At 43.8% G+C, this 72,089-nt stretch overlaps 3 protein-coding genes and 1 pseudogene across 3 annotated transcripts; 2 read left to right on the top strand and 2 right to left on the bottom strand.

The window, feature by feature from the left end:
• Nucleotides 1-6,292: 6,292 nt before the first annotated feature.
• On the top strand, nucleotides 6,293-7,381 carry LOC124678043 (annotated as a pseudogene).
• Nucleotides 7,382-48,436: 41,055 nt separating this feature from the next.
• Nucleotides 48,437-51,852, top strand: LOC124671813 (formin-like protein 4). Its single transcript, XM_047208139.1, has 4 exons — nucleotides 48,437-49,611; nucleotides 49,701-49,891; nucleotides 50,437-50,678; nucleotides 51,091-51,852. The coding sequence occupies exons 1-4, from the start codon at nucleotides 48,437-48,439 to the stop codon at nucleotides 51,850-51,852; spliced, it is 2,370 nt and encodes a 789-aa protein (XP_047064095.1).
• A 2,031-nt stretch (nucleotides 51,853-53,883) lies between these two features.
• Nucleotides 53,884-56,399, bottom strand: LOC124676641 (protein-L-isoaspartate O-methyltransferase). The gene is made up of 4 exons (XM_047212683.1): nucleotides 56,247-56,399; nucleotides 54,734-55,004; nucleotides 54,435-54,599; nucleotides 53,884-54,208 (listed from the first exon to the last, which is right to left on the bottom strand). Exons 1-4 carry the CDS (start codon nucleotides 56,397-56,399, stop codon nucleotides 53,958-53,960), a joined length of 840 nt encoding a protein of 279 aa, XP_047068639.1. The 3' UTR covers nucleotides 53,884-53,957.
• Nucleotides 56,400-58,909: 2,510 nt separating this feature from the next.
• Nucleotides 58,910-59,982, bottom strand: LOC124671812 (protein MHF2 homolog). Its single transcript, XM_047208138.1, has 5 exons — nucleotides 59,935-59,982; nucleotides 59,739-59,822; nucleotides 59,579-59,618; nucleotides 59,178-59,231; nucleotides 58,910-59,096 (listed from the first exon to the last, which is right to left on the bottom strand). The coding sequence occupies exons 1-5, from the start codon at nucleotides 59,980-59,982 to the stop codon at nucleotides 58,993-58,995; spliced, it is 330 nt and encodes a 109-aa protein (XP_047064094.1). The 3' UTR covers nucleotides 58,910-58,992.
• Nucleotides 59,983-72,089: the final 12,107 nt, after the last annotated feature.

The raw sequence follows: 72,089 nt of genomic DNA, 5'->3' as shown, positions 1-72,089 counted from the left end.
GGAAACCGGCTTTGCGGCCCCCTCCGATTGTTCATCCTCCGGCATACTCTTAGGCGGTTAAGCCCGAAATAAGAGCCGAGGCTCTGATACCAATTGTAAGGATCGTATGCCGCACCTAGAGGGGGGTGAATAGGTGCTAACCAATTTTTAGTTCTTTTTCAATTTAGGCTTGACACAAAGGTAAATTCTCTAGATATGCAACTAAGTGAATTTACCTATATGACAAGGTTATCAACTAAGCAAGATATAGCTACGCAATATATAGGAGATAGAATTGGATAGAGGTAATCGAGAGTGGAGCACGCGATGACACGGAGATGATTCCCGTAGTTCCCTTCCTTTGCAAGAAGGTACGTCTACGTTTGGAGGAGTGTGGTTGCTATGCAAGCCAAACCAACAGCCACGAAGGCTTCACTCAGATCTCCTTTGAGCAACGCCACGAAGGCCTAGCCCACTTCCACTAAGGGATTTCCTCGAGGCGGAAACCGGGCCTTTACAAGGTTCTTGGGGCACACATCCACAACCTAATTGGAGGCTCCCAAATCGGTAACAACACAACAATCAACAACAATACATCAACACAAATCAACTAGGGATCCAAAGAGGAACACTAGCAAGGGGGCCCTCAAACAAATGAGGGGGAAATGTAAATCGCTTCGGTGAGGATGTAGATCGGTGGCTTCTCCTTCGAATCTCCAAAGATCAAGAGCTTTGGTTGGGGGAGGAAGGAGATCTTGCAAATCTTGTGTTCTTGAGGTGGCTCTAATGGTGGTGAAGCTTGTCAGATTTTTCTTGCAATGATTGAGCAAAGGAGGAAGGAAGAAGAAGAGGGGTATAAATACCCCTCCCCAAAATCCAGCCGTTGCGGCTTCCGGGGGCCCGGATATTCCGGCCTAAGTAGGGGCCGGATAATCCGCCCCCCCCCCCCCGGATAATCCGGCCTTAGGTACAAAACCGGGACAATGTCCGGCCAAATATCCGGCCACACACCAGACTTGCTTTTCTTCAGGTCCTTAGCCATTTTCGAGGGGGCCGGATATTTCCGAAATGTCCGACCCGGATAATCCGGCCCTGGGACAAAACCAGGACAATATCCGGCCAAATATCCGGCCTCTATCCAGAGGCATACTGAGCTGCAAATCCTCAAGTCCTTAGCCGAAAATCTGGGGCCGGATATTTTGGAAATATCCGGCCCGGATTATCTGGCCTGATGATCTCTTTTGCTGCATCTTTTTGACAGAACTGACCACATCCAACACATATAAAAATGTATCTATAAAATCCCTGTACCACTTAAACAAACATTAGTGTATCACATACATTGACATCAAACACACAAAACATAATATGAGAGATGTTCTTTCAACAAGGTTTCGTGTAAGTAAAAGTAATATAAAGTAGTAACTAAAGCAAAATAAATTAAATAAGTAAAGTAACTATTTATATACCCGAACTATTTACTTATGCATGTTACTTTGTGATAGTCTTTGTTCTTGAAGTTATATATCTTGCTAACACTTAGTTGCTTGTTTTGCTTACCATAAGTTATTGGTGCCCATAGGTGAACCTTAGTTATATAGATTTTGTGCTTGACAAATTAAACGCCAGTTTATTCTGCTTTTGTTTAGGCCATTATCGTAAAAGTTTTAAATCGCCTTTCACCCCCTACTTTAGGCGGCATCCGTGTCCTTTCAGAAGGTATGGCACGTGATGGAAGTGGAAACAGAGTTTAGTGGAATCAACAATTTTGTTAGGGCTCGCGTGAAGATTGATGTCACAAAGTTACTTGATTTGTTCGTCACAATCGTTAGAGGAGGTAAGCGATAATTCTATCATGCGAAATTCAAGAGGATCCCAAGGTTTTGTAGAGCATGTGGCTATATCGGACATACTCACTGGTACTGGTGAACATAACAAAGCAAAGCTCTAGTGGGGAGACTGGCTGAAAGTAGGCTGGGAGACCTGGCATGGTAGGAACGGTGGTTTTCGTGGTAGTGCGTGTAGAGGTCGATCAAGAGACCCTTAGAGGGTTGTGACGGAGATCCAGCTGGTAGAGGAAGAGCAGCTGACACTATATTGCTATACCGTATGTTGAGGGACAAACACATCAGGCCCGGGCCAACAGGTGTGCAGCCCGTGCGGCACGCACAGGGACCCAAAATTTTAGGGCCCAAAATTTATGTGTTTGTGCTATATATGTTTGTCTTCTTATTTTAGACATAAACTTACTTCAGGCCTACTGGTACTTGTCCATGTCACTTACATATGCTTGACTTTGAGGTTGCGAGATCGGTTCGTAGGTAGTTGCTCGCATTCTTTTCCCAATTTTTCCCTAGTTGCTCATATTCTTTTTCCTAAAAAAAATCCTACTTTGATCGATGACTATACTACAAATCGCAGTGACATATCATCAACAACAAACAAACAACAACAAAGCCTTTATTCACAAACAAGTTGGGGTAGGCTAGAGGTGAAACCCATAAGATCTCATAACCAACTTATGGTTCTGGCACGTGGATAGCAAGCTTCCACGCGGCTCTTTCCATGGCTAGTTCTTTGGTGATACTCCAGTCCTTCAAATTTCTCTTTACGGACTCCTATCATGTCAAGTTTGATCTACCCCATCCTCTCTTGACATTATCAACAAGCTTTAGCAGTCCACTATGCACCGGAGCTTCTGGAAGCCTGCGCTGAATATGCCCAAACCATTTTAGATGATGTTGGACAAGGTTCTCTGCAATCGGTGCTACCCCAACTCTATCTTGTATATCATCATTCCGGACTCAGTCCTTCCTCGTGTGGCCACACCTCCATCTCAACATGCGCATCTCCGCCACACCTAATTGTTGAACATGCCCCCTTTTAGTCAGCCAACACTCAGCGCCATACAACATTTTGGGCCGAACCGCCGTCCTATAGAACTTTTCTTTTAGCTTTTGTGGCACTCTCTTATCACAAAGAATGCTATAAGCTTGGCGCCACTTCATCCATTTAGCTTTGATCCGGTGGTTCACATCTTCATCATTATCGCCATTCTTGTGCAGGATTGACCCCACGTATCGAAAGGTATCCTTCTGAGGCACCACCAGCCCATCCATGCTAACCTCCTCCTCCTCCTCGTGCCTAGTAGTACTACTAAAACCTCACATCATGTACTCAGTTTTAGTTCTACTAAGTTTAAAACCTTTCGATTCCAAGGTTTTTCTCCATAGTTCTAACTTCCTATTGACCCCCGTTCGACTATCATCGATTAGGACCACATCATCCGCAAAGAGCATACACCATGGGATATCTCCTTGTATATCCCTTGTGACCTCATCCATCACCAAATCAAATAGATAAGGGCTCAAAGTTGAACCTTGGTGTAGTCCTATTTTAATTGGAAAGTCATCAGTATCGCCATCTCTTGTTCGAACACTTGTCACAACATTATCGTACATGTCCTTGATGAGGGTAATGTACTTTGCTGGGACTTTGTGTTTCTCCAAGGCTCACCACATGACGTGTTGTGGTATCTTATCACAGGCCTTCTCCAAGTCTGTGAACACCATATGTAGGTCCTTCTTTTGCTCCTTGTATCTCTCCATGAGTTGTCGTGCCAAGAAGATGGCTTCCATAGTCGACCTCCCAGGCATGAAGCCAAACTGATTTTTGGTCACACTTGTCATTCGTCTTAAACGGTGCTCAATGACTCTCTCCCAAAGCTTCATTGTATGGCTCATAAGCTTAATTCCACGGTAGTTAGTACAACTCTGAACATCCCCTTTGTTCTTAAAGATTGGTACTAATATACCGCGTCTCCATTCTTCTGGCATCTTGTTTGTCCGAAAAATGAAGTTGAAGAGATTAGTTAGCCATACTATCGCTATCTCTCCGAGGCGTCTCCACACCTCAATGGGGATACAATCAGGTCACATTGCCTTGCCTCCCTTCATCCTTGTCAACGCCTCCTTGACCTCAGACTCCTGGATTCGCCGCACAAAATGCCTACTGGTATCATTAAAGGAGTTGTCTAGTTTAATGGTAGAGCTCTCAGTCTCCCCATTGAATACCCTGTCGAAGTACTCCCGCCATCTATGCTTAATCTTCTTATCCTTCACCACGAGCTGATCTGCTCAGTCCTTGATGCATTTGACTTGGTCAACATCCCTCGTCTTCCTCTCTCGGATCTTGGCCATCCTATAGATGTCCTTTTCGCCTTCCTTCGTGGCTAACCGCTGGTAGAGGTCCTCATACGCCTGACCCCTTGCTTCACTCACAGTTCGCTTTGCGGCCTTCTTTGCCATCATGTACTTCTTCATGTTGTCTGCACTCCTATCCAGGTACAGGCGTCTGAAATAATCTTTCTTCTCCTTAATAGCCTTCTGGACATCAGTGTTCCACCACCAGGTATCCATAACTTCGCTTCTACTTCCCCTGGACACTCCAAAGTCCTCTAAGGCCACCTTATGAATACATGTCGTCATCTTCATCCACATGTTGTCCGCATCACCTCCTTCCTCCCAAGGGCCCTCCTTAATGACCCTCTCCTTGAACGTCTGAGCTACCTTCCCCTTGAGCTTCCACCACTTCGTTCTAGCGAATTTCACACGCTTATCCCGCTAGACACGAAGTCGAAAGCGGAAGTCAGCCACCACAAGCTTATGCTGATGGACAACACTCTCTCCAGATATCACCTTACAATCTAGGCACGCACTCATGTCTTCTCTCCTTGAGAGGATGAAGTCAATCTGGCTACTGTGGTGGCCACTACTATTTAAAGAGGGTGTTAGCTACGATTATGTCGTAGGCTAAAGAAAAGCTTAGGACATCCTCCCCTTCTTGATATCCTTTAAAACCTATGTTAGATGTACTCATGTGGCCATTAAGGTCTCCTCCTATGAAGAGATTTTCGCCACTGGGTACACCCCTAACCAAGTCCTCTAGGCCTTCCCGGAACTCCCTCTTGGTGTTTTCATTGTGGCCTATTTGCGGGGCATAAGCGCTAATAACATTGAGAACTAAGTCCCCAACTACCAGCTTGACCAGGACAATCCGGTCCCCACATCTCTTGACGTCTACCACTCCAAATTTGAGGCTCTTGTTGACCAAGATGCCTACTCCATTTCTGTTTGGAGCCGTTCCCGTATACCACAACTTGAAGCCGGTATCCTCTACTTCCTTTGCCTTCTGTCTCCTCCACTTGGTCTCCTGGACGCAAAGGATATCAACACCTCTCCTCACCGCTGTATCAACTAGCTCCCGAAGCTTACCTGTTAGGGACCCTACGTTCCAGCTACCTAAGCGAAACCTGAGAACCGAAAAAACGCTCTGCTCCCCACGCATCGCCCCCTCCTAGCGACCGAGGGGGCGAAACCCTAGGCTGCCACCGCTCCCCCCTCCATTCTTCTCCTCCCATCGCTCCAGGAGGCGCCGCTGGGCTAAGCCCGACACACTGGTGAAGGGGGCGGTGGGGATCTGGGCTCTTGGCTCCGCGCGCGGTGGGTAGGAGGACAAACGCCGCGCCGGGCTCGAAATGGCCGATGCGGCTGCTCGGTGGTGCCCCCGCTCTGATGGCTTCAGAGATAGGAGGGGGGTTGTGATAGGCTTACCGAGCCAACGTAAAAAATCCATCCACTCTTATGGAGATGAAACCCAAAAGATTTCTCTCATGTACACACACTTTTTTGGGACTGCTCTACATTACACTTTGAGATTTTAAAACTATTTTTCTAGTTCTTTTTAAATTCATACGTGTCAAAAGTATCAAAACTATTAGATGCACTTCCTCCAATTCATAATAAGTGTCGAGGTAGTAGTTTATTTTCGGTCGTACCGCTGGTCCGGTTGTTTTTAAATTACATGCTTCTTTTTTTACTTAAACATAATTTTACCACATGTTTGGAATCTCACACGCAATAGTTTTTAAATTTAAACATCCATCTAATATGTATAAACATTTAATTGTTTATTAATAGGCATGATTTTCAAGTGAGATAGGGCCCATTTTTGTATTTTGCACAAGGCCCCAAATTTTAACGGCCCGGCCTTGAAACACATGAGGATGACCTCGCAGATAAACAAGATTCAGGATAGTGCTTTCTGTTTCAGATGCTTGGCTAGCTCTCAAGGCTCAAGCAGATGTTGCTTGTTCATTCAGAGATCAAAATCTTTCTTGTTTAAAAAGAGAAAAAAACACATACGATGCGTGGTGCGTCCCAGTTTGCAAAGCATTTCGCTTCACAAGAGGTAGAAGTGAACAACCACTGAACCACACTAGCAGACTATAGGTAGCTACTCAACATACCGAACGCCACGCCAACCAATTAACGAGTGAGTCTCCAGTCTCCACGGGAACAGAGAAGCAGCAACAATATGCTCTGCGCTCCGCCGCCAACGCTGCGTCCGTCGCCGCGTACGCGGCCGCACTTGCCCCCTCCGCCACGATGCTCCGGCAGCACACCGTCTTCGGCCTCCTCCGCCGGGAGCATCCGGCGCCAGGTGCTCCAGCCCGAGGGCCGCGCGAAGCTGGACCCGCGCTCCGACCGTGACTTCTACGCCTTCCCGCGGCTCGTCAAACACGTGGACGACGGCTTCCTCGCCACGCTCACCGACCTCTACCGCGAGCGGCTGCCGCCGGAGTCGGACGTGCTAGACCTCATGAGCTCCTGGGTCAGCCACCTGCCCCCGAGGTCCGGTTCCGCCGCGTCGTCGGCCACGGGCTCAACGCGCAGGAGCTGGCCAAGAACCCGCGCCTGGACTACTTCTTCGTCAACGACCTCAACAAGGAGCAGCGGCTCGAGCTGGAGTCCGCCTCCTTCGACGCCGTGCTCTGCACCGTCAGCGTCCAGTACCTGCAGTCGCCTGAAAAAGTACGCCTCTCGCCCCATCCATCGTGTTCTTATCTTCTTCTTCCCTCGACCACACAGACACAGTTGGTACAATTTTGCATGATTTTCTTGGAAGGTTTTCGCGGAGATCTACCGGGTGCTGAAGCCGGGAGGAGTATGCATCGTGAGCTTCAGCAACCGGATGTTCTACGAGAAGGCGATCGGCGCGTGGCGGGAGGGGTCCGCCTACAGCCGCGTCCAACTCGTGACGCAGTACTTCCAGTGCGTCGAAGGGTTCACGCAGCCGGAGGTGGTCAGGAGGCTGCCCCCCTCGGATGGGAAGTCGGGCTCGTCGCCGCTGGAAGCCCTGATGAGGTTGTTCGGGCAGGCGAACTCCGATCCGTTTTACGCGGTCATCTCCTACAGAAACTTCAAGCCCATCTGAAAAATTCGGTTCGTGGTGTAGCAATGCCAGGCGGAGAGAGAACATGAGCTGAAATTGGATATGTAATTCATAAATTCGAGTGGTCCACTTTGTGTTCTATGTACCTCCATTCCAAAAAAAAAGGCATATAATTCAAACAGTGTAAAGTTTAACCAAACTTACAGAATAAGCAATCGACATTTACATGACCTAGCAGACGTGATGTGATTTCCCGCATTTCGTTCCTGTCAGCCGCAACACGCAGATTGCTGGCCTGGCAACAATTTGTTGAAATTGAGGAATAGAGCATGCTTCGAAAATAAGTTGATTAACTCCCCCTGTAAACTAATTACTTATGTTGTCGTGTTTATGAAATATTGGGCAGGGTTCCATGGGGAGAAGGACGCTGCAGATGTCCGGGCTGGTGCAGATAACCTCATGCGGCTAGCGTCGACGGGAGGGGATGCTAAAATTGGGAATTCTGGCCCAAATCCTAGTCTTCGCCTGGAAGATAAGAAGCCTGAGGATGACATAGATGTTGGAGATATTGCCTGAGAAATGCGTTGGGGGAATTGCTTTTGGGATCCATTTAGATGTTGCATGTTTCATACTGTCTTGATGTCTGGTGATCCTTTTGCTGGTGGCTTGATCTCGGTGGGATTTCAGTTCCACGTGCCCTATAATAATACTTCTTAGTGTTAGTTTGGTTGCTGTTCGTTTGAACGTTAGCAGTAGGGCGGCACTTTCCCTTCTGTTTTTATGCTTTATGTAAACTACCTGAACATGGTTTCGTTATCTCGCCGATAATGAAATTTGATCCCCTGTTGGAAAAAAAAGCAGACGTGATGTGAAAGTATATTGCATGATGTGGAGTACCAATTTTGTATTATTGATGTTGATTTTTTTTCTGTAAGTTAGTTAAACGTTAAATTATTTTGACTTTTAGAAAACCTTATAGGCCTTGATTTTTCGAATGGAGGTAGTATATGTTTGGCACTGCTAAGGAGCTGAACTACTGTTCTGTTGTATCGTCATAATAGAACCACACTATACTAACCAAACACATACAGTACATCGATATGTTGATCTGAATCGGGTGCCGGGATCGTAGTCTCGACAGCTAGCCGCTCTATTTGTTCATATTCTCGAGTGTTGGATTATTACTCTGCCAAATTTGAAATATACATCCCCCGGTCGAGGTACGTAGGGGCATCTTAGAAACATCACCATATTACTACATGGGATATTTTCTGGAGAATATCTTCAGTATTGTTCTCAATACTGTTTGGCTCGTTTGGCCGGTTTTCGCTAGTTCAAAATTGTGTACTAGCTCTAGAGTCTAGGTTGGAAGTGTCAGAAAATGAACTAAGGAATTTCATGGTTTGAGCGGTTTTAGTTTTTGCACACCTTTATTGTAACACCCCAGGTTTCTAGGACACACAATGGTAGTTTTAGGAATTGTGCATTCATCTTAAAAGGCGAGGAATTTTTTCGCTTCTATTTAAAACACAAAGTGATCGAGATCATGACATAGTTTTGATGAACTAGGGTTTTAATCATAACCATGTGTGGTATAGAGATAATATTTATTGATATTTAGCAGAAAAGGAAAAAAACATGGAAAAGATAAAACAAGGATTCATTTGAATTCAAAACTAGAATTTGAATCTTGTATTAAAATTTGAATTCTATAACTCAGATTTCAAAGTGAAGAACTTATGCAATAGAGAAAACACATATTCACCGATAATGGACACAATACAGTGTCTTTACATAGATTTGAATAAAAAGAAGATTACAACATTGAATCTTTACAAATTTGAAACAAGGAAGTAAAACCTAAACTAAACCTACACAACATCTTCATTGGAGATGCTATGCTTCATCACCTGCACACACATAAAAAAATTAGAAGAGAGGGGTTAGGGTTAATTAAAATGTTGCGAGCACATTAATGGTGATGCAGTTCAATGTATGATCTTGATAGTTAGATTCTAGGAATAATCCTATAATCTATGCTGGGAAAAGAAGGGCAAATAAAAAGGATAATATAGTGAACCAAGGTGACCAAGTAAGTGAACCTTGACAAAAGATTAGCAACATTAACATAATACAGATTCAAATTCAACTTTACTGAACTATGAGGATAAGTAGAGAACCTGACAGACAAAATCAATAAAGATATGCCAAGATCGTTTGAATGCCAACAAAGAGCAAACAGAGAAATGGAAAACATCTTGACACTAGCAGTTAAGATCATTAATTCTCAATTAATCAACTAGGAAAGCAACAATAGACTAGGACATTATCAGTAACCGTCAAGGAAGATAAAAGCTTCAGTTAAAGTAAATGACCATCAAGTTGATAGCCGTAACAAACAAATATCTTGAATGAAACCCAAAATAGACAAGAGTGCAAGTCACGTAAACGGTCGAGCTCATCTACAAGGGGTGTTGAACAAGGCAAGGAAGCAACTCAGTCATCAAATGCATGCATTGAGGTCTCAAGCCCAAGACATCAGCTCATGAGGTTAAAAATAGAGGCAGACGACCAAGAGTCCAACCAAAAACATTCTATCCATCTTTGACAAGCAAGGAACAGACATATTCTTAAATCATTCAAGAACACAAGAACATACCTATGAATCTAGAGAATACTTCCCAAACACCAGACCAACCACAAGCCACTATCGTTACATAGTAATAGCATGCTAGGACGAGCTGACTATCCACAAGAAGCAGGTTTACCAGAGCCACAAAGATTTGTGCTTCTCTAGGTTGAACTCAACCCAAGTTAGATCATGGCACTGATGATGATCAAATGGTTCATACACCAGTAAATAGAGCCATGCCACTTCTCCAACCCTCACTAGTGGGTGGAAAGGTATTTGTTTAACATCATTTGATCAAAAGAATCAAGGGCTAATCTAGGCAAGTAAAAGTAATCACCGCGCATATATTCAAATAATCCTAAGAGCTTGAAGCACACTGTTTAAAGGCAACACTAGCAAGTAAGCACCATATCTAAATAGGGTTGGGCACAAGATCAAGATAGCCAAGACTATCATCTAATAAATCAGAAGTGAACTTTTATTATCAACATAAACAAACAAAACCGTGTAACTCATTTGATGAGGCATCACAAAGTTGTTAATATTTTCTTACAAGTAATCACACCTAGTGAAAACACCTGAGTGGCACAAAAAAAGGTAACAAGGGAAATTAACAGTGGGCTAAGCAAGCTCAAGCAATAGGAAGTGTTGAGGATAGTAAAGCTACACCTTGTTTTCCAAGGCATGCACATTCAGAATGATATTCTCATGGAAAGGAAAGCTAGACAAAAGTTCACGGAATTAATCATTGATTCATCACTACCAATGAGCAGATATGTATTAACACAATTAATTGACCCGAATCAAGGGAATCATTGAAGTATCATGGACAACATCTTGAGAATACGAAGCTAATACCACTAAGCATAGAAGCATTTACATGAATACAAGTTAACTGTCAAAACTGGAAAAATGCACTTCAGTAAAAGTGAGAAATCAACATACAAAGCCACCTAAGGAGATGATTAGTTCATCAAATGGATGAACTAGTACAAGGATCTACATGGAGTAATTTTGAGCAATCCACGTAGAGATTAACATGAGCAACACAAGCTTATAAACATGGCAGCACAACAGATCAACATGGCATCACTTCTGCCGAAGGAGATGAACTAGAGAGAGATAGATCGAGCAACAGCTAGAGCGAGATCGAGCAGGAAGTTACATAGGTATGCCGAATAAAGTACCCAGGTTATATGGAGAGGACGTGAAGCCCACAGACCCGAAGCTTTGGAGGCCCAGAAGCCCAGAGATCTTCGGATAAGGAAAAGTAGAGTTGTTGTAGGAATGTTGTATCAAAATAGGAAAGGCCCGATATGTATCGGGTAGTTTGTAACTTGTACATCACGAAAAGCCTCGGCTCCACCTCCTATATAAAGGAGAGCCGAGGGAGAAACGAGGGATCGAATCTTTGTTAACAGAACCACGGTAACCTTTAGTCGAGCACCTTTGTCGGCTGAAACTTTCGAGATCTACTTGCCCTCCACTTCTTATGAAACCCTAAGTCTACAATCCGTAGGCATTGACGAGTTAATCCCTCGTCAGGAAGAGAGATAGAGAGGGAGAGGTAAGCGGTGTACCAGGAAGAGCGGTCGAGGATGTCGTCGACCAAGGACATGGCGGCAACCAGCCGACGCAACACAATGGATAGCCACCAGCCGCAACCAAACGACGACGAGGACGTCCAAGGAGAGAAACCTCGAGGAGGAAGAAGAAGCTGAAGGAACACTACCACCTCAAAACCCTAGTTAGGGTTAGGGTTGGGGGCGAGCGATTGAGAACGCGAGTGTTGTAACATCCCAGAAATTCAAAAACAAAATAAATAAATTTCCCTGGTTCCAAATTTTGGAACCAACAAATTTTTTTATTAAATCAAGTTTGATACATAGTGATCTTGCTTAATTCTTGTGCTACTGCCATGATTGCTTGTTATTAATTTTTGAAATAATCTTAAACCCTAAACCCCACCCCTCTTTTCATCATCCAAGTTAAAATAAAATAAAAGGAAGTTAAATAAGAAAAAGGCCTATGTGCCTATGGCTATTTTTATAAATCTTTACCCTAAACTCCTCTACTTTGTTTAGTGGTTTGGAAAACCATTATACACCTCATCTAGTACTTATCAAACCTAATTCAAGTTGTTTCCAAAGAAAAATAAAAAGAAACTAAAAATGCCATAGAGGCATAGGTGAGTAAAATAACAAATTTGTGAATTTGAGAAGCTGGACCCTAGGACTTGTTGTGAATGGTTGGATCACCCCTATATACCATTTCAACACTCAACAACACCATTTGGGTCAAGCCAAGTCAAATTAAAATTCAAATGCAACATATGCATAGAGGCATATGTGGCACATAGCCATTTCACCAAATCTTGCCCTATGACTTTAAACCTTAACCAAATGATGTAAAACCTTCTCTAAACCTAATCTAATGCTAAATTGACCCTAACCCATGCCCAAGTAGATCAAGGGGAACCACTTACAAAAATAATAAAATTTGACACACCATCTTTTGTGTGTTATGGCCATTTTTGCAAATCTTTGAACAAGACCTTTTTAAATGGATTCAATGGTTTGGAAATGTTTCTAAACCAATAAGAATCACCTTAGAGTCAACCAAAGTCAAATTAAATGAAGAGAAATTAAATAGGGAGAAAATCCCAATTTCACTCACATACACATTATGCCAAATTACAAATCTTCACCAAAGGCCACCATTGCTTGATCTCTTGCTTGTAAAATGTTTATATATGATAAACAAACATAATTGCATCAAAGAAACAAGAATCAAATCAAAGGAAATCTCAAATTCAATTCACATATGATAATGGTCATATGTCCCCTTTTTTATTTTCTTCACCACTTTGCATCCATTTATCTTCTGATTCTTCAACCAACCTTGGTCAACCAAAGCCATGTCATCCAAGACCAAGTGATGGTGAACAACTTTCATGTTGACCATTAGTACTGATGTTGACCAGGTTGACCAGTAGAGATTTGACAAGTAGGGACTTTGAAACTATGTGAAGATGATCCCTTTTTGAATTGTTGCAAAACTTCACCAAAATGAACACCAACACCACCTTTCCATCACATTAAATATAAGAATGAGATTCACCAAAAAGATTCCCAAAATTCCACAAAAAAAATTCATGCGGCCATTGTGTCGAGCACCTTGTGTGCACAATCTGGATTTTGTGTTACATGCTTATATCCACTGGATTTTTGCCTCCACCACTTTAATCTTGTGATCATCACACCCTGGTACCTCCCCTGCATTAAGCTTGGTACATGCTATGGCTTGGTAGAGTGGAAAAGTATGGAGAAAACCACCATGTCAAGCACACCCGGCCACCTCTGGCCCAACTCTCTCTGGCCCTCCTCTCAACCTTTCTCCTTGTCCTGGAGCATCTCTGCAACTCAAGGACACCGACGGTGCACGCCCCAGCAACGCCAAGCCACGGCATTGGCCAAAACTGGCACGCCCAAAGCATGCCAGTACATGCCAGTCGGCGTGGTGATCGCGCTCTGGAACACGCCAGTACGTCGCGCACTCGAACGCTGTCGTCCTTCCCTTCCCATCCACTTGCGCGTGCACACTCAACACCCTTCCCTCACCTCGCCAGACACCGCCATTGGCCGTCGCCCGCGCCGTAGACGACGCCATGATCAGAACCTTCCGCCACGGTACTGCAAGGACGCCACCATCGCTAGCGCGCCACAGACCATCATTTGACGTGTCATCACGCGCGCTAGCTCCGTCTAGCAGTCGCCTACACGATGCGCCCCTTAGCTTGCCCCTTCATCGCCCCAAACGCCGGCGCCATGAGCGACCCCTCTCAGCACCTCGCGACACATCGCGACCCTATAAATAGAGCCAATCCCAGCACGCTATCTTCACACCACTCGACTCCCCTCTCACCACTGACCCTCCTCACCACCGTAGCTCGTCCAATTACTGCCTCCACCGCCGGAATCGCAAGATCATCTCCGCCGGAGCCCGCAGACCATCGCCATCAGTTGGAGCAGCCCCGAGCTCCGCCGCTACACCAGGGGCCTCTACACCATCGACAACGTCGCCTCGCCCCTCTCCCTCGACCGCCGGCGACCTACAGCGCCCTCCGACCCCCTACCTCGCCGGCGCAGCAAGCTCCCCTCCCCCGTCGACAACGACGAACCACGGCCGTGCGATCACTTCCTAATCCAACGGTCGACGTTGCCAGGTACTGCTTCGGTGAAGTAAAGCCACTGACGGGTGGCCCCTCACCTGTCAGCTGACCCGCGGCGTGGGCAGCGCTAGTTGGGCCAGCCCAGTCCCTCTCCTCTCGTTCTGGCCCGTTAGTCTTTCCCGCCATGGCCCAGAATTTGAATTCAAATTAAAACACTTCAATTATTTTTGCTCACAGATGCTTTGCTAGAATTCAAACAGTTTCAAATCTACTGAACCATTTTGGCCAAACCTTATACTGTTAGAAAGCCCACGAAATGCTTGATCCAACCCCATTGGATTCAACCCCATATCTTATGTAGAATTTGAATAACAAAATTAACAAAACAGAGACTTTTCAGTATTCAAATAAATCTTAAAAATCAACAATTGTGAATTTTGAAGTGAATCCAATTGCAATAATTCACATTTAACAAACCCTAATTTACTATGTAAAAATATGATATGGGTTCTGTACATGATCATGGGCTAGAATCAAAATATTGGCTATGTAGTCAATACTATCCCATTTAAAACTATAGCAAATTTTAGAAATTTAAGTCTATGAGGTGTAGCACCTCATTTAAATCATGTTCCCAAGTGATATGAAGTAATGTGTTGACCTTTAATTGCCTAGGCTCATACTTGCTCACCTGTAGATTTTAAATCTAAATAGTATTTAAATTTTCCAAAGGTTAATTAAATCACATGAGATGATGAATCTCATTTAACTCACTTTTCTCAAATACTAAGTGTGAAGTGTTGACCTTGGTCAACATGGGATCATCCCTGGTTATTTGAGAATATTAAATCACCTCAATAGTAGTCTTTTAAATTAGTTACAACTATGTGTTAAATCATATGAGAGGTATTCCTCTCATTTAAATCTTGTTCTCAAGTAATTCAACATGAGGTAGTGACCATGGTCTATGTAATCTCATATTGAATTATTTGGTGGCATTAAATCACTACCATGTTAGTATTAAATTTCATGAGGTATGGAACCTCATTTAAATCATTTTCTCAAATGATAAGTCTGAAGAGGTTGACTTTGGTCAACCTAGGTCATATATTATTCATAAGAGAAATTAAATCTTAAGAAGAATTCAATGAGAGGAAATTATTTCTCCAAACCAAAGATAAACCTTAATTCAAATTTTCAATGAGAGGAAATTATTTTCTCCTAATAGTAAATAAAGAAACCCTAGAATAAAGTGTGAATAGATGTTAAGTAGTGATGCTAGCTCAATTGTGTGAGCCATTAAGGCTAATTAAGATTACTTAAGTGTTGTTTGGTGATTGTATCCTCGTATTCGTTTATAGACGCTAGTACCGGAGACTATCAAGAGGAAGAGGTTTTCTACCAAGAGGAAGAGCAAGAAAACTTTGATCACATCACCAATCAAGGCAAGCTATTACCAATGCAAGCTAGACTAATGCAAGCTATTACCAATGCAAGCTAGACTAATGCAAGCTATTTTGTTTGCAAGCTAACACTCTTGCAAGGTTCCCTTGTGCAAAGCTCTACAAGGGCAAGGCACCATTACTTTCACTCTATACTTAATGCTCCTAACCCAAGTTTTCACCTTACAAGCTTTACTAAATTTTGTTTATCAAAGTTTACTTTTTGATTCAGGATTCACTTGGTTTAGATATAGAATAGAACAAGAGCATCAAAGTTAGCCTAGAGCAAGACAAGCTAGTTAGCACCCCTCATGACTAGTTTCTAGTGCTAAACAAATAAAATTGACTACTCTAGATGGGAACAAGTGAAATGAAATGACTTTGAAAACCTTGGAATGATGATTCATTCTATTGAAAGATTTTTGAAGGTGAATATGGCTGGTGAATGACTTGGTGAATTTTACGAAAACTGATGGTTGGGTTTGGATGCGATACCATTCCAATTTGAAAGTACCCCCACAATACCCAACATGGGTAAGGGCTTAACTAGAAATTTATGTATCTTAGTATGGGTTCCCTCTAAACAAGCGTCATAGGGGTTATGCCGAGGCTGCCTCCGTTGAAAGTGAATTGATGTGAAATGACGTGAATGAGGTGAATTGTCCGGCCCAAGCCCTGTGCAGTTCCCAGGCTGACGGTTTGTCTTCACTGGGAGGCCAAGCTCATGGGGAGAGGTGCCTATACTAGGGTAGGTAAGTGAAAGGTTATGGTTGGTAGTCCGCATACGGAGTATGATAAATCAGGGCCAGTTAACCCTGACGGATTATTGCAAATATTGTGGCACAAGTGTACGACCTCTGCAGAGTGTAGAACTATTCGAATAGCCGTGTCCATGGTTACGGACGATTGGAAAGGCCATACTGTTCCGTCATCAGACCATTTTCAAAAAATGTGACATATGACTGGTGACTTGAATTTGAAAGGTGAATGGTGACTTTGAATTGAATCACAACAGAGTTGTGGGAATGACACTAATGTTCCCACTTGAGTTAGTTTAGGGATTCAAGCATCTTTACTAAATGTTTATGAAATAAACCTGGCTTTATGCAAATAAACCTAGAGCTGAGTAGCCCCTTACTAAAATTGATAGTGCTTACACTAGTATTAGTTTGCGAGTACTTTAAAGTACTCATGGCTTTGTCCATGGCTATTCAAATGGCCAGACTATGAAGGAGAACAGCAGTACGAAGAGGATGGACAACAGGACGTCTACGACAACTAGGACTGCTCCTGACGTCAAGCGTTGGCCTGTGGATTAGATAGCCACTACTACTTCGCTTCCGCTCTTTGTGATGTTCGTTGATCAATCGATCAACTACTATTGTAATATTGGATCATGTGATCTATCTTTGTAAGACGATTATGTGTTGTAATAAATGATGACTCTATGATATTCAACTATTATGTCTCGCAACAACAATATTCCTGGGATTGCGATGTACGGCATAATAGGCATCTGGACTTAAAAATCCGGGTGTTGACAAGTGTCATGACTGCATACTATCTTCAGTTACTGGCGCAGTCCCAACCAACGAGATCCAACGGCTCACCGTCACTCTGTAACATCCATCAGCTCTCGTTGTAATAAAGCTACTAAGTACCTTTATATGCCTTAAGGGCTCTTTGTTGTAATCACTAAACTAAACTCGTGGCTCTGGACTTGTATATAAAGTCCAGAGAGGGGCGGATGGGTGGCACGAGAAATGAAAAACCTAAATTCCTATGTCTACTTTCCCTTTCAGTTTTGCACCTATCTTCCTTAATTCCTGCAATTTATCTGCAATTACCCAGTCTATAGTTTATTTTCTTGCCAAATTCCTTCCAGTTCTTGCCTATTACACTACTGTAGCATGAAAATGGTACCTAGAGCATAGATCCTGCGCCCAGTTTTTTCCCTCGGGGTTTCTTTGGTCGCCTTGATCCAGATCGAAGAGATCAAGAATTCCACTCCGCTCACCAAGCTGGGTTCTTTTCCCCACCCAAACTCCACTCAGCGCCGGCAGATCGAGGAACCACACTTCTACAAGTCGATGTCAATCATCCGCAACCGCTCGCAAGAGCACCTCGCGGCCCAAGCAGAGGAGGGAGCGATCTTAGAGGCGGCGCAAGCTCAGGCGCGGGAGGAAGAAGAAATCTATGGGAGCCTACCTCGCGAGGTAATCAATATCACCCGGCGCCTGGACCAGCAACAAGAGGCGGTCAACAAGTTCCAACGGGACATGACCAACCTCATGGCCATGGTCGCCCAGATTGGGGCCTCACTCGGGAAGCAGCCAGAGAGGGTGGCTACTCCGACAAAACCACCACCCATGCCATCGCCCTTCACCACGCCACCGCAATACAAGCCAGACCTCAGCACGATTCCTGAGGCGACCACTCCAGTGGACTCCTCGACGATGTCCAACAACTCCTCCGCGTGACCACTGCTAGCTAGTAATTCCTCGAGCACACCTCTTCCTCCTCCCCCAATTAGCTGTCCTGGAACCAATTCTAATACCAAACCATCATATTCAGAACCCTTTCCCCCACCAAATTCTACACCTTTACCACCTCCTCACATCTTCCAGAACACAAACCCTCAATCATACCCTCACCACTACCATCAATCACCACCACATTCCGCAACCCACGCCACCCACCCACACATCTTACCCAAACACTTTCTCATCAGCACCAACAAACAATTACCATCCCCAATATACTGGAAACCCTTACCAATTGCCATAGACATGAGTGGTACACCACCAGCCAAAATACTACCTAAACCCTTCCCAATTGCCATATCCAGGAGTGGCACACCACCAACCAACATACTACCCAAACCCACAACACCAACAAATTCTCCAACCAACCTATACTCATACACAACCCATAACAACAACCAGACCTGTCTACCCACCTCCACAACAACATAACAACAACCAACCTGAGTACTGGAACCAACAACCGCACAATCCTATAATTGAACCCCACATTCGTTCCCTAACCGTAGAATTACCTATTTTCTATGGAGATCATGCATATCAATGGATTCAAGATTGTGAAGGAGTGTTCGACTTAGCCGACATTGGAAATGATCAGAAACTGAGATGGGCACCTGCTCACATAAGAGGATGAGCTAAACTCTGGCTGAACAACTACAATGTACAACTCTGTTTGATGAATTGGCAGCAGTTCTGCGAACTGCTCCTAGGGAGATTCCCTGATGCTGGAGTGTATGAATCCATGGATCAATTCCAAGAACTGAAGCAGCAAACAACAGTTAACGCCTACATTGATAATTATGAAGAGTGGATGACATTAATGAAAAGGGGTCATACATATTTTCCAGAATACTTCTTCACTCTAAGATTTATTAGTGGCCTAAAAGATACTTTGAAGCATGTTGTCAAGACACACAAACCTCCAGACCTACGACCAGTTTATTGGTATGCTCGCCAGGAGGAGCAAGATTATCTGTCGGTAACAAAAACACAGTCTGCAGTCACTGCTACCAACAGACAGGCCTCGACACATATTGCAAATCAAACTGCAGGGAACAGAGAACCACGGAACAGACCTATACCTGATAAATCCAGGGAAAAGGGGAAGTGTTGGTACTATCCCGAGGATTGGTCCTTTGGCCACAAATGCGCTGGCATCAAAAGCATTGTACACGCTATACAGATGCAAGGCCACAGTGACGACGAAGAAGAAGAGTAATTTTCTCTAGCCGCAGAAGTCATCCATCAACAACAACCTGAACCAATTCCTCAACAAGCACCACCAGTAGTTGCAGCACCGACTGGCGAACAACTCATGCAATTATCATTGCATGCGCTACATGGAATGCCAGGGGAGGGAACTCTTTCTGTCCAGATATCGATTGGTGGCAAACATGCCATGGCACTCATTGATACAGGTAGCACAAATACCTTCTTGGACAAGCAATTTGCTCTTTCTCATCAACAACACCTTGTACCAATCAATGTTTAAAAGGTAAAAGTGGCAGGAGGTGGTGAACTCAAGTGTGAATATATACTACCACAATGCAACTACTCCACCAAGGGACAAAATTTACACATGACTTCCATATTCTACCCCTCCAAGGTTATGATGTCATCTTGGGAGCAAATTGGTTGAAGACATTCAGTCCAAACTTCATTGATTGGGAAAAGAGGAGTGTATCCATCACTCACAAAGGGAAATGGCTCACATTGGTCGATAAACAACTCACTGGAAGGGAGCCAGTGCTTATGTGTTACAACTAAATCCTCACCACTGGCAAAGTAACCAAGAGTAGCCTGACCTGAAAGATTCACTAGTTAGTGACATTCTAGAACGTTTCGAAGACATTTTTGCAGAACCTGAAGGGCTGCCACCTATTCGAGAGTGTGATCATGCAATACCTTGATACGTCGCAAACGTATCTATAATTTCTTATGTTCCATGCTACTTTTATTACAATACTTGAATGTTTTATACATACTTTACAGCATTATTATACATTTTCCGGCACTAACCTATTAACAAGATGCCGAAGTGCCGATTCTTGTTTTCTGCTGTTTTTGGTTTCAGAAATCCTAGTAAGGAAATATTCTCGGAATTGGACGAAATCAACGCCCAGGGGCCTATTTTTACACGAAGCTTCCAGAAGACCGAAAGGGAGACGAAGTGGGGCCACGAGGTGGGGACACACCAGGGCGGCGCGGCCCAAGCCCTGGCCGCGCCGGCCTAGTGTGTGGGCCCCTCGTGACGCCCTTTGACCTACCCTTCCGCCTACAAATAGCCTCCGTCGCGAAACCCCCTGTACCGAGAGCCACGATACGGAAAACCTTCCAGAGACGCCGCCGTCGCGAATCCCATCTCGGGGGATTCAAGAGATCGCCTCCGGCACCCTGCCGGAGAGGGGAATCATCACCGGAGGGGCTCTACATCATCATGCCCGCCTCCGGATTGATGCGTGAGTAGTTCATCCTTGGACTATGGGTCCATAGCAGTAGCTAGATGGTTGTCTTCTCCGCTTGTGCTTTCATTGTTATAGATCTTGTGAGCTGCCTAACATGATCAAGATCATCTATTTGTAATGCTACATGTTGTGTTTGGCGAGATCCGATGAATATAGAATATTATGTTAAGTTGATTATCAATCTATCATATATGTGTTGTTTATGTTCTTGCATGCTCTCTGTTGCTAGTAGAGGCTCTGGCCAAGTTGATAATTGTAACTCCAAGAGGGAGTAATTATGCTCGATAGTGGGTTCATGCCTCCATTTAATCTGGGACGAGTGATGTAAAGTTCTAAGGTTGTGGATGTGCTGTTGCTACTAGGGATAAAACATTGATGCTTTGTCTAAGGATATTTGTGTTGATTACATTACGCGCCATACTTAATGCAATTATCTCGTTGTTCGCAACTTAATACCGGAAGGGGTTCGGATGATAACCTCGAAGGTGGATTATTTAGGCATAGATGCATGTCTGGATAGCGGTCTATGTACTTTGTCGTAATGCCCTGATTAAATCACATAGTAATCATCGTTGATATGTATTGAATCTTTATTTGTCAATTGCTCGCCTCGTAATTTGTTCACCCAAGCATGTTAGTTATCTTATTGGAGAGACACCTCTAGTGAATCGTGGACCCCGGTCCATTCTTTTACATCTGAATACATTCTCATCGTTTTTACTGTTGTTTGCAAACAAACACCATCTTCCACTCGATACGTTTAATCCTTTGTTTTCAGCAAGCCGGTGAGATTGACAACCTCACTGTTACGTTGGGAAAAGTACTTTGATTGTGTTGTGCAGGTTCCACGTTGGCGCCGGTTTCACTGGTGTTGCGCCGCACTACATTCCTCCACCAACAACCTTCACGTGCTTCTTGGATCCTACTGGTTCGATAACCTTGGTTTCTTTCTGAGGGAAAACTTGCTGCTGTGCGCATCACACCTTCCGCTTGGGGTTCCCAACGGACGTGTACATCTACGCGCATCATACCTCTCAAGGAAGGATCTACATGACCCAATATCAAGCCTCATCGCGTGCCACACAAGCAGAAGAATATAATTGAGGAACTCATCAGAATTCTTCTGCAGAAATCTGAGATTAGGCACAGTACCACTCCCTATTCATCTACATCCATCCTTGTCAGGAAAAGAGATAAGAGTTGGCGCCTGTGTGTGGACTACCGCCAACTAAATTCTCTGACTATCAAAAACAAGTACCTTATACCTGTCATCGAGGACCTACTTGATGAGCTACAAGGAGCCACAATTTTCTCCAAGCTCGATCTAAGGTCAGGCTACCACCAAATACGGATGAAACCAAAGGACATAGCTAAAACTTCATTCAGAACTCACCTGGGTCATTATGAGTACTTGGTCATGTCGTTTGGCTTAACCAATGCCCGGCCTCCTTCCAGGAGCTCATGAACAACATCTTTGCCCCAATTCTGAGGAAGTTTGTGCTCGTCTTCTTTGACGACATTCTGGTATACAGCAATAGCATCCAGGAACACAAATATCACCTCACTGCTCTCCTACAACTACTAAGATCACACCAGCTGTGAGTAAAGTTGTCCAAATGCAGCTTTGCAACTGATTCAATTGAGTACTTAGGGAATGTCATCTCAGGATCTGGAGTGGCTACCGATCCATCTAAGATTACTGACATCATTACTTGGAGTACTCCGACCAACATCACTCAATTACAAGGATTTTTGGGTCTGACGGGATACTACCGATGTTTTGACAAACACTATGCAACTATCTGCAAACCACTACATGATGCTCCCAAGAAGAACTCTTATCAGTTGGGAAGAGAACAACATGAAGATTTCGATCAGTTCAAGATAGCCATGACTACCCCACCTATACTATCACTGCCAAACTTTGAATTGCCTTTTGTTTTGGAAACAAATGCATGTGCATCAGGTCTGGTAGCAGTGCTTATGCAGCAGGGCAAGCCGATTGCATACTTCAGCAAAGCAATAGGATCCAAATCTGCCACCCTATCTATCTATGAAAAAGAGGCGATGGCCATCTTAGAAGCTCTAAAGAAATGGAAGCACTATTTACTTGGAAGCAAGCTAACAAATAGAACAAATAAAAGGATTCTCAAATACCTCACTAGTCAAAGACTGCTCGAGGGAATCAAACACAAGCTAATGAGGAAACTACTGGAATTTGACTATTCTATAGAATATAAGGAAGGCAACCAAAATGTTGTAGCCGATGCTCTCTCAAGAAAGGAGCAACCTGCTGAATCATGTCTGGCTATCTCTGCAGCTATTCCATCCTGGGTAATAGATGATTGAAGCAACTTATGTGCGAGACACCAAATGTGTGCAATTGCTTCAAGATCTGGCTCTTGATCCAACTAGCCACCATCCCTATACAATGAAAGTTGGCTTGCTACGATAGAAAAATAGAATATTAGTTGGTACAACAACTGGTCTAAAACAAAGACTGTTCGAGGCTTTCCACTCTTCAAATTTTGGTGGACATTCTAGTCAGAGGGTCACATACTATCGACTCAAGCATATTTTCTATTTGCCAAACATGAAACAATTCATTGACGAAAAGATCAATCAATGTCCTGTTTGGCGAATCTCCAAGACGAAAAGGTTGCAATACCCGGCTTGCTAAATCCATTGAACATACCCAACAAAAAATGGGGAGAGATCAATCTTGACTTTGTAGAAGGACTCCCTAAATCACATGGTAAAGATGTGATACTCATCGTGGTAGACAGGCTCACCAAGTATGCTGACTTCCTGACAATGGCTCATCCTTACTCAGTCCACAAGGTCGCTCAGTTATTTCATGATAACATATTCAAATTCCATGGCATGCCAACTGTTATCGTCTCCAACAGAGACATGATCTTCACAAGAAAATTGTGGCAGGAGATGTTTACAGCTCTGCAGGTGGACCTACACTTCTCCACTGCCTATCACCCAGAATCGGACGGACAAACCGAACGGGTAAACTAGTGCTTGGAGTAGTACCTAAGAAGCATGGCGTTTAAGGAGCCAAGGAAATGGACTGAATGGCTATCTACAGCAGAATGGTGGTATAATTCATCTTATCACTCTGCCATCAAAACCTCGCTGTTTGAAGACCTCTATGGATACCCACCCCCACAAATCCAAGAAGTGGCCAATCCTAACAATGCACTGCTAGAGACAAAGGAAGTTCTGCTCACCTAGGGACAAATGATCAAGGCATTGCAAGATAACTTGGCTCATGCCCAATACAAAATGAAAAGGTTCACTAATAGAAAGAGAACTCCCAGCTCCTTTGAGGAAGGTGAACCAGTGTACTTGAAAATGCAGCATATAGGGAAAAGGCTTTGGGTTTGGGCAACGCATTGAAGCTGAGATTCAAATTCTATGGACCCTTTCTTGTGCTACAAAAAGTAGGGAATGTGGACTACAAGATTCAACTTCTGAGGGCACCCAGCTACATAATGTGTTTCACGTAAACCAACTTAAGAAACATCTGGGACCTTGCGTCGTGCCTAATCCTACAGTACCTCTGCTGACTACTGATGGTAAGCTCAAAACTCAGCATTTATCAATTTTACAAATCTGTCAACTACCTCGCATGGCATGAAGCTATGACGTCGATGTTCCTCAATGGCTAGTGTAGTGGGACAACATGACCGAAGAAGAAGCTACTTGGGAAGACGCCCATTACATGATGGCGACATACCCAGGTTTCCATCCTTGAAGTATGGTCTTCCAGGGAGGAGAAGTGTCAGGACTGCATACTATCTTCAGTTACTAGCGCAGTCCCAACCAACGAGATCCAACGGCTCACCATCACTATGTAACATCCATCAGCTCTCGTTGTAATAAAGCTACTAAGTACCTTTATATGCCTTAAGGGCTCTTTGCTGTAATCACTAAACTAAACTTGTGGCTCTGGACTAGCATGTAAAGTCCAGAGAGGGGTGGATGGGAGGCACGAGAAATGAAAAACCTAAATTCCTATGTCTACTTTCCCTTTCAGTTTTGTACCTATCTTCCTTAATTCCTGCAAATTATCTACAATTACTCAGTCTACAGTTTATTTTCTTGCCAAATTTCTTCCAGTTCTTGCCTACTACATTACTGTAGCCTGACAACGAGGCATAGACCGAGCCATATTGGAAGATGCGGAGGAGCACGAGGCGTTGGTTGAGACCAATAACGGTGACCAGAACCACGGAGACTCGACGGAATCGTGCATTGACGGCAAAGGAGATGCCGGATAATTCATCTTATCACTCTGCCATCAAAACATCGCTATTTGAAGACATCTATGGATACCCACCCCCACAAATCCAAGAAGTGGCCATTCCTAACAATGCACTGCTAGAGATAAAGGAAGTTCTGCTCACCCAGGGACAAATGATCAAGGTATTGCAAGATAACTTGTCTCAAGCCCAATACAAAATGAAAAAGTTCACTGATAGAAAGAGAACTCACAGCTCCTTTGAGGAAGGTGAACCAGTGTACTTGAAAATGAAGCATATAGGGAAAAGGCTTTGGGTCTGGGCAACACATTGAAGCTGACATCCAAATTCTATGGACCCTTTCGTGTGCTACAGAAAGTAGGGAATGTGGCCTACAAGATTCAACTTCCTGAGGGCACCCAGTGTCATGGGCATACCCTTCAGGTATCCATTATTAGTATACCTGGCTCGGCCCAATATGGAGAAGGCCCAAGAAGGCAACCCGAAGTAGTCGACTAGGACTCTTGTAAAACCCTAGGCTGGTTGCATATATAAAGCCAGCCAGGGCACCCGATAGACGAGGGCCAACATATAGACAACATAGCTCCGCCTACGGTGGCACCCTGTAAATATACGATCATATACTAAATTGGTAGCAGCACGTAGGGATCCTCCACCGAGAGGACCCGAAGCTGGGTACGTCTTGTGCCTAATCTCGCTCTCGGAATCTCCATCGTCGCTCTCTTCCGAAACCCAAGTCTATAATCCGTAGGCATTGGCGAGGTGATCCTTGTCACCCAGCTACACAATGTGTTTCACGTAAACCAACTTAAGAAACATCTAGGACCTTGTGTCGTGCCTAATCCTACACTACCTCTGCTAACTACTGATGGTAAGCTCAAAACTCAGCATTTATCAATTTTACAAATCTATCAACTACCTCGCATGGTAGGAAGCTATGACGTCGTTGTTCCTCAATGGCTAGTGCACTGGGACAACATGACCGAAGAAGAAGCTACTTGGGAAGACGCCCATTACATGATGGCGATATTCCCAGGTTTCCATCCTTGAAGTATGGTCTTCCAGGGAGGAGAAGTGTCAGGACTGCATACTATCTTCGATTCATCGGCACAGTCCCAACCAACGAGATCCAACGGCTCACCATCACTCTGTAACATCCATCAGCTCTCGTTGTAATAAAGCTACTAAGTACCTTTATATGCCTTAAGGGCTCTTTGTTGTAATCACTAAACTAAACTCGTGGCTCTGGACTAGTATATAAAGTCCAGACAGGGGTGGATGGGAGGCACGAGAAATGAAAAACCTAAATTCCTATGTCTACTTTCCCTTTCAGTTTTGCACCTATCTTCCTTAATTCCTGCAATTTATCTGCAATTACTTAGTCTACAGTTTATTTTCTTTCCAAATTTCTTCGAGTTCTTGCCTATTACATTACTGTAGCCTGACAGCGAGGCATAGACTGAGCCATATTGGAATATGTGGAGGAGCATGAGGCGTTGGTTGAGACCAACAACGGCGACCAGAACCACGCAGACTCGATAGAATCGTGCATTGATGGCGAAGGCGATGCGGGGGATAATTCCTGACAAATGCACTGCTAGAGACAAAGGATGTTCTGCTCACCCAGGGACACATGATCAAGGCATTGCAAGATAACTTGGCTCATGTCCAATACAAAATGAAAAAGTTCGCTGATAGAAACAGAACTCACAGATCCTTTGTGGAAGGTGAACCAGTGTACTTGAAAATGCAGCCATATAGGGAAAAGGCTTCGGGTCTAGGCACCCACTGAAGCTGGCATCCAAATTCTATGGACCCTTTCGTGTGCTACAGAAAGTAGGGAATGTGGCCTACAAGATTCAACTTCCTGAGGGCACCCAGCTACACAATGTGTTTCACGTAAACCAACTTAAGAAACATCTCGGACCTTGCGCCGTGCCTAATCCTACACTACGTCTGCTGACTACTGATGGTAAGCTCAAAACTCAGCCTTTATCAATTTTACAAATCCGTCAAGTACCTCGCAGGGCAGGAAGCTATGACATCGCTGTTCCTCCATGGCTGGTGCACTGGGACAACATGATCGAAGAAGAAGCTACTTGGGAAGATGCCCATTACATGATGGCGACATTCCCAGGTTTCCATCCTTGAAGTATGGTCTTCCAGGGAGGAGAAGTGTTAGGACTACATACTATCTTCAGTTACTAGCGCAGTCCCAACCAACGAGATCCAACGGCTCACCATCACTCTATAACATCCATCAACTCTCGTTGTAATAAATCTACTAAGTGAAAGGACATGGATGTCGCCTAGAGGGGGGGTGAATAGGTGATTTAAAACTTTTATGAGATGGGCTTAAAAAATGCGGAATAAAACTAGTGTTTACTTTGTAAAGCCCAAAGCCTATATACTATGGTTCACCTATGAGCACCAACAACTTATTCTAAGCAATGGTTCACCTATGTGCACCAACAACTTATGCTAAGCAAGACAAGCAACTTATGTGATAGCAAGATATATATAACTTCAAGCACGATGGCTATCACAAGGTAAAGTGCATAAGTAAAGAGCTCGGGTATAGAGATAACCGAGGAACGCGGGAGACGATGATTTATCCCGAAGTTCACACTCTTGCGAGTGCTAATCTCCGGTGGAGAGGTGTGGTGGCTTAGTGCTCCCGAACGCCACAAGAGGCTCACCTTGAGGTGTGGTTGCTCGATGCACACCAACGCCACAAAGGCCTCACCCCAAGATGCGGTACTCACACCACACACCGAACGCCACGAAGGCGCCTCACCTAAATCTCCGGTGACCCTCGCCACAAAGGCCTAGGTCACGGTTCCACTAAGGGATTTCCTTCGAGGCGGAAACCGGGCCTTACACAAAGGTTGGGGCACACATCCACAACTTAATTGGAGGCTCCCAACAAATCACCACAAAGGTCTAGAATCCGTCTAGGGTTCCAAGAACCCAAGAGTAACAACTTTCTTGCTTTCACCTCCACGAATCACGATGGAGAACTCAAACCGATGCACCAAATGCAATGGCAATAACACCACAAAGATGCTCAAGTCCTTCTCTCTCAAATTCTAACAAAGCTACAAAAGCTATTGGGGGAATAAGAGAGGAAGAACAAAGGGATTCACCAAGAACACCAAGATCAAGATCTAGAGAGTTCCACTCACAAAGAGATGGATTTGATTGGTAGAATTGTAGATCTAGATCTCCTCTTCCTTTTCCCTCAAATGGATTCAAGAATCATTGGAGGAGTAGAGGGATGTGGCAAGCTCTCAAGGTCAACAATGGTGGAGAGCAAAAGGAGGAAGAAGAAGTGGGGAGAAAGAGGAGGAAGAAGGGCTTAAATAGGGGTCTCAGATTTCTGCCCGTTGGGGCCAAAATCGCGACAGGCCGGCAGTGCCGGCCTTGAGCCACCGGCAGTGCCGGGGTGGCCGGCAGTGCCGGCCTTGTTCCACCGGCAGTGCAGGGGTGGCCGGCAGTGCCGGCCTTGGCCACCGGCAGTGCCGGGGTGCTCCCGGCGGCAGTGCCGGGGTGTTCCCGGCGGCAGTTCCGGCCCCCAGTTTTTGCCCAAACACCCGATACGAAAACCTTGATAACTTTTGCATCCGGACTCCGATTTCGATGATCTTGGGCTCGTTGAAATCACAACAACGAGCTCTACAACAATATGCATAGAAACATCATAGTCCAGCAAAGTAGGATAGAAACAAATGGATAAAGGTTTTACCTATCTATAAACAGCAAACCGGTAAAACCTCCAATATGGATAATGCAACAACTTGAGTTAGGAAACTCGCATTTAGGTGAAACCAATTTTGTTGTAAAGAAGATGACAAGAGCTACCCCACAAAGATTGAAAAGCTTAAGAACAAGTGGGGTAGGTTTTTCTATGTATTTTAGAGTGAAACCTCTCAATACGAGAAACCGAGAAAAACTCCAATATCGAAAACGCAACAAGTGATTCATGCGGAATCCGTTTTCGATGAACTAGAGCTTGTCATGAGAATAAACACAAGCTCTAAAACACCATATGGATAAGATCCAAATAACAACCAAGAAAGATGATGCAAGGATGCAAAGGTTTGAGCTCTCTCCGGACGATACGATCGAGTTACTCACTCGAGAGCCCTCTTGATAGTACGGCAACTAAACTATAAACCGGTCTCCAACTACACTATGAGACCGGTGAGAAAGAAACCCTATCAAGAGCAAACCTTATACTAGCGCATTCCACTTGAGCTCGATGATGACGATCTTGACCGCAACAAGATGGAACACCTTCCTTGATTGTGCTTGCTTGACGAAGTCTTGTGGATTGCTCCCCATAATCCATCATGGGAGAGCTTCTTCTTCGGTGCATCTTCACATATCCATGAACACTATATGGAGAGCATGCTTCAAGCATATGATCTCTTCGAGTTGGCTCATCTTAAACTTGCACTTCATTTCTTCATTCTTCATCATGTTGATGTCTTGAAGTAACTTGAGGGCTCACTTCATCTTCATCTTCAAGACATACTTGACACTTGATATCCTTCATCAATTTCTTCTTATTGCAACCTTGAAGCCAACATATGGTTCAAGCATTGCCTATGGACAACACCTACAAATATAACTCAATGCAAACATTAGTCCATAGGGATTGTCATTAATTACCAAAACCACACATGGGGGCTCCATGCACTTTCAATCTCCCCCATTTTGGTAATTGATGACAATATCTTTGAGAGGGTTTATATACGGAATTTAAGTAACAAACAAGTTGAATATATAGAGCAAACTCCCCCATAATATATGCATGTGTGAATGAACTTGACCTTCATAGCATACATTGGCATTCAAAGCCTAGTGGAGTTTCCTCTAAATATTCAACTATGCAAAGCAACAAGATGCAATGCAATAAAGGCACATGCTTAAGCACAAAGCAAAGACATAACAAAATTCCCTTAAACCCTCCAAACTTCTCCCCCATTGGCACCAATTGCCGAAATGGGTGAAAAATTTAGAAGGCCAATATAGTGAGAGTTCCTCCATAGCGTGTGCATTTCTCATAATTTGAGTGGAATCAAATGCACATATCCAATGACAAATATTCGGAAGGAATCACACTATAGATAGGATCAAAGATTGCAAAAAGATAACAACTTCAAGAAGCCTCAACAAATGAAGCAAGCAACCAAATGAACCACAAAGAAGATACCAAAAGAAAGATAGATATTATGATAAGGTCAAGAAAATTGCTCTAAATAATATTAGGAAGCTCCCCAAGGTTTGTGCACAAAACTAGACAATTTGCATTGGAGTATAAAGTGCACAAACATGGAATCATCACTCCCATAATATCATTCAAAACAAAAGATACCAAGAGAAATAAACTCTAATGATCACCACAAAATAGTGCCTTAAATAGAATGAGGAAGCTCCCCAAGGTACATGCATAAATTAAAATGTTGCATTTGAATACAATATGCATAACATGGAATCCTTACTCCCTCATTACCATTTAAAACACAAACATTTGCAATAGATCATAGATAGAAAATTAAGCTTAACACTTGCAACAAACAAATGGTTGAGCAACAAGTAGGAGGCACCATAATAAAAGGCTCAACCAAGAGGATATGTGAAAGGCATGATAAAGCATATTATAAGACTATTACAAGGATGAGCAAAAAGCATCATCATAGTCTTCAATGAATTATATTGCTTAGCATGACCAATCAACACGCAACAAATAAATAAGATATCAAAAGGAGATGTATCATCTCTTATGTGTATAAGTTTCTCTAAGTGGGCAATATCACAAAGATATTTATCCACAAAGAAACATGCACACATAAAATAGATACGTGATACGTCTCCAACGTATCGATAATTTCTTATGTTCCATGCTACTTTATTGATGATACCTACATGTTTTATGCACATTATATGTCATATTTATGCATTTTCTGGAACTAACCTATTAACAAGATGCCGAAGAGCCAGTTGCTGTTTTCTGCTGTTTTTGGTTTCAGAAATCCTAGTAAGGAAATATTCTCGGAATTGGACGAAACTTTCGCCCAGGGTCCTATTTTTGCACGAAGCTTCCAGAAGACCGAAGAGATAACGAAGTGGGGCCACGAGGCAGCCAGGGGCTAGGGCGGCGCGGCCCAAGCCCTGGCCGCGCGGCCCTACCCCTGGGCACCTCGTGTGGCCCCCCGCGTTGACCTTCCGCCTACTTAAAGTCTCCGTCGCGAAACCCCCGCATCGAGAGCCACGATACGGAAAACCTTCCGGAGACGCCGCCGCCGCGAATCCCATCTCGGGGGATTCGAGAGATCGCCTCCGGCACCCTGCCGGAGAGGGGATTCATCTCCCGGAGGACTCTTCATCGCCATGATCGCCTCCGGAGTGATGAGTGAGTAGTTCACCCCTGGACCATGGGTCCATAGCAGTAGCTAGATGGTCGTCTTCTCCTTGTTGTGCTTCATTGTTGGATCTTGTGAGCTGCCTAACATGATCAAGATCATCTATCCGTAATACTATATGTTGTGTTTGTCGGGATCCGATGGATAGAGAGTACTATGATTATGGTGATTATCAATCTATTGTTTATGTGTTGTTTATGATCTTGCATGCTCTCCGTTATTAGTAGAGGCTCGGCCAAGTTTGTACTCTTAACTCCAAGAGGGAGTATTTATGCTCGATAGTGGGTTCATGCCTTCATTGACACCGGGACGAGTGACGAGAAAGTTCTAAGGTTGTGATGTGCTTGTTGCCACTAGGGATAAAACATTGATTCTATGTCTAAGGATGTAGTTGTCGATTACATTACGCACCATACTTAATGCAATTGTCTGTTGCTTAGCAACTTAATACCGAATGGGGTTCGGATGATAACCTCGAAGGTGGACTTTTTAGGCATAGATGCGGTTGGATGGCGGTCTATGTACTTTGTCGTAATGCCCAATTAAATCTCACTATATTTATCATATCATGTAGATGCATTGTTATGCCTTTCTCTATTTGTCAATTGCCCGACTGTAATTTGTTCACCCAACATGCTTTTATCTTATGGGAGAGACACCTCTAGTGAACTCGTGGACCCCGGTCCTATTCTTTACATAGCATACAATCTACTGCAATTGTGTTTTACTATTTTCTTGCAAACAATCATCTTCCACTCGATACGCTTAATCCTTTGTTACAGCAAGCCGGTGAGATTGACAACCTCACTGTTTCGTTGGGGCAAAGTACTTTGGTTTTGTTGTGCAGATTCCACGTTGGCGCCGGAATCCCTGTTGTTGCGCCGCATCACATTTCGCCACCATCAACCTTCAACGTGCTTCTTGGCTCCTCCTGGTTCGATTAAACCTTGGTTTCTTTCGAGGGAAAACTTGCCACTCGTGCGCATCATACCTTCCTCTTGGGGTTCCCAACGGACGTGTACATTTACGCGCATCAAGCCTCGTTTTACGGCGCCGTTGCCGGGAGATCAAGACACGCTGCAAGGGGAGTCTCCACTTCTCAATCTCTTTACTTTGTTTTTGTCTTGCTTTATTTTATTTACTACTTTGTTTGCTGCACCTAAACAAAACACAAAAAAAATTAGTTGCTAGTTTTACTTTATTTATTGTCTTGCTCTCTATATCGAAAACACACAAAAATTAGTTACTTACATTTACTTTATCTAGTTTGTTTTATTTACCGTTGCTAAAATGAATACTCCTGAAAATACTAAGTTGTGTGACTTCACAAATGCAAATAATAATGATTTCCTATGCACACCTATTGCTCCACCTGCTACTACAGCAGAATTCTTTGAAATTAAACCTGCTTTACTAAATCTTGTCATGAGAGATCAATTTTCTGGTGTTAGTTCCGATGATGCTGCTGCCCATCTCAATAATTTTGTTGAACTTTGTGAAATGCAAAAGTATAAAGATGTAGATGGTGATATTATTAAATTGAAAGTGTTTCCTTTCTCATTAAGAGGAAGAGCTAAAGATTGGTTGCTATCTTTGCCTAAGAATAGTATTGATTCATGGACTAAATGCAAGGATGCTTTTATTGGTAGATATTATCCTCCCGCTAAAATTATATCTTTGAGAAGTAGCATAATGAATTTTAAGCAATTAGATACTGAACATGTTGCTCAAGCATGGGAGAGAATGAAAACTTTGGTAAAGAATTGCCCAACCCATGGACTGACTACTTGGATGATCATCCAAACCTTCTATGCAGGACTAAATTTTTCTTCGCGGAATTTATTGGATTCAGGCTGCTGGAGGTACCTTTATGTCCATCACATTGGGGGTGGCTACAAAACTTCTTGATGATATGATGATAAATTACTCTGAATGGCACACGGAAAGAGCTCCACAAGGTAAGAAGGTAAATTCTGTTGAAGAAACCTCTTCCTTGAGTGATAAGATTGATGTGATTATGTCTATGCTTGTGAATGGTAGATCTAATGTTGATCCAAATAATGTTCCTTTAGCTTCATTGGTTGCTCAAGAAGAAAATGTTGATGTGAATTTCATTAAAAATAATAATTTCAACAACAATGCTTATAGGAACAACTACGGTAATAACTATAGGCCATATCCTTACGCTAATGGTAATGGTTATGGTAATTCTTATGGGAATTCTTACAATAATAATAGGAGTGTACCCTCTGGTCTTGAAGCTATGCTTAAAGAATTTATTAGTACACAAACCGCTTTTAACAAATCTGTTGAGGAAAAGCTTGATAAAATTGATACTATTGCTTCTAGAGTTGATAGGCTTGCCTCTGATGTTAATCTTTTAAAATTGAAAGTTATGCATAATAATGATATTGATAATAAGATTACTACTACAGCAAATGCCATCCAAGTTAGAATTAATGAGAATATAAGATTAATGGCTGAGACTGCGTGCTAGGTGGGATAGAGAAGAAAATGAAAAACTAGCTAAAGAGAATAATGTAGCTAAAGTTTGGACTATTACCACCACTAGTAATGTTAATTCTTCACATGTTGCTGCACCTCCTACTATCAATGGTAAAATAATTGGTGTTGGCAATGTTTCTACTCCTAGTGCAAAGCGAACAAAACTGCCTGAAATTGCTAAAACTGCTGAAACTGCTTGTGATAAAACTGCTGAAATTTTTTTCCAACCTTGGGAACAATGATCCCATTGCTGTAGCTCATAATGATTTAGATTTTGATGATTGCCACATCTCTGAAGTTATAAAGTTCTTACAAAAACTTGCTAAAAGTTCTAATGCTAGTGCTATAAATTTAGCCTTTACAAAACATATTACAAATGCTCTCATAAAAGCTAGAGAAGAGAAACTAAAACTTGAAACCTCTATTCCTAGAAAGTTAGAAGATGGTTGGGAGCCCATCATTAAAATGAAATTCAATGACTTTGAATGTAATGCTTTATGTGATCTTGGTGCAAGTATTTCGTTATGCCTAAAAAGATTTATGATATGCTTGACTTGCCACCATTGAAGAATTGTTATTTGGATATTAATCTTGCCGATAATGTTAAAAAGAAACCTTTGGGGAGGATTGATAATGTGCATATTACGGTTAACAATAACCTTGTCCCCGTTGATTTTGTTGTCTTGGATATCGAATGCAATGCATCTTGTCCTATTGTATTGGGAAGACCTTTTCTTCGAACTGTTGGTGCTGTTATTGATATGAGGGAAGGTAATATTAAATATCAATTTCCTCTCAAGAAAGGTATGGAACACTTCCCTAGAAAGAGAATGAAGTTGCCTTTTGATTCTATTATTAGAACAAGCTATGATGTTGATGCTTCTACTCTCGATGTTACTTGATTTGCACTTTCGCGCCTAGCTGAAAGGCGTTAAAAAAAGCGCTTATGGGAGACAACCCATGTTTTTACTACAGCAATTTTTTGTTTTGTTGAGTCTTGGAAGTTGTTTACTACTGTAGCAACCTCTCCTTATCATGTTTTTTGTGCCAAGTAAAGTTTCTATGTCAAAGTTGATGTTATATTTGGGATCGCTGCGCAGAAACAGCATTGCTGTCTGTCACGAATCTGGACACAGTCCTCTGTAGAAAATTATAAAAAATCTGCCAATTTACGAGCGTGATCCTCAGATATGTACGCAACTTTCATTGGTTTTGAGTTTTTCCATTTGAGCAAGTCTGGTGCCAGCTTTAAATTCATCTTTACGGACTGTTCTGTTTTTGACAGATTCTGCCTTTTATTTCGCATTGCCTCTTTTGCTATGTTGGATTCATTTCTTTGATCCATTAATGTCCAGTAGCTTTATGCAATGTCCAGAAGTGTAAAGAATGATTGTGTCACCTCTGAACATGTGAATTATTAATTGTGCACTAACCCTTTAATGAGTTTGCTTGAAGTTTGGTGTGAAGGAAGTTTTCAAGGGTCAAGAGAGGAGTATGATATACTATGATCAAGAGGAGTGAAAGCTTTAAGCTTGGGGATGCCCCCGTGGTTCACCCCTGCATATTCTAAGAAGACTCAAGCGTCTAAGCTTGGGGATGCCCAAGGCATCCCCTTCTTCATCGACAACATCATCGGGTTCCTCCCTCGAAACTATATTTTTATTCAATCACATCTTGTGTTCTTTACTTGGAGCGTCGGTTTGTTTTTGTTTTTGTTTTTGTTTGAATAAAATGGATCCTAGCATTCACTTTGTGGGAGAGAGACACGCTCCGCTGTTGCATATGGACACATGTGTCCTTAGGCTTTACTCATAATGTTCAAGGCGAAGTTTCTTCTTCGTTAAATTGTTATATGGTTGGAATTGGAAAATGCTACATGTAGTAATTCTAAAATGTCTTGGATAATGTGATACTTGGCAATTGTTGTGCTCATGTTTAAGCTCTTGCATCATATGCTTTGCACCCATTAATGAAGAAATACATAGAGCTTGCTAAAATCTGATTTGCATATTTGGTCTCTCTAAGGTCTAGATAATATCTAGTATTGAGTTTTGAACAACAAGGAAGACGGTGTAGAGTCTTATAATGTTTACAATATGTCTTTTATGTGAGTTTTGCTGCACCGGTTCATCCTTGAGTTTGCTTCAAATAACCTTGCTAGCCTAAACCTTGTATCGAGAGGGAATACTTCTCATGCATCCAAAATCCTTGAGCCAACTACTATGCCATTTGTGTCCACCATACCTACCTACTACATGGTATTTCTCCGCCATTCCAAAGTAAATTGCTTGAGTGCTACCTTTAAAATTCCATCATTCACCTTTGCAATATATAGCTCATGGGACAAAATAGCCTTAAAAACTATCGTAGTATTGAATATGTACTTATGCACTTTATATTTTATTAAGTTGCTTGTTGTGCGATAACCATGCTTCTGGGGAACGCCATCAACTATTGTTGAATATCATGTGAGTTGCTATGCATGTCCGTCTTTTCTGAAGGATCTATCATTTTAGTGGTTGGAACATGCAAAATTGTTAGAGAAGAACATTGGGCCGCTAACTAAAGCCATGAATCATGGTTGAAGTTTCAGTTTTGGACATATATCCTCAATCTCATATGAGAATAATAATTGTTGCTACATGCTTATGCATTTAAGAGGAGTCCATTATCTGTTGTCCATGTTGTCCCGGTATGGATGTCTAAGTTGAGAATAATCAAAAGCGAGAAATCCAAAATGCGAGCATTCTCCTTAGACCTTTGTACAGTGCGGCACGGAGGTACCCCTTTGTGACACTTGGTTGAAACATGGCATGCAAAGATCCGGTAGTCCAAGCTAAGTAGGACGAGGTGCGGACACTATTAGTATACTATGCATGAGGCTTGCAACTTGTAAGATATAATTTTCATAACTCATATGCTTTATTACTACCGTTGACAAAATTGTTTCATGTTTTCAAAATAAAAGCTCTAGCACAAATACAGCAATCGATGCTTTCCTCTTTGAAGGACCATTCTTTTACTTTTATTGTTGAGTCAGTTTACCTATCTCCCTCCACCTTAAGAAGCAAACACTTGTGTGAACTGTGCATTGATTCCTACATACTTGCATATTGCACTTGTTATATTACTTTATGTTGACAATATCCATGAGATATACATGTTATAAGTTGAAAGCAACCGCTGAAACTTAATCTTCCTTTGTGTTGCTTCAACACCTTTACTTTGATTTATTGCTTTATGAGTTAACTCTTATGCAAGACTTATTGATGCTTGTCTTGAAGTACTATTCATGAAAAGTCTTTGTCATATGATTCACTTGTTTACTCATGTCATTACCTTTGTTTTGATCGCTGCATTCATTACATATATTTACAAATAGTATGATCAAGATTATGATGGCATGTCACTTCGAAATTATCTTTGTTATCGTTTTACTCGCTCGGGACGAGCGAGAACTAAGCTTAGGGATGCTGATACGTCTCCAACGTATCGATAATTTCTTATGTTCCATGCTACTTTATTGATGATACCTACATGTTTTATGCACATTATATGTCATATTTATGCATTTTCTGGAACTAACCTATTAACAAGATGCCGAAGAGCCGATTCCTGTTTTCTGCTGTTTTTGGTTTCAGAAATCCTAGTAAGGAAATATTCTCGGAATTGGACGAAACTTTCGCCCAGGGTCCTATTTTTGCACGAAGCTTTCAGAAGACCGAAGAGATAACGAAGTGGGGCCACGAGGCAGCCAGGGGCTAGGGCGGCGCGGCCCAAGCCCTGGCCGCGCGGCCCTACCCCCTGGGCACCTCGTGTGGCTCCCCGCGTTGACCTTCCGCCTACTTAAAGTCTCCGTCGCGAAACCCCCGATACCGAGAGCCACGATACGGAAAACCTTCCGAGACGCCGCCGCCGCGAATCCCATCTCGGGGATTCAGGAGATCGCCTCCCGGCACCTCGCCGGAGAGGGGATTCATCTCCCGGAGGACTCTTCATCGCCATGATCGCCTCCGGAGTGATGAGTGAGTAGTTCACCCCTGGACCATGGGTCCATAGCGGTAGCTAGATGGTCGTCTTCTCCTTGTTGTGCTTCATTGTTGGATCTTGTGAGCTGCCTAACATGATCAAGATCATCTATCCGTAATACTATATGTTGTGTTTGTCGGGATCCGATGGATAGAGAGTACTATGATTATGGTGATTATCAATCTATTGTTTATGTGTTGTTTATGATCTTGCATGCTCTCCGTTATTAGTAGAGGCTCTGGCCAAGTTTGTACTCTTAACTCCAAGAGGGAGTATTTATGCTCGATAGTGGGTTCATGCCTTCATTGACACCGGGACGAGTGACGAGAAAGTTCTAAGGTTGTGATGTCTTGTTGCCACTAGGGATAAAACATTGATTCTATGTCTAAGGATGTAGTTGTCGATTACATTACGCACCATACTTAATGCAATTGTCTCGTTGCTTAGCAACTTAATACCGAATGGGGTTCGGATGATAACCTGAAGGTGGACTTTTTAGGCATAGATGCAGTTGGATGGCGGTCTATGTACTTTGTCGTAATGCCCAATTAAATCTCACTATATTTATCATATCATGTAGATGCATTGTTATGCCTTTCTCTATTTGTCAATTGCCCGACTGTAATTTGTTCACCCAACATGCTTTTATCTTATGGGAGAGACACCTCTAGTGAACTGTGGACCCCGGTCCTATTCTTTACATAGCATACAATCTACTGCAATTGTGTTTTACTATTTTCTTGCAAACAATCATCTTCCACTCGATACGCTTAATCCTTTGTTACAGCAAGCCGGTGAGATTGACAACCTCACTGTTTCGTTGGGGCAAAGTACTTTGGTTTTGTTGTGCGAGATTCCACGTTGGCGCCGGAATCCTCGTTGTTGCGCCGCATCACATTTCGCCACCATCAACCTTCAACGTGCTTCTTGGCTCCTCCTGGTTCGATTAAACCTTGGTTTCTTTCTGAGGGAAAACTTGCCACTGTGCGCATCATACCTTCCTCTTGGGGTTCCCAACGGACGTGTACATTTACGCGCATCAATACGCAAGAAAAATAGTATGATATCCAAGACGAAGTCATGCAATATACCAATAAGAATTTTTGCTTAATAGCATGGCCAAAGGCTCAATTTTATCTTATTGTACATTCATGAACTTTAACCACAAACAACTAAAATACATCACAAATATCAACAAGGGATAGAAGATAGTTGGGATGCATTTGAGAAAGGCAACAAGTATCACAAACGGGGATACCAAAAAGAAGTAACTAAATTTGCACTTTCATCTATATTGCACATGTGAGAGCCTTGAGGAATTGATATGCAACAAAATTGCTAGATAGGCATAGTTGGGATGGATGAATCATGAGCATGATTTAAAATACTTCCCAACAAATACACTCATCTCAAATTACTCACATTCACAATAAAGAGGTTTCATTAAGACTTTTGCAAGAAGCACAACATTTGCAAATCAAGAGATTCATGCCAAGATGCAACCATAAGGTTGGATACAAGAAAAGTATGCATGAGAAGATACTTGTTACCAAGATAGCATTGGTGTGGATGTAGTAGATATGTGTTCGTTGACCATCCTAGCTTGCCTCAAGTTACCATTGAGTCACCACTTCTTTCCAAGAGTGAGACAAGCATTCAATGCATATCCATTGTACCTAACACAAAGGTAAGTACAAAATGGTCCCCAAACTAATTGGGTCCGAAGTAGTTAGACACACTACAACATATAGGACAAACTCCACAATTCTATGTGCATATAGATATGAAATTGAATTTCATGCACATCTTAGCCAAATTAGGATTTGATGGAGTTTACCCTATATATTGGATAAAAGAAAGTGACACAAGCCATAAGATATACATATATTAAATATGCATGCACAATACTTTCAAGAACCAAAGGAAGATACAATTTGGACAAAACACCAAATAAACCAAGAGACAATGGTTGTCCAAATTATATCAAAGAATCAAATCAACACAAGATTGACTCCAAAGACTTATCTCATTATAAGAAGCTAATTAAACCTAAACACAAAGGAATGAGATAAGCAACTCCCAAGAGAGCAAGGTTCCAACAAATAAACCAAACCCTCGAAACTTTTTATGATGGCACAAAGTACCAAAAAGGAAATTTTATGTCAATTTTTGATAAAGATCAAGAGATGTTAAGCATTCTAATAAATAATATAGAAGAGCTCCCCCAAGTTTGGTGCATTATCTAGGATTTTTTATATGAATACAAAATGCACAAAACTAGGATCATCACACTACCTATATCTTCTAACAATGCTAAGAAAGTTTGAATAGACAACTTAGATCCATAAGATGCAAGGAAGACACATGGGAGTCAAAGCACAACAAATTCATGGCAATAAATAAGGCAATATAAATACAAGAGCCAATGTAGATATGATCAATAAATATCTACCTCATAATTGATTACCAATTGTCCTAGGACAAGAGGTATTAGGAAATATTTCCCGGTGGTAGTTTGTAAGTATACATAAGATCATATTTACAACGAACAAAGCATATGGTAAAAGATAAGAGTTAACCATCATGCAAAGATAGTTTCTTGATAGCTTCATTTAGTCATACCAACATGCAAGGCAATTAATAGTATTCATACCAACATGCAAAGCAATTAATAGTATGACTTGAAGCACATGGTTTTCCAAAAATGTATTGAGGGACACGTTGTGAAAAACCATGCCAAGAAAAAATTTCACAAATAAGATCCACAAAGATATTAGCAATGAAGCCATTTAAGCAAATTGGAGCTTGTTTGAGCAAACATGCCACATAGGAGAGAGATAATTTACGGTATCAATTCTATGTGACACAACCTCAAATGTTCACATTTTCTAGGCTTGTAATATGCACAAAGCTTATTACTCCCCCATAATGTGATAAGGAATTTATTTTCACAAGAGGCAAATAAGATCCAGGTAGAGATATTAATGGACATTAGAATTTGAATTTCTCATGAAGATGACATACCACATAGAGACTAGATAATCTTGCAATATCAATTCTAAGTGATATTCCTCATGTACACACATTGTTAGGATTGTGAAATTCCTAAAGGCATATCACTCCACCAAAGTGTTATAGTCCATTAATCTCTCATAAGAGCCATATAAGATACAACAAGATGCAAAGAGGCTCCAACACAAGCACAAATACATGGTGTGCAACCTAACATTCATAGACTTGATTTCTCAAGAAAAACAAGTAGGATGCACAACATATACAAACACATGTTAGGAACAAAACTAACACATGCAAAGGGGCGAGTAACTTTCAATATAAATGAGTTGAGAACATGTTACCGCAAGGAGGAACATTGGATATATGATAGTAGCAAGATAATTAAAAAACTTGGCTTGATATAATATAAATGATGAAGATCCCTTGATTCTTCATGATGTAGCCAAGTCTCCAATGCCCTCCATCAAGCACCTATTGATCAAATTTTGGATTGTTGATCCCCAACTAAGTTGGGTCCTAAGAGGTTAGTCACAATAGGCTTGGCAACCCAAATGGTTCTTTTCTTGACACCACTTTGAGCACCAACATATTTGGCAAACACATTGCCACCCTCATCCTTACAAAGAGAAAAAACATCATCAATGGTGATAGAGTTGGATGAGGTACCAATAGTGCACAAGGAGGAGATGTGGCCCTTCTCACGGCATATGTAGCAAGTTCTTTTCTTCTCCTTCTTCTCACTAGGTTTCTCCACAATGGGAGCATTGGCTTGTTTCTTCTTGGGAAGTGGTATTTCTTCAACTTGAGGTTGAATATGAGTTTGAGCTTGAGGCCGCTTCCCTTTTTGATTCTTCTTCAAAGGGCAAGATCTAACATGGTGCCCTTCAATATTGCACTTGAAGCAAACAATCTTGGCCGGGTCTTTGACTTGTACTTGGCCCTTCTTCTTGTTGTTGTTCATGGACTTGTTCTTGTTGTTGGATTTGAATCCAAGTCCACTCTTGTCATTGGGGGATTTTTGCATACTCAACATCGTGTCAAGTTTGCATTTCCCTTCATGACCCTTTACCAAGTCATTCTTCAAAGAAGTGACTTGGGCCTTGAGCTCTTTGATTTCCTCTACATGGTTAGTAACAACACAAGCACTAGAGGAAGTAGAATCTTCATTGTTAGAGCAACAAGGCAAGGAAGATAATTCATCACAAGATTTAGCAATATTATGAGTGGATGAATTACTAGGACTAGCACATGGCAATATAGCATTTTGAGTAGTAGTGCTAGTATCCACATGAGGCTCACAAGGTGTTGCCTTAGATATGATAGCCTCATGAGCTAACTTTAGCCTATCATGAGAGGCTAGAAGATCCTCATGGGAGCGAGAAAGCTTTCCATGATTTTCTTCCAATTTCCCATAATTGCAAGTTAGCAAATCAAGTTGAGCCCTTAGCTCAACATTCTCCTTCAAGATAGATGCTTCACAAGAAGTAGAGTTAGTAGCACAAGCATCATTATTAGTAGTAATAGGAGAAGGCAAGTTGGCATGCTCTTTTAGATAAGATGCTTTAAGTTGCTCATGCGACTCGGTGAGTTTGGCGAGCGTACTCTCAATGACCCTTGAGCCCTTTTTGAGTTGCTCAAAATCCTCAAGGAGTTTAGCATTAACAAACACAAGCTTATCATTTTTTAGCTTTAGTTCATTTGCCATCTCAAGAGCTCTATCATGGTTTTCCTTTTCTCTAGACAATTCTAGAGCAAAGGTCTCCTCAAGAGCTTCCTTGATGGTTTGTTCTTCTTCAAGTTCATTCTTTAATGATGCTACATCATCGGCATACTCTCGTTCAAGAGTACCCTTTTTATCAATGGTGTTCTCATGCATCCAAATAAGTTTTTGGCTCTCAATAGCGGTAGTCAAGATTTCAAAGAAGTGAGTGCAAGCAATTTTATCTTTGCAAATAACCTTGAATACGCTCTTACCCTTATCGTGTAGAGAGACAACCCAATCCTCTTCTTCATATTCATCCTCATCCTTATCACCACGAGACATATTAGGTTCCATGGTAGGAGGTACCGTGGATCCCTTGGCCATAAGGCATATATGAGGACCGTGAGATAAAGATGAGGAGTTACTTGAGGCTCCTTTCAAGATCTTGTCTTGACCAATAGAATCTTTGGTTTCCTCTACATTGTTAGACACACAACAACTAGAGGAAATAGAAGCATTTTTATCATGGCCACAAGACAATGCAAGCATATCATCATTAGATTTATTCAAGCAACTTACACATGATATGCAAGGACTATCAACACAAGCATGTAAATCATTTCTAGTGCTAGATGTGTTTGAGTCCGTAGATGAAGCATTGCAATGAGATAGAGATGAAGAATCATCAATAGTAAGCTCAATATCAACATTGCAATTTTCATCACCACTCACCATATCATTACCTCGTGTCTTGACACACTTTGGTGAAGTGGAAGAAGATGAGACCTCATCACGGCCGGAAGTGGAAGCAATACAATCATCCTTAATAATATTGGACACATCATATTTATCTTGAATCTTTGTCCATAACTCATGAGCGCTCCAAAAAGGCAAGTATGGAAAAAGACCTACATCTCTCAAAGCATTCATAAGAACATAAGAAGCTTGAGAATTGAGATATAAATTTTTCTCATCCTCTAACGATAGATTTTGTGAATCCATAGGAGGAGAAAAACCTATATCTACAATTTTCTCCATATGAGGGTCAATGTCCCGAAAATGACTAAGCATGTAAATTTTCCAAACATCATAATTTGTGCCATTTAATATAAGAGTGTTATCGTGCACTAATCCTCTAGCCGACATCTTTACTCTCAAGGCGGTGAAGCCTAAGAATGAGAGACCTTGCTCTGATACCAATTGAAAGGACATGGATGTCGCCTAGAGGGGGGGTGAATAGGCGATTTAAAACTTTTACGAGATGGGCTTAAAAAATGCGGAATAAAACTAGTGTTTACTTTGTAAAGCCCAAAGCCTATATACTATGGTTCACCTATGAGCACCAACAACTTATTCTAAGCAATGGTTCACCTATGTGCACCAACAACTTATGCTAAGCAAGACAAGCAACTTATGTGATAGCAAGATATATATAACTTCAAGCACGATGGCTATCACAAGGTAAAGTGCATAAGTAAAGAGCTCGGGTATAGAGATAACCGAGGCACGCGGGAGACGATGATTTATCCCGGAGTTCACACTCTTGCGAGTGCTAATCTCCGGTGGAGAGGTGCGGTGGCTTAGTGCTCCCGAACGCCACAAGAGGCTCACCTTGAGGTGTGGTTGCTCGATGCACACCAACGCCACAAAGGCCTCACCCCAAGATGCGGTACTCACACCACACACCGAACGCCACGAAGGCGCCTCACCTAAATCTCCGGTGACCCTCGCCACAAAGGCCTAGGTCACGGTTCCACTAAGGGATTTCCTTCGAGGCGGAAACCGGGCCTTACACAAAGGTTGGGGCACACATCCACAACTTAATTGGAGGCTCCCAACAAATCACCACAAAGGTCTAGAATCCGTCTAGGGTTCCAAGAACCCAAGAGTAACAACTTTCTTGCTTTCACCTCCACGAATCACGGTGGAGAACTCAAACCGTAAAAAATGCACCAAATGCAATGGCAAGAACACCACAAAGATGCTCAAGTCCTTCTCTCTCAAATTCTAACAAAGCTACAAAAGCTATTGGGGGAATAAGAGAGGAAGAACAAAGGGATTCACCAAGAACACCAAGATCAAGATCTAGAGAGTTCCACTCATAAAGAGATGGATTTGATTGGTAGAATTGTAGATCTAGATCTCCTCTTCCTTTTCCCTCAAATGGATTCAAGAATCATTGGAGGAGTAGAGGGATGTGGCAAGCTCTCAAGGTCAACAATGGTGGAGAGCAAAAGGAGGAAGAAGAAGTGGGGAGAAAGAGGAGGAAGAAGGGCTTAAATAGGGGTCTCAGATTTCTGCCCGTTGGGGCCAAAATCACGACAGGCCGGCAGTGCCGGCCTTGAGCCACCGGCAGTGCCGGGGTGGCCGGCAGTGCCGGCCTTGTTCCACCGGCAGTGCAGGGGTGGCCGGAAGTGCCGGCCTTGGCCACCGGCAGTGCCGGGGTGCTCCCGGCGGCAGTGTCGGGGTGTTCCCGGCGGCAGTTCCGGCCCCCCAGTTTTTGCCCAAACACCCGATACGAAAACCTTGATAACTTTTGCATCCGGACTCCGATTTCGATGATCTTGGGCTCGTTGAAATCACAACAACGAGCTCTACAACAATATGCATAGAAACATCATAGTCCAGCAAAGTAGGATAGAAACAAATGGATAAAGGTTTTACCTATCTATAAACAGCAAACCGGTAAAACCTCGAATATGGATAATGCAACAACTTGAGTTAGGAAACTCGCATTTAGGTGAAACCAATTTTATTGTAAAGAAGATGACAAGAGATACCCCACAAAGATTGAAAAGCTTAAGAACAAGTGGGGTAGGTTTTTCTATGTATTTTAGAGTGAAACCTCTCAATACGAGAAACCGAGAAAAACTCCAATATCGAAAACGCAACAAGTGATTCATGCGGAATCCATTTTCGATGAACTAGAGCTTGTCATGAGAATAAACTCAAGCTCTAAAACACCATATGGATAAGATCCAAATAACAACCAAGAAAGATGATGCAAGGATGCAAAGGTTTGAGCTCTCTCCGGACGATACGATCGAGTTACTCACTCGAGAGCCCTCTTGATAGTACGGCAACTAAACTATAAACCGGTCTCCAACTACACTATGAGACCGGTGAGAAAGAAACCCTATCAAGAGCAAACCTTATACTAGCGCATTCCACTTGAGCTCGATGATGACGATCTTGACCGCAACAAGATGGAACACCTTCCTTGATTGTGCTTGCTTGACGAAGTCTTGTGGATTGCTCCCCCATAATCCATCATGGGAGAGCTTCTTCTTCGGTGCATCTTCACATATCCATGAACACTATATGGAGAGCATGCTTCAATCATATGATCTCTTCGAGTTGGCTCATCTTAAACTTGCACTTCATTTCTTCATTCTTCATCATGTTGATGTCTTGAAGTAACTTGAGGGCTCACTTCATCTTCATCTTCAAGACATACTTGACACTTGATATCCTTCATAAATTTCTTCTTATTGCAACCTTGAAGCCAACATATGGTTCAAGCATTGCCTATGGACAACACCTACAAATATAACTCAATGCAAACATTAGTCCATAGGGATTGTCATTAATTACCAAAACCACACATGGGGGCTCCATGCACTTTCACTAAGTACCTTTATATGCCTTAAGGGCTCTTTGATGTAATCACTAAACTAAACTCGTGACTCTGGACTAGTATATAAAGTCCAGAGAGGGGGTGGATGGGAGGCACGAGAAATGAAAAACCTAAATTCCCATGTCTACTTTCCCTTTCAGTTTTGCACCTATCTTCCTTAATTCCTACAATTTATCTGCAATTACTCAGTCTACAGTTTATTTTCTTGCCAAATTTCTTCCATTTCTTGCCTATTACACTACTGTAGCCTGACAGCGAGGCACAGACCGAGCCATATTGGAAGATGCAGAGGGACACGAGGCGTTGGTTGAGACCAACAATGGCAACCAGAACCACAGGGACTCGACGAAACCGTGCATTGACGGCGAAGGCGATGCGGGGGCAACACGAGTCATAGGACCGCGGGGATGAGCAGGTGAAGAAGAGAGAGTGAGTTTTGTTCAGGCGAACCTACTGAACCGGTCGGGTTCGACCAAGTCAGTCCTAGACTGATTTGTTGGCCCATCGGTTTTTTATAGAAGATAAAGGAAAAAAAAAGTCAAAAATAAGCCAGAAATAAAAGTAACTCGAAAAATATAAATAAAATAACTTTTAGAAATCTTATGACACATGGAATTCAAATATGATTTTTATTAGATTTTACTTATAATTTATGAAAAATGAAGGGAGTTTTAAAAGCCCTAGGGGCAAAATGGCCATTTTGAAAAAAAGTTCAAAATAAACAATGGATTTTTCCAAAACTATTTCTTTCAGACATTATTTCAAACTTTGAAATCATGATAAACCTCAGATAAACCTCAAATTATTCAAAACAATTCAAATCAAAATTTCCCTAGCGATTCTAAGTGGTATCTAGCTGTTCACTTCTTGCTTTGTGTCATGTCTATCAAAATTCCTTGTGGTTTCAGTTTCATTAGAAATAGTTTGCTCAAGATTTTATTAATCATATTTATCCCTAGATCTTTCAACAAATGGCACCCACTATGGAAACAAGAAAAGTGTGAGGGGTCACCCGTGTGACTCTCTTTTCTACTATTATCTTAAATTCACTTGTTTTTGGAAGTTTACAATTCTACAATTTTGACTAAAAAGACAATTTTTGAAAGTTCAAAATGTTCCATGTGAGATAATGCCTACCTTCACGCCCCGTGGTGGCTCGAGTTGCCACCAACCATACATATGGGACAAAGTCCAGACCCACCCATGTAACTCTCTCCTCTCTCGGCCTACTCTCTATGACAACGCCCACCCATGCGAGTGCTAACATAAGTCAAAAATTTCTAAAATGGTATTTCAAAAGGTTTATTTAAAAAATGTTATAAATTTAAAGGTTGAATATTTTGAAGATTTGAATGTTAGAAATTTTGAAATTCTTTGAAAGCCTAAAAATTTATAATGTTTAAAATAATGAAAGTTGGGTTTGGATTTCTGAAAGTTGAGGCTGTATGTTCTAAAAGTTATCAAAAAGGAAAGTTTGGCCACGCCCGACTTTCCAAAGGAGGGAAGAACTTCTAGTCGGAAAGTCTTCGTTCGTCAAACAACATATAAGAAGAACAAAAAATTATCAAAGGAAAATATCATAAGTGAATACATGTCCAAATGCTTCGCTAACCATTTGCTCAAGTTGCTCCAAATTTATATGTGATAACTATGGTTATGGATGAACTTTCGTGTGAGCTGAAAATTGTCATTTGACCATAATGAAGTTAAGTGTTGAACAATAAGATCAAACCGTAATTTAGAGAGATAGTTCTCACTCCGTTTAATATTGGTGGTCACTGATTTAGTAGTATAACAAGTAATATGAAACTGAAAAAGTACCATACACATATCTTAAGGTAAAAATATAAACATAGCAGAGGACGGCCCTATGATGGCAGCCAACTCGACGGTCGATGCGATTTGAGGTGAAATCATGTCACTGGATGATATCCTTCTAGGAGTAATGATTGAACTTACGAAGCAAAGTGATAACATCATCCTTATAAATAAATCAATAGCAGATTACGTTAGAAATACAGGGTAGGACCGTGTGGCTGTTTCAGAACTTGGAGTAAGCTAAACCTATTTGCAGTGATGAGAAACATTCGATGCTGCAAACGGGAAGAAAATGTGGCGGCACGCGTGAGAGAGACGTTTCTGTGAGAGAGACGTTTCTGTGGAACCACAGAAATGATGATACGGCGGTCGGGCTCCTTTCCTCAGTCCTCACTCCTTCCTTATTCCTTCCTTCTTTGGCCTCTCCTGCAGTGCAGTCCTACTCTATCCGGGCATGCTCGCTCCCACTCTTCCATGTCGTCGCCTCTACTTCTCCCTCCCCTGAATTTTGAATAAAGCTCGTCGCTAACACACGAGACACTCTCCAGTGTACTGGCAAGATAATGCCTCACTCACTGGCAACGCTAGTGCTCATTCTCGCCTCGCTCCTCCTCCCGACCGCTGCACTCGCCGACGACAGCGTCCGCCGGGTGCTCCACGAGCCGCTCTTCCCCATTCAGTGGACACCGCCGCCCGGCTTCAGCTCCAACCCCGACAACGGTGGGCCGGCGCTGCTGCCACCGCCTCCCCCGCCGCCCAACACCGTAACCGCCGACGTCTCCTCCCCCACAGGCCCCGCCCCGCGCGTCCGCGGCGGCGGCGGAGGCACCCCCAAGGCCGCCATCGTCGTCGCGTCCGCCGCCGCCGCGGCCTTCCTCGCCCTTCTCGCCTTCGCCGCCGCGTTCCTCCTCACCGGCCGCCTCTCGCGCCACCCGGTCCAGCCACACAACGCGCCCGTGCCGACGCGCCCTCCCGCTGCCCATGCCACCGTCTCGGAGGGCCATGCACCTGCTTCTGGCTCCTCGACGGTCTCCCGCTACCGCAGCGAGCGCGCGCGCCGGGGCATTTGCCGCGACGTCGACACCGTCCCGAGCCCGGAGCTCCGCCCGCTCCCGCCGCTACGCCGAGGCTCGTCCGACGAGGAAGCGGCCGGGTACTACACTCCAGGACAGCTCTCCGCCTCTGCCGGGTCCGGCGGAGGGACCGGGACGTGGAGCGAGGCCAGCGCGTCCAGCCCGCGCACCACCACGGCCTCCCGCCGCAGCCTCCCCAGCCTCACCAGCGACTTCTTCTCCGGGACGCCGGCCGCCGCCCCGGCCCCTTTTTTCGCAACTGCGCCCCCTCCCGCTCCTCCCGCGCCACGGTCCCGCCGCACGCAGCCGCGCACCCGCTTCTCTGCCACCGATACGATGCCCTCCAACCCTCTACCCACGGCCCCTCCTCCACCACCGCAGCCCCAAAACACAGTCCCAAAACCTCCACCGCCGCCGCCATCAGCTGTGCACCGCTCACTCAAACCAGTTAACCCTCCCACCACCATCGCGGTGCGCGCGGCGCCTACCACGGCGACGATCAAGGACAATGTCGACGCCGGTGGCAGCATGTCAATGCCAACACGGACGCACGATGACAGTGACGAAGCTCGACCGAAGATGAAGCCGCTGCACTGGGACAAGGTCCCTGCGAGCTCTGACGACCGCGACATGGTCTGGGATCGGCTCAAGTCCAACTCCTTCCAGTTAAGGATATCTGCAGACCAGATGCAAGATTTTGTGCAGGTTTGTTCGATCTCTGAATCTGACACGAGTTCACTGAATTGACCTGCAGGTTGGATGAGGACACGATCGACGTGCTCTTCATGAACAAGGCGACAGCCGCGCCGCCGCCAAGGAAAGCTGGCATGACGCAGCTCAGGAAACAGGAGAGGGTCCTTGAGCCCAACAAGGCACACAACATTGCCATCCTGCTGCGTGCGCTGAATGTCACGCTCGAGGAGCTCGAGGATGCACTTCTAAATGGTGAGCTACTATTCTTTTAAATCGACACAATACTCTGTTTTACTGACACAGCCAATGCAATGTTAGAAAGTTCAGTTCCTATTAATAATTCTCAACATTAGCTAGTTGCAATGTAGAAGCAGTTTTCAGTGCAGCTTAAACATGATATCATGAACTTGTTTTCACATCCCCACAATCGACAACTTAGTTCAGAAAGAAAAATAAGTCACCATTGAAAATTTAGAGCAAGAATAATATGGCAACATGTTGAATTTTGAGGTTAACATGTGGTTGCTAGTATCTTTTATAAAGGTAAACCTGTTTGGGCATTTCAATCTTCAGTAGTACCCTCACCACTCTTAAAGTAAAAAGACAGAAAGTAATCATAGTTTAGGACCTCAGAGGTAAAGGATACGTACTTATTTTAACATGCTACCACATGAATGCACAAATATATAGAAATTCAGGGGTGCCTGTTCTATCATATGCTTTCTAGTATAATTCAACATTCTCTATTTAGTTTAATTCTACTAACAATATTTTATCCGCACCATCATTTTGAATAGGTAATGCTGAATGTTTGGGGGCAGAACTTTTGGAGACCTTAGTAAAGATGGCTCCCACGAAAGAGGAAGAACATAAACTGCGAAACTTCACCGGGGACTTATCAAAACTTGGCTCGGCGGAACGGTTTCTTAAAGCAGTTCTTGATATACCTTTCGCCTTCAAACGAGTTGATGCCATGCTGTACCAAGCAAATTTTGAGAGCGAAATAATTTACCTCAGAAAATCTTTTCAAACACTTGAGGTATTACAGTTCATTCTGCATCAAGCTTCCAATTGTGCACCACCATACTCAAGTTCTGTACTCCATTCAACCTAAACCAAATATGTCTTGCCTCTTGTTCCAATAATGAACTGCATGCAGCAATTATGTCTTCATAGGGGCTTTCCATATTTTCTACAAATATGGCAAGAAGAATGAAATTGACCGTTAGACACAAATAACATTTTCTTCTTACCAGTGTCCCATGATGGCTCTAAAATGCAGTGAAAACATTAGCTGCATCTGTTTAAGGTTTACAAAATTTCTCAATGGTGTATGCCAATTTTTCTTGTAATATGGAATTTTCACTTTTTGCAGTATCATGAACTCCCAACCCAACCCAAGGGTTGCGGCGATACTTTTTAGTGGCTGACTATCCTCATCTGCTTTTCAGGCAGCTTGTGAAGATTTAAAAGGCAGCAGATTGTTCCTAAAACTACTTGAAGCAGTGCTGAGAACCGGGAACCGAATGAATGTTGGCACAAATCGTGGCGAGGCAAAAGCTTTCAAACTAGACACCCTCCTTAAACTAGCAGACATCAAAGGCACCGACGGCAAAACCACCGTGCTACACTTTGTAGTCCAAGAAATCATCCGCTCAGAAGACGAAAAATCAGACAGAGCTGCAGAAAACCACATCACAAACACCGCGAAAGATATACAGTTTCGCAGGCATGGCCTGAAGGTCGTGTCTGGGCTGAGCAGCGAGCTAGGGAATGTCAAGAAAGCGGCAACCATGGATTTCGACGTGCTGCACAGCTACGTATCCAAGCTCCAAACCGGTCTTGGAACGATAAACTCGGTCATCCGGCTCGAGGAGCAGTGCACGAAGGGGGAGAAGTTCTTCGCGGCGATGCGTAGTTTTCTGAAGGAAGCTGAGCAGGCGATCCAGCAGGTCAGGTGTGAGGAGAAGAAGGCTCTGGAGAGAGTGAACGAGATCACCAACTACTTCCATGGCAACACGGCGAAAGAGGAAGCTCACCCTCTAAGGGTCTTCATGGTGGTGAGGGACTTCGTTTCCATTCTGGATCGTGTCTGCAGGGAAGTTGGCCAGCAGGACAGGACGCCTGCTGGGTCTTTCCGTGTCTTGGCGACCACCGTAAGTCCGATGCTGAATGTGCATGGAAGAGACGCCAATTCCGACGAGGATAGCTGAATTTGGAGCTCAGGGAGGAACCACGCTGAATTTTTGAAAGACAAATATCACAGATGTGTTCAACAGACGAATACTACTATACATTACAGATGAATCACATTTCCCTCTTTCTTGGTAAGCTGATAGTTAGGTCAAATGTTGTTGTATAATTATGGATCGTTGGAACTCTTCTGTACAAAATACGTAGTGAATCGAAGAGTACTATTGTTAGCCTACAGTCATAGGTTTTTACAGTCGAGGAGAAACATCAAGATATCATTTGCCAGTAATATTCAACTCATGTCTCATCCTTGTGACAGTTCAAGAGTGTGCACCAAAGATGTTTTTTCAATCGACGTGGTGAATATTTAACAGAAATAAGAAAGGTGAGAAAGGCAAAAATCTGAACAATTTCATCCTCTGTGATTTGTGTTCATACAATGTAAAAAAACCATCGAACTGATTACACGAATACCTCCCAACGAAGCAACCATCATAACTTTCTGCTCCTTTTGCCGGCCTATATCATTCTGCTTCTTTTCATTTTGCACAAGCTACCTGGCTTCGCGTACCATACCTTGAGTAGGGAGAAAGGAAAGTGAAACATGATTACAGAGAGTTGCAAAGAACTCAACTGATCATTCTGCCAGTCCTTTGCATTTCGCTGAGCATCATTGAAAGGGATAAACATGGAAAATTCCAGCACAACAAAACTGAACGTTGAATGATGCTATTGAGACATTCATACGTATCGAATGACATTGCAGAATATGAGACCGGAAAATTCCAACTTTAGTATGCCCCCTGCTTTTTATTTAATTCTTTTTTAACACAGGAGGGTCCCCAGGGACCAGAGCTTATATTAAGATTGAAAAACATTACAACACAGCTCAAACCAAAGTTTTGTGCTCTGAAAACTAGAGCCTAAGAGAACTGAGTTCCAGCTCAGTGGCAAGCAAGCGAGTGCGCAGCCAGCCCACCCGGGTTCGAATCCCCATCTCGCGGTAATTTCGCAGGGAGGGGTGAACTTTAAACCGGGTTATCATCCTAGCGTCCATCCACTGGGAGAGTCTCATCCTACCTAACAACGTATAGCCAAAGGAGGGATCATTCCCCCGTTGGTCAACGTTTTTAAAACTAGAGCCTAAGACAAATAGTGCCTAGAAGCACACATAGAAACAAGCTTCTGTACTAGGCTGCCTAAACAGAAGAATACGATTGGAGCCTGCCAGTCCGGCGGGAACTCAGACACGAAGAACCTGCCATCGCATTCAGACACGAAGAACCTGCCATCGCATTCAGGGGCCTTACACGAAGTCTATCGCGTTGGATAACTCGACCGAGGTAGAAGTCTGAGCTGTAAATCAATTAGAAGCATCACCGAGCTCAAAACCGAGAAATCCTCCCCGCTAAATCTGAGGAGTGACAACATAAACGCTTTCACAGTTTCTAGCGAATCAACTCAAGCGGCACGAAGATTGAATAGGCAACTCAAGCGGCATGAAGATTGAATAGGCAGCACGAACATCAGCTTGTAGTAAGTCCAATGTGTAACAACTATTCTAAACCATTTGAAGCATAGGCAACTCATTTGCATTCATTAACCGAAGAGCAGAAGGACGCCATTTGATCTGAAGAAGCACTGGCGTCGACCCAAAACAGAACCTGATCAACAATCCCACATCATGTCGGAAAAAAAAATCCCACATCCTCACCTGCCAGCTTCAGAAAGTTGCATCCAACAACACTCGAGGGCCTCCAGCGTGTGGGCATCATTGCAGTGACTTGAGCGAAAAAACGAGAGCCTTGGGCAGCACCACAAGTGTTACCACCCACCCTCGTGTGCAGGTACGTACAGAATCACCTGAATGGAGCCCGATCCCTTTATAGAATTTAATCAGGACTTTTTATTTAATGCAAGATGCATACAACACTTGAGTGTAAAGATCTTTCGATCAGCAGTAAGCATTATTTACTAGTTGAACTACACCATCTAAAACGACATAGGTGACTAGGGCAGAAGAGATCGTACACACACATATATTGATATATACACTTCCCAGACACACACATATATACATTTTCCAGATCTTGAGCTAAGGATCCCCGAGTTAGGCCGAAGGCTCTCACGGATCCTGGAGTTGAGCAGATCGGCTGGTTAGAGGGACATAGCGCACGGAGGCGTCGTTCCGGACACTGGTTGATCCATCGGTGTTCTTGTCGATCACCTGTAGGTCCTGGGAGTAGGTTCCGACGGGAATCACCATCCGCCCTCCGGGCTTCAGCTGCTCAAGCAGCGGCTGAGGGATCTCAGGTGCCGCCGCGCCCACATGAATCGCATCGTATGGCGCAACGTCTGGCCAGCCAAGCCTTCCATCTGTAATTTTGTGGATGGCATTAGAACATCTCGAGCTCCAAAATTCCAAATGTTTTAAGACTTCCATGATATCGCTGCTTTACCATAGTAGGCACATGCAAACATCAAAAATTCAAAATATTACAACAACTAGGTAAGCTTTAAGAGCAAATAACTGATCAGTTCAAATAATATTTTCTTTCTTGTTGAATAGCTCAACACACCATATTCAGACCAACTAGCATACCTGAAACATGAAAAGAAAGTGAACCGTCCTTCAGTAGTGGAGCTGCAGCACTCCTTTCCACATTTTCAGTAGAGGCAACAACAAGTTCAGGAATGTGTTCAATCCCCACTGCACGCCCTTCTGGTCCAACCATCATTGCAAAACAAGCAGTCAAGTAGCCACTGCCTACGATAGGAATACATGAAGATGGAAACAGTTAATACAGAATATCAGTTGGATATTAACAAAATTGTTCATACGGATACACAAGAGTATTATCTGAAGGCACTGCAAAGTTTACTACGCTGTCAGCAACACACCTGATCCAACGTCGAGAGCATGCATTCCTGGCTGCAAACGATCCTTCAGCAGTTCTAAGCAGGTTGCATGCATGTGAGGGGCAGATATTGTTGCATTGTAACCGATAGGCATAGGACTGTCAATGTAAGGAGTAAAGCCTTTTGGTACAAACAACGCTCTGTCAATAGTTTCCATTACTTCTGCCACTTGATCCGTTGTAACAGCACCATACTGCTTCAGGTACTCAACAAGAGCATTGTTCTTCTCCAGTGATCCTTCAGTCCAAAATTGCTGAAAGTTAAAGTGATAAAGGTTAAGATGTGTCTATCATAGGTATGATACGAGACATAGCTATCTATGAATTTGTGTCAAGAGACATCTGTGCTGTCCATTCGTTCACAACAAGCAAAAGATATACGATAATTCCAGATAGTTTGTTTGAGAGCATATAACTCCAGATTGTTTAACTGAAACAACTTGGCATCTGCAATAATGCGATGGGCGAATGACGGGAATTGAACCCGCGCATGGTGGATTCACAATCCACTGCCTTGATCCACTTGGCTACATCCGCCCCTTATTCAGCTAAAGGATTTTTCTGCTAAGAGGGGCAAATAAACCGTTCCATAAAATTGCTTGTGGACACATAATGGCTTGTTTCTGTAACTCTGTAACTGTAAGTGATGAGCTTCCTTCTCCGGAAACCACAATCGTAGCTCGAGCTACATGTAGCTCTTTTTGAAAAATTAAAAAATAATATCTTAATTTTTTATAAAAAAAAATGAAAATAAATCTAGGTTGTAGACAATCCTGTGTTCTACCAACGTGCAAAATTGCAACTCGAAATACCTTATATTCAAGGCTGTGCAAAAATGACAAATTCTGATATCAATAATAGTGAACCGTGCAAATTCTCAGAATCTTAAAATCTGTCAGATTTTGTTATTTTTATGCTGCCAAGATTATGTGGTATCCAAATTTTACACAGTGATAGATCTCAACATTGCCTACATCTAGATTTTTTTCAGATTTTTTTGAAACTTTAGAATGCCATTTTTGAAATTTTCAGAAAAACAAGCTATGTGTAGCTCGTCCTGCAAAAGTCCACACTCCTTCATTCACAGCATACTTGGGTGTGTATTTAACCTACTTTTCCAAAATTAAAGAACCAGCTTCGTAAAAGATAGCTACAGTAGTGAATAATTAGTATTCGTCCCACGAAACATATCTCAACTTTATCATGTCTATTTAGTAAGTAGATGCATCCAAATTTAGACGAAGTTGAGACATTTTTATGGGACGGAGGAAGTACCATGGCTCACTCACAGTTACACACACCCTCTTCAAGCTAAAAAAAAAAAAATCCTCTGTACAGATATCACTCTGGAAATTAGACCTCAACTCAGCACTCTTAAGTCCTAAATCGGCCTACACTGGACTGTGCAAATTAAGCACCCAATTTCGGCAAGCTCGGATTCCGGCAAGATGCAGCGCATGGGGAAAACCAGAGAGAGTGAGGGTGCAGCTCCATACCGCCATCCAGTGGTACGGGGAGCAGCGCCGCAGAGGCGGCGGCCGCGGGGGCGCGGCGAGGAGGTGGTGGAGGAATCGGCGGCGGGCGGCCGTGGTAGGCGACGGGAAGAGGGCCGACGGGGAGGAGGAGGCGGACGCGGCGGCGACGGACATCGCGCTGGCGCGTGGAGTCCCCATATAAGAGGGGTGGGGGAGCACAGCGGGCGAGGCGAACAGGTGGTGGGAGCTCGGCCGCCGTGGAGGTGTGGAGGATCGGCGTCGCGACAGGTGGTCGCGCCGGGGCTCTTCTAGTTCCAGCGTGGGAGGTCCGGCCGTGTATATCCACAGTTGACACTTGATAGTACAGACTTCCCGGTTCGAGGCCCGGTCACGAGTAGCACGTGAGGGCATCTCCAGCACCGCGAGGACGGGTCGCGAGCGTTCGTTTGCGTCGTGCCGTGGATATATTTTGTCGGTGTGTTTGTTTGCGTCTCGGTGCTTCCCACCGGGGCGACCTATTTTTTGAATTGCAACATAGTTAAAAATGTAGAAAGTAGTACGTACATATAAATGCATAAAAACTATATAAAGTATATCTACAGGCCTAGACTACTTGTTTCCTGACGGGCCGGCACCGTCGTTGCGTCGCTCCGTCGCCTGCTTCTCCGCCGCCTCCCGCGCGGCCGCTATGGCTCGGTGCACCGCCGCGTCCTGGCGCAGTGCCTGCTCCAGCCTCGCGTTGGCTGCATCGTCCTTGAGCGTCTCTAAAGACTCGACGATGGCCCTCTGCTCCGTCGCCTTCTCCTCCGGCGTTGGCGCATCAGGGTCATCGGAGGACCAAGATATCTCCGAGTCGGAGTCCTCTGCGGCAGCGGCGGCCGCCAGCCTGCATTGTTCCAGCTCGGCGTCGACCGCCGCATGAGCCGCCCGCTCCTCCTCTGCTTCCTTCTCTGCTTCAGCCAGGGCCGCGGCGTCCCTGACCGGGTGGAGGAGGTCGGTGCTGTCTTCGGAGTCAAACTCCTCGTCGGAGCTCGAGGCCGGGGAAAGTGGAGTGGGAGGTGAAGGTGAAGGTGGAGGCGTGGCAGCCTGGCCGCGTCCGGCGCTGCTCATGGTGGATCTGCTGGAGGCCGAGCGGAAGCGCCGGCAGTGGCGGCTAGGGTTTAGTGGGGAGGAGATGAGATGCTTGCGCCCCTGTTTATATAGGTCGGAGGCAGGACGACGGCCGCGCCACGCGGGGCATCGCCATTACTACGTGCGCAGAGGTAGGCGACGGCCGCGCGCCACGCGAGGCATCGCTATTAACGCGGTCGCAGTCTGCGGAAGCGACGCCTCGGCGCCGCATACTGGCGGAGAAGACGCATCGACGCTGCATCACTGCCTGGTGGGCCAGAAAAAACGTCTGCCAGACGCGGCGGACAGTTTCCGCGTCCGCGGAGACGCATCCCAGACGCATATTTGGGCCAGGTTTGCGTCTCCGCGGACGGTCCGGTCACTTTGCGTCGTCCCGCTGAAGGTGGTGGAGATGCCCTGATCTGCAGATCTGTTACCTGCACCGTCCCCAATCTGGAGGCCAGAAAAATCAGAAACATCTGCGATTCCACAAATTACAGACTTTTGAATCTAGGCAGTTTGTGTAATTGCAATCAGATTTTATCAGAGGAAACTGCAATCTTAGGGTGTGTTCGGTTCTGGAACGGCGTGGGATGGAATGGAATGGTTTCGTTCCAGAGGAATGGAATGGTTCCATCCCCGCGTTCAGTTTGGACAAAAAGGAGGAACGGAATGGATCTGTTTTTTGTTCGGTTGGAGGAATTGGAGAGCAGAACGGAATGTGGTTAAACTAAACTTTTGTCTAAAAATCGTAATTAACAATGACAAATAGCCTTTTAAATCTTAAAATCGTAATTAACAGCGCCTAATGGCCTTTTTAATCTTAAAATCGTAATTAAAGTTAATTTTTTGTACGGTTGGGGAATTTAGAGAGTAGAAAGGAATGAAGTTAAAGTTTAATCTTTTGTCTGAAAATCGTAATTAATAGTGGCAAATGGCCTTTTTAATCTCAAAATCATAATTAACAACAACTAATTATTTTTTGGTTGGATTAGTAAAGTGCTTTGTAATTAATAGCGGCTAAGTAACAGCCGTTCTACCACATTCCACCGATTCGGTGGAATAGGTGCATTCCGCATATGGGGAGAATATTCCCTTTCGAGGAACCACTTGGTTCCGTTTCATTCCACAACCGAACACAAGAATGGGCTCTAGGTGCGGAATGGTTCCAATCCATTCCACTTGGTTCTGGAACCGAACAAACCCTTACTTCAATGGTTGTTTCGCTAGCTGTAGGCGGCGATGTAATAGCTTAGTCTTTTCTGTTGTTTTTCTCTTTTGAACTGGCCATCGTTGGCATGTTACTCCTGTGTTTCGTTATCCCCGGGTAGTAAAATTCGATCCACGAGTATCGTTTGGAAAAAGAAGAAGAAAAAAAAAGGAAACTGCAACCAGATTTGGGCAGGGTAACTGCACAAGCATGGAAAAGTTTTACACAGACAGATAGAAAGGTTTGTCATTACAATCCAAGGGTGCCTATTGCTTCAGGTGCCTCGGTTATGTCCGAAGACTATCAAAAGCTGTATGTGCAACACTACACTGGTTGGCTAACAATTTTACCACATGATCCTGCCGGTGCAATACTAGCAGACTATAGGGATTAGTCCACTGTTATGCCAGCGATCTAACAAGCGCTCCCTGGCCCTGACGAACCACCTCAGAAGTCCAGAAGAAGCTGCGGCAAAACTCGTTCTAGGTGGGTGGGCTCGATTATGGTCGTCCCCTCGGCCTCGGCAATCACAGCACAACGCTGCACAGCCTCTGCAAGGTAAAATTCAGAGTAAGTGGAATCTGTGTTACTTTGTAGCATGAGGAATTGCAACAATTTTCGGCGATACAAACCTGCGACGAAGATCCGAAGAAGCTCGCAGCTCACTTGAAGCGCACTTGCATTGGCTGCACAGGTTAATAAAGTATCGTCATCACTTTGAGTTCTGAATTGTGCAAAGAAACCTAAGTGTGGAAATTTCATCTGTTTGTTTTCTATTCGGCATATTTCATTAATGAATATCTGAAGTGATAAATATATCAACATAGTGTGGGCAAGAGCTGACACGGCCACACAGGTGACTGATAATGCACAAAATCTGTGGTCAATCAGGAATAACTAACTTCAGAGACACAGTGAAACCAGATTATGAAGGATTTCTTCAGTTTGATTTGCAAGCGCAAAGCAGCAAGCAGAATCCACAGAGTTATGAAAACTACTCATGCTCATCTGAATGTAAAAGGGCATCACTTACCAGTGGTACTCCTGCTCCTCCTTGACGTCTCCGGAGCAGGCTGCCGAATAGAAATGGAACAACGGCGAGAGAAATTCAGAGCAATTTTCTCTCAAAAAAGTTCAGAACAATTAAAGGAGGGGTGGTGTGGGGGAGGGTTTTTATTGGACCGTGGAATCACCTCGATTTCTATGGCCTCGTCGGCGCCGCCGCCCCGCTCGGTCCGGCGGCTCCACACGTGCTTGAATATGGCGTGCATCAGATCCTGTTCAGCCGTCCACGCATCATCAAATCCAACACCCGGAGGAAGAAACAACCCAGAACAAAAGGGCTCATTCGAGAGAGGAACGGAACAGATTCCTAGAGGGTGATCTCACCGGACTGAAGGTCTCGCCGCGTCCCTCGCGCTCCGGTTCATCTTCCATGGCGATTTGCTGTTTCGCCGGGGCGGCAGTCGCAGGGCGGTGGCCGGTGGGCGGGATGTGGGGAATGAGTTAGGGCATGGAAGCGCGCGAACGGGCCCATTTCTGGGCCATAATGGACCATTTTCTGGAGACTTCGTCGATCAGTGGGTTGGGCTTGGATGGGTTCTTGAGATCGAATGGACTTCTTCTTCAACCTTTTTTTTTTCATATCAACCTAGTGCCTTTTTCTTTGCTAAAAAAAAACCTAGAGCCTTTTTCTCAAAATGAAGCCCTTTTGTGTGATTCTAAAAAAAAAACCTTTGTGTGCATCGTTACATTGCTAAATTGTGTTTTTTCAAGCGATCCAAAAGTCTTTCATCTCATACAAAATAAGTAATTATAGAGTTTCTATACAATCCCTAGAAACTTCTGCGTCTTTTAAAAAACCTACTCTCCCGAAAATAGATTATTCAAGAACTTTGACCCGGTGAGAGTACAGACTCTTGCCTCGTCTTTGATCTTGTGGATGATGATATTCACGGGAATGGAATGATGTGGAAACACTCAACCATCATCAGATTAGCATTAAAATGGAAGCAATCTTTAATGTTTGCCTCATTGGCGGAAAGAGCGGGGATAATGTCATTTTATCCACTCCATGAAAGGATAGCCGTCCATATACAACTGAGAAACAACATTTGGAGAAAAGATACGCCACCGATTCTTGAACTTGGTTGCACACTGGGCAATTTCCGCAATTTGTCTACAACAGTGACCGGTCTTTATTTATTTATTTGCAAACCGACAATTTGTTGGCTGAAAATGATATCTCCTTCCGTTCTTGTTCCAAGTTCATTCCATCTTACTGCAACTAGTCGTAAAAGTTGACTGAACATAGTAGCGCCATCTCGCGGGCAGCCTTAAGAAAACTTGAGTGTAAGAACTGCCATTAGTCTGCGTGGTTAGGCGTCTGATTGATTACAGATGGCGTGCTTAAACTGGTCTCTTTCGTCCTTAATGAGGCGGGTCACGAGTCACGACGGTCGGAAAAAAGGCGAATACGACCTTAAAGACGCCGTCGCAACTCGCAACCATGGCCGGTCGCTTTTGAAAGAGGAGCTTCCGCTCGCTCTGCCTACATTCCGTGGACACCACGGGATCTCTCCAACGGGACGATCCAAAATAAACGCTTAAATTATCCTCGCGCATCCTTTTGTGTCGGCTCAAATGATCGAGATAAATGCGCATCCGTTTGCGGTGGAGGCTGCCCCCAGCAGCATGCCGTAAAAATGTTTAGGTTCGTATTGTTTAAAAATAATTTACATAGTGATAAAAGGAAAATATAAAATATAAAAACTAAAAACCCTAGCCTACTCCTCCTCCTCGTCGTCGAGCACGACGAAGTTCGGTACCTGCCATGACAAGTTGGCAACCGGCGGAACGTAAGCCGGTGCCACCGGTGGTGGGGGTGGAGGTGGAGGAGGCCACGGGTAGAATGGTGGAGGCGGCGGCGAGTGCGGGGCCAAGTTCTGCACCGCCTGAGGCCAGACGGCATGAACTGGCTGGCGTACAGGGGCAGTTGCCGCTGCACCGGTCAGTCGACGTGCGAGAGGAGGATGCCGAGCCTCTCGATCTCCTTGCCGGTCATGGTCGGTGGGAAGTCGAACTTCCGGCCCTCCGCCATGGCCGCCTGCCAGTGGTGGAAGACGCATGCGATGAAGTCGTCGTTGTCGTCCTTGGCCTCATCGTTCTGGTAGGCTAGCTCGTACGCGTCGTCATCGTCGTCGTTGTCCTGTGGAGGCGCCGGCAGATGCCACGTTCGACTACGAGGCAGCGGCGGGTGCGCGGACGGGAAGTCTCGGTCACCGAGGAGGCCCGCCTTCCTCCTCGGTACGGCGCCAGGTGTGCCACTGATTTGAGCTGATGGTGAAGGCTGGATCGTCGCGGAGGTCCGGCGGCAGGTAAACCCGCCTGCGCCGGATCTCGACGCTCCTCTCCAGCTCGCGACGAGGCACCGGCAGGACAGGCACCCGGCGGTAGGTGAGCCACCAGCCGCCGCTAGGAAGGTGCACGTCCCTCCAGCGATCGCACTCCACCCAGTTGGTGTGCAGTACCCGCGCCATATAGACGGGGGAGCGACACCTTGTTCGCCCGTGCGTCCTTCTTGGTGCCTCTGCTAGACGAGTCGTGCTTTATCTTCCCCATGGTGGATGCGACAGCGCGCGGTGGTGAGCGGACATGTCAGTGGTGCAGGCAATGGTAGGGATGATGCCCGTTGCATTTTTAGGGACGGGCATGCGGGGGAGTCGATGCCATTGATGGAGGCACAGAAGCCCATCCGCCGCCCGCTAGTCCTGGTGCAGAAGAGGAAACGACGCTATTAATCACGAAGGCTGCGGTGCAGACGCGGAAGCAATGACCGTCGAAGTGACGACCACGGAAACGATGATGCACTCGAAACGGGTCGCTGCGCGCGGACACTCGACCCGACCACGCAACGTCCATGGAGACGCATTCAAGACGTAAGAGCATCCCCACTCGTTGGCACTCCCCATGCCTAAATCCGGCGAAATTTTCGTCCGGATTGGAGGAAGATTTGGCGTGGGGAGGAGTAGTTTCCCAGTCGTGTGCTCCCTAAGCGGCGTTTCTCGGGGAAAAAGAGGATGGCTCGGGGAATCCGGACGAAAGAGGAGACACGTGGGCGTGGGCGGTTGGTTTAGCTTCATCCGGAGTCCCGGGAGACCCCCGGAAACCGAGGATGGCATGGGGAGTCCGGACGAAAATAGGCTCAAATCCGGACCAAAACGAGGAACCGGGGGCCTGACTGGGCCGTTTTTCGCCGTCCGGATGAAAAAAAATGGTCGTGGGGGGCTTCTCGGGAAGACTAGTGGAGATGCTCTAAATATGAGTCACGTTTACGTCTCCGCGAACGGCCCGATTATTATACATCGGGTCGCTAGCTTGGTTCGAGATGCATTTTGGTCGCTGACGGTAGCGGAGCGTCTGTTTACATCGTCCATTGGAGACGCCCTTAACAAGCTTTCTTCAGTTAGGAGAGACAAATTTGTTGTACCAGTACAGCTTAGACGCGGCTGTTTCGGAGGTCAAATCTGGCCCCTTGATCGCCTCCGAGTGTCAGCATCAATCGACGACTATGGCCCTTATCCGAGTCATGGGCGTCGCTTGTCTGCTAGCTTCCGGCCGGGACACGGACACCGGTGACAGTTGACCAAATACCTCCGGCCGGGTTCAGCTGTTTACGACATGTTTTCTCGCCTACCGTTCGTGTTGCGAAGCTTCTGGAAGGCGAATACCTCGGCTCCAATCATACCGCTGCAGTAGAATAACAGGACATATCGGATGATTGTACGTACACATACTACTCCGTACTGTAGTTTGCTCTGAATGTAATTACCACGTTGGGCTTTTCAGCTCGTTGCTTTGCTCTGCTTGCCCGATTCCTGCTCTATCTTGTTCCAACCGTCTGCAAGCTTCGATAGCCCCGAAATCCCCGGTAATAGCTTGGCAATCCAAGAGACCAATGATAGCAACCCGAGCAGCCGAGCAGGTGTCGTCACAGGCATAGATATAGCCTAGCTAACCTGTTGACATGGCTTCTACAGTAGTCGTCGTCTATCCACTATCCAGTTGACAATATTAATGATGGAATATCTCGAACACCGAGGCGATCATGCATGGATGCATGCGTGCATGTACACAACCTGGACGTCCTGCTCCTCCGTTGAAACCACGCTACCGGGGAGCGGCGGTGTTGGAGTCTCGCGGGGAAACCAGGCACTTGTTTCTGACCTTGGTAGCATCCCTGCTGCTTGGTAGTAGTAGCCTCTTGCGATCAAGCTAGCTCCCTGCCTCCCTGGCATGCCAAACTTCAGCACATGCATCATCTGGAGTTCTTAAAAAATTGCCATGTTTGTCCATGTATCCTTCATTCATCAGTATTGCGAGTTCTAAATAAGACGTCTAAGAATTGGTCAAAAATCAAACCTTGCTAACTTTGATTAAATATTTAGAGAAAATATTTACATCTACATTATCTAATGGACACATTAAGAGCATCTTCAGTCGCGCCCCAGCGTCCCCCAAACCGCGCCGGATCGAGCGTTTAGGGGACGTGTTTTGTCCGTGCCGCGTTTGGGGGACGTCGCTCCCCAGCCGCGTCCCCCAAACGCCTCCCCCAATCAGAAATTCAAATAGATGCATTCAAAAGAGATCGTTCCCGCCGAATCGTCGCGATCAGAGTAGCGGCGATCAAAGTACTGGGCGCGATCATATTACAGACCGATGGTGCATGCTAATTAGAAGAAGGGGTTGGGCGATGGCGACGTATCCTGAGTCGACGCAGGCCCGTCGATCACTATGACCTCGTCGCGATCTGCCCGTTGTTGTGCATGCTCCGTCTGCTCCGTCACCGACGCAGAGGCCGACGCAGGTGTAGCAGTAGAAGACGCGTCAGCCGGCTCTTGCTGCGCTTCCGCTGCCGCCGCTGCCGCTGCCAGGGCCGCCGCGTCGGCCGCCGCCATTTTGGCTTCGATGTCGTCGAGGATCTGGCCTTTGAAGAAGTTGTGCTCCGCTTGCGTCCGGGGAGACATTCCCTCTGTCGATGTTCTCAGCAGGGACATGTCGTCCCTGCGTTTCTTGAGCTCCAACTTCTCCTCTTGCCTCTTGAGCAGCTCGGCCCACCTTTCGTCGGCCTTCTTGTCGCGGGAGAGAAAGGTCGAGGAGACGTCGGCGAGGCATTTCGTGATCGACGCCTGCGTCTTCTCACACGACGCAGCGTCGGCCAAGGCGGCCTTGGAAGCCTTGTTGCCGATGGGACGCCCTGTCGAAGTTGCCAGCGGCGCGTCCAGATCAATGTCGTCCTTCCCCTTGGACAACGACAAGCGCGTCAACCGCCATTTCTCGTTCAATTTGAGCTTGCCATAGCAATGCATGAGCACGAAAGACTTGTGACCTTCCGAGTTCCTCGAGTACAATCCATGGCCCTATCAAACTAACCAAAGGAAGCAGAATCATTTCATCGAACACAATGTAGGCGCTTGATACGTCTCAAATGTATCTATAATTTCTTATGTTCCATGCTACTTTTACGACAATACTCACATGTTTTATACATACTTTACACCATTATTATGCATTTTCCGGCACTAACCTATTAACAAGATGCCGAAGTGCCAGTTGCTGTTTTCTGCTGTTTTTGGTTTCCGAAATCCTACAAAGGAAATATTCTCGGAATTGGACGAAATCAACGCCCAGGGTCTTATTTTTCCACGGAGCTTCCAGAAGACCGGAGGGGATACGAAGTGGGGCCACGAGGTGGGGACACCACAAGGCAGCGCGGCCAAGGAGGGGCCCGCGCCGCCCTATGGTGTGGGCCCCTCGGGTGCCCCCCTGCGTTGCCCTTCCGCCTACTTATACTCTCCGTCGCGAAAACCCTATTACCGAGAGCCACGATACGGAAATACTTTCAGAGACGCCGCCGCCGCCAATCCCATCTCGGGGGATTCAGGAGATCGCCTCCGGCACCCTGCCGGAGAGGGGAATCATCACCGGAGGGCTCTACATCACCATGCCCACCTCCGGATTGATGTGTGAGTAGTTCATCCTTGGACTATGGGTCCATAGCAGTAGCTAGATGGTTGTCTTCTCCTCTTGTGCTATCATGTTTAGATCTTGTGAGCTGCCTAACATGTTAAAGATCATCTATTTGTAATGCTACATATTGTATTTGGTGGGATCCGATGAATATAGAATACTATGTCAAGTTGATTATCAATCTATCATATATGTGTTGATTATGTTCTTGCATGCTCTCCGTTGCTAGTAGAGGCTCTGCCCAAGTTGATACTTGTAACTCCAAGAGGGAGTATTTATGCTCGATAGTGGGTTCATGCCTCCATTGAATGCAGGACGTGTGACGAAAGTTATAAGGTTGTGGATGTGCTGTTGCTACTAGGGATAAAACATCAATGCTTTGTCTAAGGATATTGTGTTGATTACATTACGCACCATACTTAATGCAATTGTCTGTTGTTTGCAACTTAATACTGGAAGGGGTGCGGATGCTAACCTGAAGGTGGACTATTTAGTCATAGATGCATGCTGGATGGCGGTCTATGTTCTTTGTCGTAATGCCCTGATTAAATCTCATAGTGATCATCATGATATGTATTGAATCTTATTGGAGAGACACCACTAGTGAACTGTTGACCCCGGTCCATTCTTTTACATCTGAAATACAATCTACTGCAATCTCTGTTCTTTGTTGTTCTTTGCAAACAAACATCATTTTCCACACCATACGTTTAATCCTTTGTTTTCAGCAAGCCGGTGAGATTGAAAACCTCACTGTTACATTGGGGCAAAGTATTTTGATTATGTTGTGCAGGTTCCACGTTGGCGCCGGAATCTCTGGTGTTGCGCCGCACTACACTTCTTCACCAACAACCTTCACGTGGCCCTTGACTCCTACTGGTTCGATAAACCTTGGTTTCATACTGAGGGAAACTTGCTTCTATACGAATCACACCTTCCACTTGGGGTTCCCAACGGACGTGTGCTTCACGCGTTATCAAGCTAAATTTCTGGCGCCCTTGCCGGGGAGATCAAAACACGCTGCAAGGAGAGTCTCCCACATCCAATCTCTTTACTTTGTTTATTGTCTTGCTTTACTTTATTTTATTTACTGTCTTGTTTGCTTTATATCAAAAATACAAAAAATTAGTTGCTTTACTTTATTTCATTTGTCTTGTTTACTTGCTCTACATCAAAACACAAAAAAATTAGTTACTTGTCTTTACTTTATTTTATTCTGTTTGCTTAGTTTACTTTTATTATTGCTACAATGGGTACTCCTGAAAATACTAAGTTGTGTGACTTCACTAGCACAAATAATAATGATTTTATAACTACTCCTATTGTTCCACCTGCTACTACAGCAGAATTTTATGAGATTAAACCTGCTTTACTGAATCTTGCTATGAGAGAGCAATTTTCTGGTGTTAGTAATGATGATGCTGCTGCCCATCTTAATAATTTTGTTGAACTTTGTGAAATGCAAAAGTATAAGGATATAGATGGTGATATTATAAAATTAAAATTGTTTCCTTTCTCCTTAAGAGGAAGAGCTAAAGATTGGTTGCTTTCTTTGCCTAAAAATAATATTGATTCATGGACTAAATGTAAAGATGCTTTTATTAGTAAATATTATCCCCCTGCTAAGATTATATCTTTGAGAAGTAGCATTATGAACTTTAAACAATTTGATAATGAACATGTTGCTCAAGCATGGGAGAGAATGAAATCTTTGGTGAAGAATTGCCCAACTCATGGACTGACTACTTGGATAATCATCCAAACCTTTTATGCAGGATTGAATTTTTCCTCGAGGAACCTATTGGATTCAGCTGCTGGAGGTGCTTTTATGTCCATCACCCTGGGCGCCACGACTAAACTACTTGATGATATGATGATCAATTACTTTGAATGGCACACTGAAAGAACTCCTCAAGGTAAGAAGGTAAATTCTGTTGAAGAAACCTCTTCTTTGGGTGATAAGATTGATGCTATTATGTCTATGCTTGCAAATGGTAGATCTCATATTGATTCTAATAATGTTCCTTTAGCTTCATTGGTTGCTCAAGAAGAAAATGTTGATGTGAATTTCATTAAGAGTAATAATTTCAACAACAATGCTTATAGGAATAATTATGGTAACAACAACTATAGGCCATATCCTTCTAATAATGGTAGTGGTTATGGTAATTCTTACAACAATAATAAGAGTGTACCCTCTGGTCTTGAAGTGATGCTTAAAGAATTTATTAGTACACAAACTACTTTCAATAAAACTGTTGAAGAAAAGCTTGGTAAAATTGATGTTCTTGCTTCTAAGGTTGATAGTCTTGCTCTTGATGTTGATCTTTTAAAACTGAAAGTTATGCCTGAGAAAGTTAAAGATGCTAGGTTTGCTAAAACAAATGCCATCCAAGTTCGAATTAATGATAATATTAGAATGTTGGCTGAATTGCATGCTAGGTGGGATAGAGAAGAAAAAGAAAAACTTGCTAAAGAAAATAATGTAGTTAAAGTATGGACTATTACCACCACTAGTAATGTTGATTCTTCACATGTTGCTACACCTCCTTCTATCAATGGTAAAATAATTGGTGTTGGCAATGTTTCTACTCCTAGTACAAAGCGTGCAAAATTGCCTGAAACTGCTGAAACTGCTGAAATTTTTCAAAATATTGGTGACAATGATTCCATTGCTGTAGAACATAATGGTTTAGATTTTGATGATTGTCATATTACTGAAGTTATAAAGTTCTTACAAAAACTTGCTAGAAGTCCTAATGCTAGTGCTATAAATTTAGCCTTTACAAAACATATTACAAATGCTCTCATTAAAGCTAGGGAAGAGAAATTAAAACTTGAAACTTCTATCCCTAGGAAGTTAGAAGATTGTTGTGAGCCCATCATTAAGATGAAATTCAATGATTTTGAATGTAATGCTTTATGTGATCTTGGTGCAAGTATTTATGTTATGCCTAAGAAAATTTATGATATGCTTGACTTGCACCATTGAAGAATTGTTATTTGGATGTTAATCTCGCTGATAATGTTAAAAAGAAACCTTTGGAGAGGATTGATAATGTTCGCATTACGGTTAACAATAACCTTGTCCCCGTTGATTTTGTTGTCTTGGATATTGAATGCAATGCATCTTGTCCTATTGTGTTGGGAAGACCTTTTCTTCGAACTGTTGGTGCTGTTATCGATATGAAGGAAGGTAATATTAAATACCAATTTCCTCTCAAGAAAGGTATGGAACACTTCCCTAGAAAGAGAATGAAGTTGTCTTTTGATTCTATTATTAGAACAAGTTATGATGTCGATGCTTCTTCTCTTGATGTTACTTGATTTGCACTTTCTGCGCCTAGCTGAAAGACGTTAAAGAAAAGCACTTCTTGGGAGATAACACATGTTTCATTTTATTTACTGTATTTTTGAGTCTTGGAAGTTGTTTACTACTGTAGCAACCTCTCCTTATCGTGTTTTTGTGCCAAGTAAAGTCTCTATGTTAAAGTTGATGCTAGATTTGGATTGCTGCGCAGAAACAGCATTGCTGTCTGTCACGAATTCGTGCAGATCTCTCAGTAGAAGAGTCGAAAAAATCTGAAAATTTACGTGCGTGATCCTCAGATATGTACGCAACGTTCATTAGTTTTGAGTTTTTCCGTTTGAGCAAGTTAAGCGCCCCTGCAAAATTCGTCTTTACGAACTATTCTATTTTTGACAAATTCTGCCTTTTATTTCGCATTGCCGCTTTTGCTATGTTAAATGAGTTTCTTTGTTCCATTAACTTTCAGAAGCTTTGTGCAATGTCCAGAAGTGTTAAAAATGATTGTGTCACCTCTGAATGTGTGAATTTTTGATTATGCACTAACCCTCTAATGAGTTTGCTTGAAGTTTGGTGTGGAGGAAGTTTTCAAGGGTCAAGAGAAGAGGATGATATACAATGATCAAGAAGAGTGAAAGGTCTAAGCTTGGGGATGCCCGGTGGTTCATCCCTGCATATTTTAAGAAGACTCAAGCATCTAAGCTTGGGGATGCCCAAGGCATCCCCTTCTTCATCGACAACTTATCAGGTCACTTCTAGTGAAACTATATTTTTATTCCGTCACATCTTATGTTCTTTACTTGGAGCGTCGGTTTGCTTTTATTTTTGTTTTGGGTTGAATAAATTTGGATCCCATCATCCTTATATTGGAGATATTACGCTCCGCTTTTTCATATGGAACACTTGTGTTCTTAATTGTGCTTTAATGTTCATGGCGAAGGCTGAAATTGCTTCGTTAAATTGCTATTTGGTTGGAATCAGAAAATACTGCATCTGGTTTGGAATAACTTGGCAATTGATTGAGCTCTCATAGATCATGTTTAGGCTCTTGCATCATGTAGTTTAATTTATTAATGGAGAACTACCGTAGAGCTTGTTTAATTTGGTTTGCATGATTGGTCTCTCTAAGTCTACATATTTTCGGGTAAAGTGTTTGAACAACAAGGAAGACAGTGTAGAGTCTTATAATGCTTGCAATATGTTCTTGTGTAAGTTTTGTTGTACCTGTTCATACTTGTGTTTGCTTCAAACAACCTTGCTAGCCCAAACCTTGTACCGAGAGGAAATGCTTCTCGTGCATCCAAACACCTTGAGCCAAAACCCATGCCATTTGTGTCCACCATATCTACCTACTATGTGGTATTTTTCTGCCATTCCAAAGTAAATTACTTGAGTGCTACCTTTAAAATTGCATTCCTTTATCTTTGCAATATATAGCTCATGGGACAAATAGTTTAAAAACTATTGTGGTGATGAATATGTAGTTATGTGTCTTAATTCTTATAAGTTGCTTGTTGAGCGGTAACCATGTTTCTGGGGACGCCATCAACTTTTTACCTTAGTTGGATATCATGTGAGATGCTATGCATGTTCGTCTTGTCTCGAAGTAAGTGCGATTTCATGATCAAATGGTTTGAGTATGCATATGTTAGAGAAGAACATTGGGCCGCTAACTAAAGCCATGTATCATGGTGGAAGTTTCAGTTTGGACATACAACCTCAATCTCTTATGAGAATATTATTTGTTGTTGAATGCTTAAGCATTAAAAGAGGAGTCCATTATTTGTTGTCTATGTTGTCCTGGTATGGATGTCTAAGTTGAGAATAATCAAAAGCGAGAAATCCAATGCGTGCTTTCTCCTTAGACCTTTGTACAGGCGGCATAGAGGTACCCCTTTGTGACACTTGGTTGAAACATATGACATGTGATGATAATCCGTGTTATCCGAGCTGATTAGGACAAGGTACGAGCACTATTAGTACTCTATGCATGAGACTTGCAACTTGTAGGAAGTATTATGCATAGCACATATGAATTATTACTACCGTTGACAAAATTGTTTCTATGTTTTCAAAATAAAAGCTCTAGCACAAAAATAGTAATCCATGCTTCCCTCTACGAAGGGCCATTCTTTTACTTTATGTTGAGTCAGACTACCCATTTCTTTCTATCTTAGAAGCAAACACTTGTGTTAACCATGTGCATTGATTCTTACATGTTTACTTATTGCACCTGTTATATTACTCTATGTTGACAATTATCCATGAGATATACATGTTACAAGTTGAAAGCAATTGCTGAAACTTAATCATCCTTTGTTTTGCTTCAATGCATTCTACTTAGAATTTATTGCTTATGTGTTAGCTCTTATGCAAGTCTTGTTGATACTTGTCTTGAAAGTACTATTCATGAAAAGTTTTGCTATATGATTCATTTGTTTAGTCATTATCTTTGTTAGCAATCTTTTGTTTCAGATCACTCCATTCATCTCATATGCTTTACAATAATGTTGATCAAGGTTATGTTGGTAGCATGTCACTTCAGAAATTATTTGTGTTATCGTTTACCTACTCGAGGGCGAGTAGGAACTAAGCTTGGGGATGCTGATACGTCTCAAACGTATCTATAATTTCTTATGTTCCATGCTACTTTTATGACAATACTTGAATGTTTTATACATACTTTACAACAAGATGTCGAAGCGCCAGTTGCTGTTTTCTGCTGTTTTTGGTTTCAGAAATCCTAGTAAGGAAATATTCTCGGAATTGGACGAAATCAACGCCGAGGGTCCTATTTTTCCACGAAGCTTCCGGAAGACCGAAGGGATAATGAAGTGGGGCGACGAGGCGCCCACACCACAGGGTCGCGCGGCCAGGGTGGGCCCTGCGCCGCCCTATGGTGTGGGGCCCTCGTGGCGGCCCCTGACCTGCCCTTCCGCCTACTTAAAGCCTTCGTCGCGAATACCCCTGTACCGCCGCCAATCCCATCTCGGGGGATTCAGAAGATCGCCTCCGGCACCCTGCCGGAGAGGGGAATCATCACCGGAGGGGCTCTACATCATCATGCCCGCCTCCGGATTGATGCGTGAGTAGTTCATCCTTGGACTATGGGTCCATAGCAGTAGCTACATGGTTGTCTTCTCCGCTTGTGCTATCATTGTTTAGATCTTGTGAGCTGCCTAACATGATCAAGATCATCTATTTGTAA

This window comes from Lolium rigidum, chromosome 7, assembly GCF_022539505.1.
Source record: "Lolium rigidum isolate FL_2022 chromosome 7, APGP_CSIRO_Lrig_0.1, whole genome shotgun sequence".
NCBI classification, from domain to species: Eukaryota; Viridiplantae; Streptophyta; class Magnoliopsida; order Poales; family Poaceae; genus Lolium; species Lolium rigidum.
Note: the sequence above shows the minus strand (reverse complement) of the source record. Positions and strands in the feature narration are given on the sequence as shown.

Bases quoted from the DNA above. Each gene is read 5' to 3' on its own strand.
- LOC124671813 (XM_047208139.1), top strand. From the start codon at position 48,437: ATGCCTCACTCACTGGCAACGCTAGTGCTCATTCTCGCCTCGCTCCTC. The intron at 49,612-49,700 runs GTTAAGGATATC...ATTGACCTGCAG, and splicing joins CTCAAGTCCAACTCCTTCCA to GTTGGATGAGGACACGATCG. The intron at 49,892-50,436 runs GTGAGCTACTAT...CATTTTGAATAG, and splicing joins CGAGGATGCACTTCTAAATG to GTAATGCTGAATGTTTGGGG.
- LOC124676641 (XM_047212683.1), bottom strand. From the start codon at position 56,399: ATGTCCGTCGCCGCCGCGTCCGCCTCCTCCTCCCCGTCGGCCCTCTTC. The intron at 55,005-56,246 runs GTATGGAGCTGC...TTTAACTTTCAG, and splicing joins CCCCGTACCACTGGATGGCG to CAATTTTGGACTGAAGGATC. The intron at 54,209-54,434 runs GTATGCTAGTTG...ACAAAATTACAG, and splicing joins ACTTTCTTTTCATGTTTCAG to ATGGAAGGCTTGGCTGGCCA.
- LOC124671812 (XM_047208138.1), bottom strand. From the start codon at position 59,982: ATGGAAGATGAACCGGAGCGCGAGGGACGCGGCGAGACCTTCAGTCCG. The intron at 59,823-59,934 runs GTGAGATCACCC...ACGGCTGAACAG, and splicing joins GCGGCGAGACCTTCAGTCCG to GATCTGATGCACGCCATATT. The intron at 59,619-59,738 runs GTGATTCCACGG...TCTATTCGGCAG, and splicing joins ACGAGGCCATAGAAATCGAG to CCTGCTCCGGAGACGTCAAG.